At 38.3% G+C, this 72,089-nt stretch overlaps 3 protein-coding genes across 4 annotated transcripts; 2 read left to right on the top strand and 1 right to left on the bottom strand.

Moving 5' to 3' along the window:
* The first annotated feature begins 6,955 nt into the window (after nt 1–6,955).
* On the top strand, nt 6,956–38,244 carry LOC127625807 (host cell factor 1-like). Its single transcript, XM_052101186.1, has 28 exons — nt 6,956–7,095; nt 9,618–9,822; nt 16,521–16,669; nt 16,771–16,931; nt 17,021–17,229; nt 17,314–17,398; nt 17,496–17,602; nt 18,646–18,825; nt 19,016–19,351; nt 19,564–19,715; nt 19,816–19,998; nt 21,279–21,503; nt 21,597–21,698; nt 22,122–22,335; nt 22,447–22,583; nt 22,709–22,841; nt 22,984–23,180; nt 23,421–24,384; nt 26,312–26,436; nt 29,724–30,062; nt 31,551–31,779; nt 32,472–32,762; nt 32,937–33,040; nt 33,123–33,260; nt 33,578–33,763; nt 34,133–34,430; nt 34,520–34,583; nt 36,386–38,244. The coding sequence occupies exons 2-28, from the start codon at nt 9,627–9,629 to the stop codon at nt 36,423–36,425; spliced, it is 5,544 nt and encodes a 1,847-aa protein (XP_051957146.1). The 5' UTR covers nt 6,956–7,095; nt 9,618–9,626; the 3' UTR covers nt 36,426–38,244.
* Nucleotides 38,245–38,265: 21 nt separating this feature from the next.
* si:dkey-13a21.4 (uncharacterized protein LOC494576 homolog) lies at nt 38,266–45,304 on the bottom strand. 2 transcript variants are annotated; one of them, XM_052101198.1, is made up of 5 exons: nt 45,141–45,304; nt 44,116–44,242; nt 40,863–41,081; nt 40,648–40,769; nt 38,266–38,468 (listed from the first exon to the last, which is right to left on the bottom strand). In XM_052101198.1, the coding sequence occupies exons 1-5, from the start codon at nt 45,191–45,193 to the stop codon at nt 38,288–38,290; spliced, it is 702 nt and encodes a 233-aa protein (XP_051957158.1). In that variant the 5' UTR covers nt 45,194–45,304; the 3' UTR covers nt 38,266–38,287. The 2 variants fall into 2 exon arrangements, with proteins under 2 accessions (XP_051957158.1, XP_051957159.1); XM_052101199.1 differs by having other exon boundaries at nt 40,644–40,769.
* Nucleotides 45,305–60,267: 14,963 nt separating this feature from the next.
* LOC127625811 (GATA-binding factor 1-A-like) lies at nt 60,268–67,044 on the top strand. The gene is made up of 6 exons (XM_052101193.1): nt 60,268–60,392; nt 63,094–63,301; nt 64,644–65,129; nt 65,847–65,992; nt 66,078–66,203; nt 66,409–67,044. The coding sequence occupies exons 1-6, from the start codon at nt 60,324–60,326 to the stop codon at nt 66,691–66,693; spliced, it is 1,320 nt and encodes a 439-aa protein (XP_051957153.1). The 5' UTR covers nt 60,268–60,323; the 3' UTR covers nt 66,694–67,044.
* The last annotated feature ends 5,045 nt before the right edge of the window (nt 67,045–72,089 follow it).

The following is a 72,089-nucleotide window of genomic DNA, read 5'->3' on the forward strand; positions in this document are numbered from 1 at the left end:
AACCAGTCTCTGAGTATTGAGGAGTCTGATGGCTTGGGGGAAGAAGCTGTTACACAGTCTGGCCGTGAGGGCCCGAATGCTTCGGTACCTCTTGCCAGACGGGAGGAGGGTAAAGAGTTTGTGTGAGGGGTGTGTGGGGTCGTCCACAATGCTGGTTGCTTTATGGATACATTGTTTTTTGTAAATGTCTTTGATGGAGGGAAGAGAGACCCCAATGATCTTCTCAGCTGTCCTCACTATCCTCTGCAGGGCTTTGCGGTCCGAAACGGTGCAAGTCCCAAACCAGGCAGTGATGCAGCTGCTCAGGATGCTCTCAATAGTCCCTCTATAGAATGTAGTGAGGATGGGGGTTGGGAGATGTGCTTTCCTCAGCCTTCGAAGAAAGTAGAGACGCTGCTGGGCTTTCTTGGTGATAGAGCTGGTGTTGAGGGACCAGGTGAGGTTCTCCGCCAGGTGAACACCAAGAAATTTGGTGCTCTTGACGATCTCCACAGAGGAGCCGTCGATGTTCAGTAGATCAGTAGATCAGTAGGGACACATATTACACTTTTGATTATTGCATTGCATCTGGATTGTCCTTTTGGACTGCAGTCTCTCCTGCGGGAAAGAATAATCACACATGCTTTGTCTGTATAATATAAATTATCTAATTATTTCTTAAGTCACCTAATTCTCTGAATTTTCTCCTAAGAAAAAGACCCTCATAATCTGAACTACATGCTATCCACATTAATTTAATAGCTTTATACTCTTACTGTATGTAAACAATTATTTCATTTGTGTATTTTTTTATTATTATTTACAAGGTACCTATGTTGTAAGAAGTGTCCTGCTGCTCAGCAGAGATGTCACAGTGCCATCTAGCTACAAAGAAAGAATTACATGTCTAATACAAAGTCCTAAAAGTACAAGGAAATACAACAAATCACTGCATTTACAAACATACCAGTTATATAACACAACACATGACTTTATAGTTTCTATACACATTGGTAAATGGAACAATACAAAAATACAACTTTAAAAATATGTTTTCCAATTTTCCCTACTGGGATTAACAAATTAGGTCCAATATATAATATTTCTACAACTCCAAGAATCATTCAAAACATCAGATTTAATGTTGTTAATTCAAAACATATGCCTGATTCAGAAATGGGTGAACATCTGTTTTTATTGCAATGTGGTGCAGCATCTGGAATAATATTCAACATACAATTGGATAAAACAATCTCATCAACCATTTTTGATGATTTTGTGAAATTTGTGAGGGGAAAATTAAGCTTTTCTTATAAATAATCTGATGCTTTTGTTGAAATGTTTGATTCATTCTGCGTACATATGTTTTGTTTAATATATGAACAAAAATTTAGATTTTTAAAACCAACTATAATAGCATATTATTTAAAAACAAAATTTTTTTAACTGAGCTGTCCCAGCGTATTACAGAGCGGGAATTGTTTTTCTGAAATAGTTCCCTATCAATTCAGTCATGAATGCTGCGTAGCTGACGTTATGTGGTTATCCCTGCAGGTGTAGCCAATCTCTGAAACTCTTTAAAATCTCGCCAATTTTAATTGGCAGATATCGCTTTGTGCTCTGCCTCCCTCATGTGCATAGCGGGCATATATAGATGTGGTGCATAACGCTATCTCTTCAGAATTTTCTCCTTCAGGATGCGATAATCTCTCTCTCTTACGGAAAATTGGATTGTCTTCTACTAAGTATCGCCATCAAGATTTGCACCTCTTACAGCGGGTGGGTCTGAGTTTTGTTTTACCCCTTGTGGTGCTCCGGCAATAGCAGATACTAACCTTCACCTCTGAACAGCAGTGTTGGAATTTTTCCTCCTGTGGACAACGGGTGGACAAAACATCTTCGCCTCTTTCACTGCATCACAGCGTTGGGATTATTCTACAGCCTGTGAGCCTCAATGGAAAGTATCCTTTGGATTATTCATTTATACTGCACGTATACTGGCATAAAGAGGGGACCAGAGCCCACGGACGTGTTCGTTCCACCCAGACACAGAGAGGCTCCTGTGTCATCTGGCCCATTATGTGGATGCGTGGCGCCATCTTCCAGACATTTCCAGTTGGATGCTGAGGACGATAGAACAACTGTATATGTTACAGTTTGCGAGGCAGCCACCTCACTTCAACGGCGTTATTTCCTCCACCATAACGGTGCAGGACGCGCCGATTCGCAAAAGACGCATTAAAGATGGTATCAGCAGATGATGCCCACAGCAGATTCTACAGCTGCTATTTTCTAGTCGCCAAAAAGGATGAAGGATTATGCCCTAATTTGGATCCAAGATGCCTGAACTGATCACTCGCGAGGTTTCCATTCAAAATGATTACTCAGAAACAAATTCTGTCTCACTTTCGTCCTATGGACTGGTTTGTTTTGATCGACCTGAAAGACGCTTACATTCACGTACACATAGCACCTCATCACAGGCCATTCTTGAGATTCGCCATCGAGGGGATTGCTTAACAGTTCAAAGCCCTGCCTTTCGGCTTATCCCTGGCTCCTCACACATTCACAAATTGTGTTGATGCGGCGCTCGCTCCGCTAAGGCTGAGCGGCGTTCGATTTATGAATTACCTTGACGACTGGTTGCTCTTAGCACAGTCAAAAGAACAAGCTTGCAAACACAGAGACCTGTTACATGCACATTTGGAGCATTTGGGACTGAAAGTCAACTGGTCGAAGAGCATGTTTACGGCCAGTTGTCAGATTTCATTCCTGGGCATGAATCTCAACTCAGTGTCTTTTTGATGGCGCACCTGTCGGAAGAACGCGTTCATTTCACTCACCTGTGTTTTAACATTTTCAAGCTGGGACAAATGTGACCAATGAAGCTTTTTCAATGAGCCCTTGGCCTCATGGCCTCTGCAACAGCGGTCCCCCCACTGGAACTACTGCATATGAGACCACTTCAGTGCTGGCTCAGATTGAAGGTACCCCATGGTAACAGGACTGCTTATGTCTTTTGGTGACACGCCACTGTTTAGCCACGTTATCCATCTGGAAAACGCCCACATTCTATCAAATGGACATGGCACTAGGTCAAGTGTCCAGACACAAAGTGGTCACCACAGATGCATCAGACACGGGCTGGGGAGCCCTATGCGACAGACACCCAGCCTTTGGCACCTGGACAGGTGCTCAAGCGACCTGGCACATAAATTGTCTGCAATTTAGCATTAATGACTTTCCAGCCATCCAGGGGTTTTATGCTCTGATCAGAACCGACAACTCGGCGGTCGTGGCTTACATAAATCGCCAAGAGGGAGTTTGATTACGTCCATTGATGAACCTGCGCTCCAGCTTCCCCTCTGTTGCGAGAAACATCTCCTATCGATATGTGTGACGCATGTTTCAGGTCTCATCATTTTTGAGTAATGATGAGGTTGATTCAACTTATCATGTCAGGTGGTATGACCCCTGGAAAACTTTGAAAATGTGTTGTTATTATAAAATGTGTATTTGATTTAAAAAATGTATGTATAAACTTGAGCACATGGTCAAAGATTTGTATAGGCGTCCAAGTTAATGCCTGTTAGATTCTAATTGAGTTTGAAATGTCAGGTGGTGCGACCAATATGTCAGGTGTCGCGACCAGAGTTACAGTTAAACCAACAAAAAAAAGTCATGTTAATTCATGTTTTTGAATATATTAAATACATTTTAATAAATATATAAAGCTTTTAAGTTGTTTAAAGGTGCAATCTACATATGTATATATATATATTTTTTTATTTTATTATGGTATGTGTGACAATTTAAAGAGCACATTGTCCATCTTAAAGTCCTATTCTTCAAGAATATAGGACTGTATAATCAACATTGATACTAAAACAATTGCATCTTTAAATTAATCTATTTTAATTTGTTTTTGTAGATGCAAAACATTGAGAATGAAAATATACTTCTGCTTTCTCTATGAAGAACGCTTTCTATTTTTTGTCTGTATATAGTTACAATAAGTGAAGGTAGTGAAATATAAAACTATGACATACTTTCTGCAGAAATGCAATGTACACCTGAGTTATAAATTCACAAAAACTGCAGAAAATACTGATATGGTCCTTTCAAACCCTTTATAAACAGCTTGAAACACATCAGAATCAGAATCAGAAAAAGTTTTATTGCCAAGTAAGTTTTTTACGCATAGAAGGAATTTGTTGTGGTGTTGTAGGTGCGTGTCACACAGTCTCTAAATATATGAACAAGAATAAAAATATAAGCAATATAAATATAAATATGTCCACACAGTATCAATTAAAAGTAAGTATAAAATAAAAAGAGCAGAGTAGTGCAGTGAAAAGTAGAGCCAGAGGTGGAGTGTGGAGAGTGTCAGGGTGGGTACCGGGCATTGTTGATAAGGCAAGTGGTGGATGGGAAGAAACTATTCTTGTGACGTGAGGTTTTTGTCCTGATGGACCTCAGCCTTCTGCCAGAGGGGAGTGATTCAAAGAGATTGTGGCCAGGGTGGGAGAGATCAGCCACAATCTTTCCAGCATGCTTCAGGGTCCTGGAGTCATACAGGTCCTGGAGCGGTGGCAGATTGCAGCCAATCACCTTCTCTGCAGACCGGATGACACGCTGCAGTCTGCCCTTGTCCTTGGCAGTAGTAGCAGCGTACCAGATAGTGATGGAGGAAGTGAGGATGGACTCGATGGTGGCTATGTAGAAGTGCACCATCATTGACTTTGGCAGGTTGAATTTCTTCAGCTGCCGCAGGAAGTACATCCTCTGTTGTGCTTTCTTGATGAGGGCGCTGATGTTCAGCTCCCACTTGAGGTCCTGGGAGATGATAGTTCCCAGGAAGCAGAACTCCACAGTGTCAATTGTGGAGTCGCAGAGGGGTGATGGGGGCAGGTGCAGGTGAGGCTGAGTTCTTCCTGAAGTCCACAACCATCTCCACTGTCTTTAGAGCGTTGAGCTCTAGGTTGTTTTGGTTGCACCAGGTCACCAGGTGGTCGACCTCCCACCTGTAGGCAGACTCGTCACCATCAGAGATGAGTCCGATGAGGGAGGTGTCGTCCGCAAACTTCAGAAGCTTGACGGACTGGTGACTGGAGGTGCAACTGTTAGTGTACAGGGAGAAGAGCAGAGGAGAAAGAACACAGCCCTGAGGGGATCCAGTGCTAATGGACTGTGAGTCGGAGACATGTTTCCCCAGCCTCAAATGCTGCTTCCTGTCAGACAGGAAGTCAGTGATCCACCTGCAGGTGGAGTCAGGCACACTTAGCTGGGAGAGCTTCTCCTGGAGCAGAGCCGGGATGATGGTGTTAAAGGCAGAGCTGAAATCAACAAACAGAATCCTGGCGTAGGTTCCTGCGGAGTCCAGGTGCTGGAGGATGTAGTGGAGGGCCAAGTTGACTGCATCGTCTACAGACCTGTTGGTTCTGTATACAAACTGCAGGGGGTCCAGGAGGGGGTCGGTGATGACTTTGAGGTGAGAAAGCACAAGGCGCTCAAAGGACTTCATCACCACAGAGGTCAGGGCGACGGGTCTGAAGTCGTTATGTCCTGTGGTCCTTGACTTCTTGGGAACAGTGATGATAGTTGAAGACTTGAAGCAGGCTGGCACGTGACATGTCTCCAGTGAGGTGTTGAAAATGTCTGTGAACACTGGAGACAGCTGATCAGCGCAGTGCTTCAAGCTGGATGGGGAGACATTACCTACAACTGGGTTGTTGTAACCCAGCAAAAAATGATCACTACCCATAAGATGTGTTAGACAATCAACCCATAGAGTTGGGTTGGTTGTACAACCCAACATGTTAGGTTAAAATAACCCACGGTTGGGTTTGTCCATATTTGACCATGCCATGGGTTGCAAAACAACCCAAATTAGGTTATTTTCAACCCAACATTTTTTAGTGTATATGTATTACGTATTACCAAGTTTTGTTTTTTGTACTGACATTTTATAAAAGATGTTCTCGTTTTTTAAATGTGTTCCCGGAGATGTTTTAAATTTCTAGATTTACAGAAGCAATGATCAAATGTTATCATAACATGCAGTATTGTTTTGCACTTTCTTGTTAATGAAATTTAATTATATGATTGAGATCAGTCTGTCAATTGCAAAATTCAGTAAGAAATATAACTGTAAACCTTTATATAACGTATACAAATCATTTTTACAGTTAAAAACAAAACATAAAAAGTCCTTATGGAAAAATGGGTGTTTGAACACACAGAAAAGCAGCCGTTTATATGATTTGGAATAAAAGGGCAATAAATAAAGAAATAGAAAGGGAATTTACCATGTGATATGCATTTTAGACACTACAATGATTTATATTTACAAGTCTCAGTAGTGCTAAGTACATTAAATGTATATTATTTTAAATTAATATATGGTCGCACCACCTGACATTTTCTGGGTGGTAAAATCAGAAATCTTGTTTAATAATGAATTAATGCTGCCTAAAATGCTGTATAAATATATAAATGGATTATGTAATTGTATAACTCACACATTTTATTTTTTCCTTTTTGTGTTAATTTAAACATAGGCCTACCTTACAATGATATTACATTTTTGTTATATGGTGGCAAACGTTGATTTTAATAAAAGAAATTGGCATTCCTGTTCTTTAGAAAGCAATAATTTATTCTAAAAGTGATACATAGGCGTTCATTGTACGAAATGGGCCAGTAAAGGTAATTCTCACGATAAACGTGAGTTTATGTCGCCATATTTAGTGTGGGACAATAAACACTTCGTCAAGCTAAAGCTAAAGCTTAAAATTCGGTTGTAATTTTCTGTATTGTTTTTTGCGCAAATCAGATATATAGCTCTAGTGGGTATAATGACTATATTTCATTAATAAAGAAACGGAATCACTTAGGCCGAACTGCGAATGTGTATTTGCTAAAAGCTCTAGAGAGGGACGTGCTATTCCGCCATATTTGTTTCGGGTGGCCGTAGCGGCTAGACATTGTCAAGAACATGGCGGCTTCCAGGCAGGCATGAGAGTGGATCCTTCTGAACAAATTTAGATGAAACTGGGCAATCATCTTAAAGCAAGACCATCAAAATATCTCCCTGGATATCGCAACACGAATCTCGTATGTATAACTTGTGGCGATGAAAACACATTGGGCTAAACTTGTGTTTTTGAATAGTGAACACAAATTTAGCCGCCATTTTTCTTGTGGGAGCTGTTTGACGACAAGATGGCTGCTTACACCGGGGCGGCATGAACTAAATAAAAATAAAACCAGCGAGAGTTTTTACTTGGATATATTATTTATTCGGACTGGTCTGATCATAGTATGTATCTAGTGTGTATTTGCGCTCACATGTTTATTTGTGGATGCTTTTGTGAAATGAGACTAGCTCGCTGTGAATTATCGTTCCGCTGAATGATATATGCATGCATTAAAGTCTCAAATACTTGTCCAATCCGCTTGGAAACTGCAGCATAGATCTCACTGTTTTGATTCACATTGCACTTGAATTAATTTGCAAGCACACAATTGAGTATTGTTTGCTATTTTGAGTGGTTGACCAGAGAGGCATGAAAACAGCCTTCTGCAGCAAATAGGCAGTGTTTCCAATGTTCGTTTCTGAATGCCTAGCTTTGTCTAACTTTCCAGCATTTTGAGAAGGGTGAGGTTTGGCTTAAGCATTCGCAGCTAGTTATCTCATTTGCGCTTCTTACACAGTTAAGTTTTAAATGTATTGTTTTTATTCACCATATTTCAGAGTGGCCGAGGTTTTACTTGTTTCAAGATGGCGACTTCCATGGGCCGATACACTTTCTGCATCAGGGACATTTAATTGGAGAATGTTGCTTTGAAATGTGACTTTTAGAGTAGCTATGGGTGCAACACGTTTCTTAGAAAATATATATATGCGTGCGGAAGTTGCTGCACTTAATTGCACATTGAGGTTTTATCATAGATAACCGGCTTTTGGCCTCTGTGCAAGCACCAAAATGGCGGCATTTCTGAATTGCCCAAAACGCCTAAATAATCCACACTGTTATTTAAACACATTGTATTTTAAAACTATCAAATCGGGATAGGCGATACCACTTATTTTCTTTTCGATCCGATATAGGTTTGCAACTTTTGAAGTATTAAAATAAGGGACACCTAAAAGGGGTGTAGCAATACATGCGTTGAGCTAATTTGTTATTAATAATAATATAAAAACTGTATATACTTTCTTATATGCTAAAATTAGAACTTTCATGGCCCATGAATTATAGAAAAATATATTTCATTTATATGTTAAAAATATATTCATTTTAATTATTTATGTATACATTTTGGATGGTTTATATATATAAAAAATGTCCTTCAACTGTACTTGTTTATATGATTGTATTCATACATTGTTTGATCTTATTGAACATTTATATAGAAAAAAACGCACAGTTGTATCACCATTTGTGGGCTTTTCAGATGGTCTCTAACCCTAGGCAAATTTTTCAACTTACATCAATGTTAAATTGGCTATCTGGAATGATTTCACTGTGATACCATCTGACCAATTTAAATACTGAGCAAATCGATACAATATGAGACGCATCATTTTATCTTTAAATACAAGACAATCCCGTATTTTACGGATGGGTGGCAACCCTAATCCGATACCAAATACTTTTAGGCCAGTATCGCCGATATCAATACTGAGACCTCGAAGTTGATTTTTTACGAATTCTTTGGATTCAATTAGTTATTTAAATTATTACTTAATTTTGTATATATATTTGTAGGCCCGAAACAGAAAATGATTAGGCTGCTTTGTTTACCCTTTAAAAATGAGTAAATATAAGCCACATATAAAACCTAAAAATTAACTATATATATATTATTATATGGTTACTACTACTAAAACCATGTTACCATATGGATTCTACAGTAATGCTCTAACTGTATGTTAATTGTATCAAAACCTTGGTTACTCCCAAATAAACAAACAAAAAATGTGGTTACTACAGTTGTGATTACTACAATATTACTACTGTAAATCCATGGTAAATTTTCATAAGGGTATCATTTATTAACGAGGATTACAGCACATTATCAGTGTTTTAACAACTAAACATTAAACCTGAACAAATTGTCAATCAAGCCCATTATAATACATGTCATGCCATTACTTAAGGCCCAGATATACTTCACTTTGCGCGTTGCATTCCGTCTCGCACACAGTTTTCCTTACGCACAGCTTTGAAAGTATACCTCATGCGGGTGAGCGCGAATTGAAGCATTCGACATGTGTTTCGGCATTTGTCATGCAACTTTTCGCTAATATAATAATTTTTTACCACTTTGAATCTTATGAGATGCATCAATATTCATGTTTATCTAAATAATATTACTAGTTAAAAAAGCAACAAATTCAGAATAGATATTATGTGTGGATCGATAATCTTGAGACTACATCAGTATCGGAAGTATCGTTACTTTAGTATCGATCCACCCAACTCTACTATCAATAGGTATGCATGGGTGTTATGCAGAATTGTTGCTTACTATCTGTAGAGTTCTTTTCTTGCAGTATCAGAGTTTTTTTTTTATTATTTAAGAGTCGCTGAGGTCCATTCCCTATTTTTTATTTATTTTTATTTTTTTAGTAAAAGGACATGTCATCCCCCGGTTCCGTTGTGCCTGGTACAACCAGTGCCCCACTGCAGCCACGATGGAAGCGGGTTCTGGGGTGGTCTGGGCCGGTACCCCGACCGAGACACGGACATAGAGCCGTAGCCATCAAGGAGCTTATGGTCGTGTTCGGAGGAGGAAACGAAGGAATCGCAGACGAGTTGCATGTTTATAACACTGGTGAGTAAAACTGTTTTTTTTTTCACACACTGGAAAGTTTACAAACCTAGTTTTGTATACATTAGGCTTTTTGAAATGTATTCAAAGCATGTTTAATTTAACAGTGCCACAAGGTCTTGTACCTTGTTAAATCATGTCGGCTTTAGCTATTGTATTCTTTGAGTTTAGTAGTGCGAAAAGCCGAAGCAGCTTGAAGTGACAGTTGTAACGGTCTCTGCTTCGCGGAGCACAAATAAATACAAAGTTTGTTTTATTTATCACAGACATGCATATTATCTATATATATGATGTTTTGATTGTTCTTAGCAAAATTGTGATCATGAAGCACTGCGTTTCGCTCGCAGCTTTGACTGTTTTGAGAGTGAAAAGGCACCAGAAAGAGAAATGGACATTGGCCATCACGTCCCCTCCTGTACTTGTTGGCTCTGTCACAAATAAACACTTTTCATTACACTGGCCAATCATCCTAATGCTAAATTGATCACTGGTGGTGATTTTTAACATTGTAATGAATAGTAGCCTTGATAGATACCCTCCTAGAGCAAATAGTGATTCCAACAATCTTATACATTTAACCCATTGTCTTGACTTAGTTGACATTTGGAGAATTAAAACTCCAACCACTAAGCAATTTACATGGAACAACAAACATTTTTCATTACAGTCACGTATTTCTTCAACTTAGGAATCTTCTATTTTAGACACGTCTATATTGCCGGCTGTTCTGACTGACCATTAAGTTATTCCCCCAAAATTTGCTTTGTGTGGTGGTCAGAGTCAAAGATTTAGTGGTGGATTTTGGAAATGAAATAACTCAATTTTGAAATATGACTTTAAATCTATTATAGAAAAATTATTTCATAATCATTGGATATCTGCAATTAATACTAGAGAATTTGGGAAACCTGCAAAAATGGGAATATATGAAATTTGAAATATGATGTGTTGTTAGGACATATGGGAAACAATTAGCAAATAAAAGACGATCAGACATAATTGAAATATTTAGAGATTTAACAGAAAGGGGGAACGTGCACTGTTGAGGACCTGGCCTCCATTGATAGACTTCAAAATAAGCATAACAAAATCTACGAAGAAAAAGCTAAAGGAGCTTTCATTAGGTCTAGAATAGGGTTTCCCAAACTAGGGTTTGTGAGGGAACTCCAGGGGGATTGTGAGAGAGTGTAAAGATTGCGTACGAAAATATGTCCATCTTTTACTGATATTTTTAAAACGGATGATTCCAAATGTTGTCCGCCATTTAACAAATTAAAAAAGTAAAGAAAAAACAAGAACACTGGTTGACAGAGGCTTCTGGTGGTTCTGAAACGGATCAATTAGGCAGCCACCTAATTGATGGCAGCCGAAACAAAATATTGGCTAATCATGTATAATTTTCATTTATTAAAAATATTTCTAGAAGTAGAGGGACATGTTCCCCCACCCCAGGTTTTAATGGTTGTTACAGCCCTGGCTTGTTACTTCAATGAAAATACATTTTTAATTATTGAAAATAATTGGCTATATCATAAAAAAATCAAATATCAAATGCAGGTTACATACACAAATGGATTGGCATAGATTTATATAATTAAAGAAATTGAATAGACCATTAGACAAATACAGATAAAAACTACCCATTTGACAAGATTTGTTTTCTTTGTGTGTGCGTGCGGTAGTGTAAACTTTAGGCTACTACTGAGAACATAGTGCAGTCTCTGCTTGGGATAGAAATTGCAATGGTGAATTAAATATTATATTGATATAATATATTGTCGAAATTAAATATATAAGAAAAGGACAACAGATGTAATAACATTTTCATTTAAATATAACAATAACACGAAAAATAAAGTGGAAAGATTAAAAAATGTCTAAATTTTCGAAAGGTTAACATTTCTTAAAATATCAGGCGGTACTTCAGATAAATCATTTATGTCAAAGGGGTTTGGCTGACAATAAAGTTTGCAAACTCCTGATCTAAAAACAGTCAGTATTTCTTACATCTTGAAAAAAGAAGGGGGAGTTAAATGTGATTAGGAAAATACAAATTGATGGTGTTGTACATGAGGAAATAAATATAATCTCATCTCATATTGCCAACTTTTATGGTAAATTATACAAAAGTGATTATATTTTTTGCCTATCCTTGCTACTATTAATTCGGTAAGAACCATTAGTAATGATTTCAATCTCATATAAAGTTTACGTACACCTTAGCCAAATAAACTCAGTTATTCACAATTCCTGACATTTAATCGTAGAAAACATTCCCTGTCTTAGGTCAGTTAGGATCATTATTTTATTTTAAGAATGTGAAATGTCAGAATAATAATAGAGAGAATGATTTAATTCAGCTTTCTTTCATCACATTCCCAGTGGGTCAGAAGTTTACATACACGTTGTTAGTATTTGGTAGCATTGCCTTAAAATTGTTTAACTTGGGTCAAACATTTTGGGTAGTCTTCCACAAGCTTCTCACAATAAGTTGCTGGAATTTTGGCCCATTCCTCCAGACAGAACTGGTGTAACTGTCAGGTTTTTAGGCTTCATTGCTAGTAGTGCTAGCAAACTAGTCTGGCTTTTTTATACTAGTTTTCTTTTTTTTTCTCCCTAATTTGTCATGCCCAATTCCCAATGCACTTTAGGTCCTCGTGGTGGTGTAGTGACTCGCCTCAATCCGTGTGGCGGAGGACGAAGCTCAGTTGCCTCCACGTCTGAGAGCATCAATCCGCGTATCTTATCACATGGCTTTTTGCAACTTATTGAATAATAATGTGTCGCTGTGCATTTATTATCGTGAAGAAAATTGCCATTACACAGCTTTATTAATAAGAGAGAATTTGTTTTTGGAGAGTTAAAGACTTATTGAAGTGAACAAAAAGGTGACAGAGGGAGTCTTAGCCCCATTATACACTGCAACAAAATACATTTTGATTTGTTTTGGCTTGTTTTTCCAATAAAAATACCTAAAACTCCTTCAAAACAATGCACATTTTCTTTAGCAGCTATACTGCAGAAGAAAAATTGTTATCTGAGTATGTTGAATATAATATTAAAAATATCTAAAAATCCTTTAAAAAAAAAAGTATACAGTATACAGTCTTTACTGCACTGGCAATGAAAAAAGTGAAAAAATATACTTCTATTCAAGGTACATTCTCCGAAAGCAATTCTTAACACCTTATATGTTGCTTCTCAAGTAAATGTATCTTGTTTTAAGTTTTCTTTAGACCATTTTAAATGGAAAATAAGACAAACACTTGATAACAATTAGATTTATTTTGCAGTGAATTTCTTTACTGAATTAAACTTTATAGTATTTTTTCCCTCCTTAATTCAGTGAATGTCATTTAGAGGTATTTTTAAAAGATTATTTTGTCCTCTTTATTGTTAGTAAGCACATTTAATACACCCTTTTAAGTCGGGGCACCAACTTCATCAGTTAAATGCTAATAATGAATCATTACAATAATTGCTGTATAGTCTAATAAATGTTCTAATATTGTTAGATTAATCGATTATCAAAATAATCAGTTGCAGCCCTAGTTTCCTCCAGCATCTTCACAAGTTCTTTTGCTGTTGTCCTGGGATGATTTGCACTTTTCGCACCAAACTATGTTCGTCTCTAGGAGATGCATATCCTTCCTGAGCGGTATGATGGCTGCATGGTCCCATGGTGTTTATACCTGCGTACTATTGTTTGTATAGATGAACGTGGTACCTTCAGGTGTTTGGAAATGACTCCCAAGGATGAACCAGACTTGTGGAGGTTCACAATTGTTTTTTTGATGTCAAGCAAAGAGACACTGAGTTTTAAGGCAGGCCTTAAAATACATCCACATGTACACCCCAATTGGCACCAATTAGCAAATTAGCCTATCAGAAGCTTTTTGCCTAAAGGGTTGACATAATTTTCTTGAATTTTCCAAGCTGCTTAAAGGCACGGTTAACTTCTGAACCACTGGAATTGTGATATAGTCAATTATAAGTGAAACAATCTGTCTGTAAACATTTGTTGGAAAAATGACTCATGTCGTACACAAAGTAGATGTCTTAAACAACTTTCCAAACTATAGTTTTCTAAATATAAAATCTGTGGAGTGGTTAAAAACTGAGTTTTAATGACTTCAACCTAAGCATATATAAACTTCTGACTTCAACTGTATGTTCTGAAAACACTTCATTGGGAGAAGTTAAGGAGGGCATAAATAAGCTAACTGGCATCCAATCACCTTATTAAATAATGATTATAACGTTTTGGTGTCAATTTTAGCAAATTACTTAAACATGGTCTTAATGAATGAAATGATTGATTGAATGGCCATGAGGTTTTATGAAGGGTTGTCATATATTCAACAATGTAAGGTTAGTTCTGGATTTGATTGAACATAGTGATTTGGAATTAGATCACTCCCTTTTTATTTAGACTTCCAAAAATCATTTGACACTGTTAGTCATATTGTATACATTTTATTTAGATTTTTTAATTATTTTATCAATGCTGTGAAAATACTTTATGTAAGCGGAAACAGCTGTCAAACATCTGGAAAAACATCAAAATTAACAATTTGTAAGGTATAAGACAGGGTTGCCCCATTTCCCTCTTTTTATTCCTGATTGTTACACAGATTTTAAGTTTAATGATTCATCAAAATAATGGTCTTGGGGGTATAAGAATTCAAGACAAAGAACTAAAAATGTCCCAATTTGCAAATTATACTTTAACTTTCCTAAGAAATCAATATGAACTCCCTAAAGCAATGGAGATTAAATAACTATTTTTCTCAGGTTTCTGGTCCCTCTTCATTTTTAAAAATGTGAAATATTGGCATTAAAAAATACAGATAAGTCCGTAATATGTGGAATTCAAGAAGTTATTAATTGTTTGATTTTAAATTTAACATTAAATTCTAATTTGGCCCTTTAATCTAAATCCCATGACTGATAAAATTACAAAAACTCTTTGTTTTTGCTAGATTATGATTCTTATGTTACGTCTGTGAAGGGGATAAAAACAAAAATAATCATTGAACTGTCAAAAATGACCTTCAATGTATAACCTCCTATAACTCTAGCTTTATTTTATTTGTAATTTTTCTTTTCTTTTCATGTTGTGTACTTACTGTTGTAATTTCATGGAAGTTTAAAAAAAGTTGTTTTTAAGTTGCATTAATGAAAACAATTAACACTTTTTGCAGACTGTACGCATTTCTGCCTTTAGCAGCGTATAACTAACAAACTTTTAAATATTTAATGTAAATTTATAATTTTACACTTTTTGCGTTCTGTTACCTTGGAATAATAATAATAATTAAAAAAAAAAACACGAGATCCCACAGCTCCAAATAGGTTTCTAATACAGCTGCTGAGGGACAGAAAAATTGTCCCCTTTTTCTCTTCTGAATGCTGTAATCCATCGCCATATTTTTTCTTTTGGAAAGCTGTGAAAGGTAACGGTGGATTTTTTTCTTTTGCTGTTGGAGCAAACCAGTAAGCAAAAAATGTGTACTCCTCCATTGTCTCCCATTCACCACTGTACAGGTTTATCTTGCTATTGTTTACTTCCGCATTTCAAACCCAGATATGTGAAAATGTTCCATGGCACCTACCTCCTCCGAGTCCACACTTTGGTAATGTAAGCAAGTGTAGACCATGGTAGTGCTAGTCAGTAAGGCCATGCCGGTGCATTGGTTATAAAAGCATGCATTTGGGACAAACTTCAGTGGTGTGACGCATGCAATTACAGTTTAATATGTTATTTTTTATAAACCAGAATAAACATTAATTGGAAGGGCTGATCCTTTGCGATTTGTCCAACTGGAGTCATTACACTCATTACACACCACAAACACCCATAACAGTGATTCAGTGATAGTGTTTGGGAAAGGAGCTCTTTACCCTATTTGTTGTGTAAAACAAACCTAGATGGAACTTGTGACAGCAATCAAGTATTTTTTAGCCCAAGCAAGGTGCATTTTAATTACCACTGAAGCACTGCAAGTCTTAACTATCACCAAAATGCAGAATGAGAAGGTTTATCTGCAAGCGCTTTTCATGTGGATTTAAAAGCTTTATGCAGACGCCATGACGCAAATCATGCATGCGGCTTCACAATTGCTGTAACAAAGTGAATAGCCACAGTCTGCCTGTTGATTCATATTGTGGAGGATGAGTGTTTAGGAGTTTTCATGCCCATTGAAGTGAATATGCAACCTGTGTGGGGGCTAGTTTTTTTCAATTAGTCAAACTTCGACTTTGGGAAATGTTTAATGTTACTTGAATTGGTGCTATTATTTGGAAAATGTTAATCTATCATTATATTGTTACATATTGGTTTGTTTTCTTTCCTAAGAAGCAAATAAATGCATTTTGACAGGAGAAGTATATTTAGAGTAAAAAAATCAGCACTTTCAAAATCTGCTATTAATCACGTTTAACTATGAAACATTATGCAATTAAATGTGTTTACAATTAGCCTGACAGCACTACATTTTATACATTGTTTTTCTTATGCATACAATTTTACAAATGATTATTAGAAAAAAAAATGGATTACAAATGTAAATATGTGCTCTCTATTTACATTGCCTGCACCTCTAGATTGGCTTTAGATTGCAAAAGAGCTCTATTGCTAGTCGTCTTCTCTTTATCACTGTAATTTGCCTGAACAATGAGAGATCTCCATTTTATTTCAGCAACAAACCAGTGGTTTATACCAGCTGTTCGAGGAGACATTCCTCCGGGCTGTGCAGCTTATGGCTTTGTATGTGACGGTACACGGCTGTTAGCGTTTGGTGGGATGGTGGAATATGGAAAGTACAGCAATGACCTTTATGAGTTACAGGTATTAAAAATGTCTTTCATTGTTATCACTGTTATGTGACTTTCTTTCTTGTCTGTGTTTGGCTCGATATGATATTATCTCGCTGTGGTTGATGTTATCAGGCAAGTAGGTGGGAATGGAAAAAATTGAAACCAAAGGCCCCTAAAAATGGAGCACCGCCATGTCCTCGTCTGGGCCATAGTTTTTCTCTTGTGGGCAACAAGTGCTATCTCTTCGGTGGGCTTGCCAATGACAGCGAAGACCCCAAGAACAACATTCCCAGGTATGTTGGCCACATAGTAATCTGTTTGATGAAATCTATGCTTTAAAAATGATTGTTTGTTCATAGAATTGCTTTTTGCGTGTTTTCAGATATTTGAATGACCTTTATACTCTCGAGTTGCGTCCGGGCTCCAGTGTTGCAGGCTGGGATATGCCAGTCACATATGGAGTTCTGCCACCTCCAAGAGAGAGCCACACTGCTGTAATTTATACTGAAAAAACTACCAAGAAGTCCCGTCTTGTCATATATGGAGGAATGAGCGGTTGTCGTTTGGGTGATCTTTGGACACTAGATATTGGTATTAAAATTGTTGCTGCTTTCTTTAATTTATTAAATCAATCAGTTAGGTCAATCAATAATTGGGTCACTCTTTGCTTTACAGACACACTGACCTGGAACAAGCCTGCAATAAGCGGCACTGCACCCCTCCCTCGCAGCCTCCACTCAGCCACTACTATTACAAACAAGTGAGTTCTAATGGAATCTAGAATTGCATCACCACAAGCATTCCCTGCACTCGCATGGCAGCAGTGATGACATTTTCTGTCCCACTCTACTCTGTAGGATGTATGTTTTTGGTGGCTGGGTTCCCTTGGTGATGGATGATGTAAAGGTGGCCACACATGAGAAGGAATGGAAGTGTACAAACACACTGGCCTGCCTAAACTTGGGTATGTTGTTGCTCTGAAAAAGTATGTGTTTGTAGTGTTGAAAAACTGTTTAAAGCTGTTGTTCATAATTTCTGAACAGCCAAACAATTGCAAAAGTGATTACAAACAGGTTTTCTGAACATTACCACCATCTCTCATTGGTTAGACAGTTAGTCCTGCCCCCAAGGCATTGGTTGATCTAATGTTTGGATGCCAAACAAACAGCAGTGTTTTGAATGTTTTGAGTGCATAGTGTAAGGAGAAAATATTACTTAGCAGCTTTAATTATATTTTTCATTAACTTTTGAAAGGCAAAAACTGATCCTTTTTAAAAATGATCTGCTAGTTTTATGATGTGTTAGGACCATTTGAATGAGCCATTAACTGTTTTAATTGGCTCTTAAAAGAATAGGTCACCTAAAAATGAACATTCTCTCATAATTTACTCTCTCATGCCATTCCAGATGTGTGTGCCTTTCTTTCTTCTGCAGAACACAAACTAAGATTTTTAGAAGAATATCTCAACTCTGTAGGTCCATACAATGCAATTCAACGTGGTCCAAAACTTTGAAGCTCAAAAAAGCACAAAGACAATATTAAAGTAATCTATATGACTCAAGTGGTTAAATCCATATCTATAGAAGCATTGTAATAGGTGTGGGTGAGAAACAAAGCGTTCTTTTGTGTTTAGCAATTTACATACTTTGTGCATATCGCCACCTACTGGGCAAAGAGGACAATTAATAGTTAAAAAGGACTGAAATATTGATCTGTTTCTCACTCTCACCTATCATATCACTTATGAAGATATGGATGTTACTATTGAAGTCATATGGATTACTTTTATGCTGCCTTGGTGCTTTTTTAGCTTCAACGTTTTGGACCTTATTGAGTTGCATTGTTTGGACCTACAGAGTTGAGATATTCTTCTAAAAATCTTTGTTCAGCAGAAAAAAGAAAGTCATGCACATTTTAGGATGGAATGAGGGGAGTAAATGATGAGAATTTTCACTTTTGGGAGAATTTTTACTTAAACCACAATACAAACTTTATTTTGCTTCTAGACACTTTGTCTTGGGAGACTGTTTTGATGGACTCTTTGGAGGACAACATACCACGTGCACGAGCGGGACATTGCGCAGTTGCTATCAACAACAGGCTTTATGTGTGGAGTGGGCGTGATGGGTACCGCAAAGCGTGGAACAACCAGGTGTGCTGCAAAGACCTGTGGTACCTGGAGACAGGTGAGTGCAGAAGTTATATAGTGTGTATATATTAGGTCTGTGTATGTCTAAAAAATAAAAGTAAAATATTTCTTAATGCATGACGATTATTTCTCATACAAAAACAAATTGCATCATCGAAATGCATAAATGATCACCCCATCAAAAAAAAAAAAAGTAATTCTTTAAAAAAAATATATTATTTTTGCAGAACGGCCTAATCCTCCTTCACGGGTACAGCTTGTTCGGGCTAACACAAATTCTTTAGAGGTTAGCTGGGGAGCTGTATCTACGGCAGACACTTATCTACTTCAGCTTCAGAAGTACGATATCCCAGCAGCCACTGCTGCCACCTCACCTGCCCTCAATGCAGCTCCCTCAATACCTGGAAACTCTCCTAGGAGTCCAGCGCCTGCGGCAGCTGCTCCATCTGCTCAGAGTCTGCCACAGAGTGGCATCACTCTAGTGACCCAGGCTGGTTCCCCTACATCGCTTTTGCCCAACTCGCCAGGAAGTCCCTTGGCTGCCTCAACAGCTCGTGGCCCAGGTACTCACTTGTAAACATTTGTTGTTTTGGTAATAGTGCAGCAATATTTTCAATTATGTTGTTAGTTTTTGCAATTCCGTTTGGTGTCACTAGTGGCACAGTAATAAAACACTTTACTTTTTAATAGTTCAGCATTATTTTCGATTCACTTTGTTTTTTCAGTATTTTAACAAAAGATTTAGTGAAATTTAACTTTCCATTTTATATTCAAGCTATTCTGAAAGTTGCAGCCCCTCAATCAGGCACTGGGACATCGATTGTCACTGTGCGACAAGCTACCCAAGCTGGAAAATCCCCAGTCACTTTGACATCACTTCCTGCAGGTGTCCGTATGGTTGTGCCACCTCAGGCCGCTCAAGGAACGGTAATAAGCAAAAATTAGAAGGTGGAATCTGTAAAACATTGTTCATAATAAATATTGATTTAGTAAATTATCTAATTTTCCCTTAACTCTGTTCTATCAGCCTATAGGCAGCAGCCCTCAGATGAGTGGAATGGCAGCTTTAGCTGCAGCTGCTGCAGCCACGCAGAAAATCCCCCCCTCACCTGGAGCTACTGTTCTCAATATGCCGGCAGGGGCCACAATCGTCAAAACAATGGCTGGGACACCTGGGTCCTCCACTGTAAAATTAGCATCTCCTGTCATGGTAATTCAATCTTTTTGGTTTTAATTTGAAATGATGTACGTAAACTGTTTTAATTTTTACACAGCTTTTTGTTTTGGTCATAAGTTGTCATTTATTCATTTGAGTTAATTTTACTATGACTAAAATGGCATATCATTTTAGACAGCGTAAGTAACATCATAATAGCATTAAATGTGTATACTGAAGTGTTGGCTACTATTTAGTTACAGTTGTGTTGACTTGTTAGGACTTTGCGCTACATATAGCATATTATTATTATTATTATTATTATTATTATTATTATTATTATAGTGTGTGTGTGTGTGTGTGTGTAAATATACATTGCATTCAGAAAGTATTCATTTTTTTCACATTTTGTGTTCCAGCCTTATGCTAAAATGCTTTAAATAAAATGTTAAAACTCTCATCAATCTACACTTCATACCCCAGAACTACAAAGCGAAAACCAGATTTTTGATAACTTTGCAAATGTATTAAAAAGGAAAAACTTAAATATCACATTGACTTATGTATTCAGAGCCTTTGCTATTACACTTGAAATTTAGCTCAGGTGCATCCCATTTCTCTGAATCATCTTTGAGGTGTTTCTACAGTTTGATTGGAATCTATTTGTGGCAAATTCATGGCCCTAAACGCACAGCCAAGATAACGCAAGAGTGGCTTAGGGACAACTCTGTGAATGTCCTTGAGTGGCACAGCCAGAGCCCGGACATGAACCCTACCGAACATCTCTGGAGAGATCTGAAAATGGCTGTCCACCGATGGTCCACATCCAACCTGACAGATCTTGAGAAGATCTGCAGAGAAGAATGCCAGAAAATCTGCAAAGCTTGTCACATCATACCCAAAAAGATTTGGGGCTGTAATCGCTGCTAAAGGTGCTTCAACTAAGTACTGAGATATGGGTCTGAATACTTGTCAATGTGATATTTCAGTTTTTTATTTTTAATAAATTTGCAAAGTTATCAAAAATCTGTTTTTTGATTTGTTATTGTGGGGTATGGTGTGTAGATTGATGTGAATTGTTTTTTTTTTTAAAGCATTTTAGCATAAGGCTGCAACATAAAATGAAGGGGTCTGAATAATTTCTGAATGCACCGTCTATACAAACCCTTCATCTGGTGAAGATATATAGGCTGTAAAAGGCTTAATTTGGTAATTATTAAATCTGTCACAGAAAGCCCAAGACATCGGAGGATTAATTGGCTAGCGGTCAAACCAAAGTATGTACTGTGATTCAACCAGCCCTAATCTCATGACATTTAATTTTATTGCTGTAGGTAAGCAACCCTGCCACTCGCATGCTGAAGACGGCCGCAGCCCAGGTGGGCAGTCCAACAGTGTCCAGTCCCACTACAGCTGCCCGGCCCATCATTACGGTGCACAAGTCAGGCACAGTTACTGTAGCTCAGCAGGCTCAGGTTGTGACCACTATGGTGGGCGGGGTTACCAAGACCATCACTCTCGTGAAGAGCCCACTTTCTATGGGAGGAAGTGGCACACTGGTACAATAATGATACAAAATGTTATTGAACAATGTTGAAAATGATATTGAAAAAAGGCCCCTATACCTCTATTTATTTTCTCTTTTCATTTAGTTCTCTAACTTGGGTAAGGTCATGTCAGTGGTGCAAACCAAACCAGGGCAGACATCTGGTGTGACTGGCCATGGCTCTAACCCACTGACTCAGATTATACAGGTAAGTTAAACACAAGTGAAGCTAGGCCTAAATAACACAACCTAGACATTAAGTGTCTGAAGACATCTTATGAGTGATGTTTATCTCTTATTATTAGTGGTGTTTGCTAAGGCAGCATCACTTACCTTTGCTCAAACTATTAAATATAACTCGTCTTGTTTATGCTTTGACTGACTGTGAATGACACCTCCAAAATATATGGCTTGTTTAGGAAAAAATTGCTATTACTAATTCTAAGTGATCATGCCTAACATTTATTTAAATGGAAAAAAAACTAGGTACTCAGTTAAAATGATATGTTTTATATTATTCGGAAGAATTCATTATTCATTTTGACATCATTATTTGTGCCTTTCCAAATATGGTATTTGGCTATGGGCACGTCCCAACTTGTAAATAATCCCAATTTTTCTGATTCCACAGACAAAGGGTCCCCTCCCTCCCGGCACCATTTTCAAACTCGTAACGTCTGCTGATGGAAAACCAACCACCATAATTACCACCTCTCAAGCAGGTGGCACAGGAAACAAGCCCACCATCCTGGGCTTCAGTGGCATGTCCCCCACTACCACCACCAAGCCGGGCACCACCACTATTTTCAAAACAATACCCATGTCAGCTTTACAACAGGGAGCAGGTTAAAAAAAATCAATCAGCATCCTTTGTCAAGAAGTGTCACTTTTCTATGCCAATTTTGCATTATTGGAAATTAGAATAATAATAATTTTGAGTCTCTTTGGAATTTTAGGTGTATCTAGTGGTACAGGGGTGAAGAGCCCCATCACCATCATTACCTCCAAGATGATGACATCTGGAACTCCTGGCAAAATCATTACTGCAATGCCTAAGATTGGTACCGCAACAGGACAGCAAGGCCTTACACAGGTATTGGAACTGGGGAGCGGGGGGTGTCAGTCATCCTAATATTTGCAGCGTCATGAGAAACATGTAGTCCATAGGTCCACTTACTTACCTGGATTGTTTTCTTTCTTTTTCCACCTCCTCTATAGGTTGTTTTGAAGGGGGCTCCAGGTCAGCCCGGTACTATACTTCGCACTCTGCCAATGGGAGGAATGCGTCTTGTTTCGCCAGTATCTGGGGTCAAACCAAATGTAACCACACTGGTTGTCAAGGGAACAACTGGTAAGGATGTGTCTCTTTTAAAGTAATTTTACTGTTTCTTACATTTGTAAGACAGTATGTCTCTTTGACTAGTGTAATTCAGCAAATGCTGTTATAAATGATTATGAATTATGACCCTCTCACCAAGTGTCCTCTTTCAAAGGTGTAACAACCCTTGGCACAGTCACTGGAACGGTTTCTTCCAGCTTAGCAGGAGGAAGCGTAGCCAGTGCCAATGCCAACCTGGCAACCCCCATTACCACCCTGGGCACGATTGCCACCCTCTCCAGCCAGGTCATAAATGCCAGCGCTGTGTCCACTGCTCAGAGCAACCTGACTACTGTCCCCTCCACCATGCAGGTTGTAACCAGATACTCTTCTCTGACCTGTTCAATGTTCACTTTTCAAAAATCAATGTTTAGAGTAAAACCACAACATTACCACTACACAACAACTTGTTTACATCTCCTGTAGAGGTCAATCCATGTGGAATTTAAAGGTATAGATATAGATATAAAGAGAGCAGCCTGGCTGGTATTGTATTGACATATAATAATAATAATAATAATGGCAACTAACCTCATGTCATGCTTTCTTCAGCCCACCCAGGTGACACTCATAACAACACCCAGTGGTGTGGAGGCTCAACCTGCCCAAGACCTGCCTATTTCCTTTTTGGCCTCACCAAACTCAGAGCAGTCTGCCTCTACTGAGTCCGGGACAGCTGATGCCTCCGGCAGTGTTACTCTAGTGTGCTCCAACCCTCCATGTGAGACTCACGAGACGGGCACCACCAACACTGCCACCACAGCATCTTCCAACATGGGCACTGTTCATAGGGTGTGTTCAAACCCGCCATGTGAAACCCATGATACGGGCACCACCAACACAGCAACTACAGCATCTTCAAATATGGGCACTGCCCTTACTGCCACTGCGCAGAGGGTGTGCTCTAACCCACCTTGTGAGACCCACGAAACCGGCACCACCAACACTGCAACAACAGCATCCTCAAATATGGGTACCACCCCTACTGGCACGGCGCAGAGGGTGTGTTCCAACCCACCTTGTGAGACCCATGAAACGGGCACCACCAATACTGCTACTACAGCTTCATCCAACATGGGTGGCGACCAAGCAGGAACAGTTCAGAGAGTGTGCTCCAACCCACCTTGTGAGACCCATGAAACTGGCACCACCAACACTGCAACGACAGCTTCATCTAATATGGGTGGAGGCCAAGCAGGATCAGTTCAGAGGGTGTGCTCCAACCCACCTTGTGAGACCCACGAAACTGGCACCACCAACACTGCTACTACAGCTTCATCTAACATGGGTGGCGACCAAGCAGGAACAGTTCAGAGGGTGTGCTCCAACCCACCTTGTGAGACCCACGAAACTGGCACCACCAACACGGCTACTACAGCTTCATCTAACATGGGTGGCGACCAAGCAGGAACAGTTCAGAGGGTGTGCTCCAACCCACCCTGTGAGACCCACGAGACTGGTACAACCAACACGTCCACCACTGCCACCTGCAGTATGGAGACAGATGAGGGAACAGGTACTTCATTCTCTCTGTGTAGATTTATAGAAGATTTTCAGTAGTACTTCACATATACAGGTGCGTGCATGCGCGCGCGCTTGTGCTTTGTTGATTGCCTGATAATAAGATGCATTTCGGCGATCCGATTATGAGTGGACGGGGCCATTGCCATTTACACCTGATAGTTAGTTTCAAAATGGGATGGGCATTTTTAAACTGATTTACATGATTTGCCTACTACATTGAGATTCACAATTTCATTAGATAGTTTAGAAATGTCCATCCCGGTTTGAAAACGGCCACAGATTGGGAAACGGACATTATTGTTCAGCCGAGACCTATACTTGCACTCATGGACCATCCACAGTCCGTAAACTAATCATCTGATGTGTAAAGCACACATTGGAATATGCTTTCTAGAACAACTCGGGGCAAACCTGATTGGCTGGTTTGATGGAACTTCTGTCAGTAGGACTTTCATCAGTGCACCTGGAAACACTCAAGGTTCCACATTGATACAATGACCACTTTTGATAGCGAAATAATCACTGGATTTGTCCAAGTTTGCCAGGTTAGTGACATTAAGTCATTTAAAGATATTCTGAGTTTCGTTTAAGGCATGTAGCTGAAAGTAAACAGTTATCCATGAGCAGAGCTGCATATTCTGCTTTGTTTACTTGGATATGTCTGTGAAATTCTCTATAATGCTGTACTTGGGCACATTTTCCGCTATTTGCCTTTTTCTGCTATTTGTATCACTGAAATGAGTGTCCTGCTCATGTACACTTGCAGACTTTATATAAATTATATAGTTCCCCATGATGATCTTTTATTATGGAATGATATATCTCTGAACGGCACGTGTTAACTAAACCAACTGTGACCTCGCTTTACATGTCAGTTAGAGGCTATAAATCCCAGACCTTTGCCATTTTAGTCCAAGATCTAGCTACGTGAGACTAGTTTGTTACTGCATGATAATAAAGTGAAGAAAAAAGAATAAGACAAAGTACAAAAAGTGGCGTATTGTTTCTTAAAATTATACTTGCATTTAATCTTAACGCAAACATTACGTTTAGAACAGAATTCTGTTATTTTAGTGGAATACCTGAGCTTCATGTGTGTGTGCTGCTTATCTGTATCACATTATTTATATCAGGCACACTGAAAAATGTTGTGAATATGTGTGTGGATGTTTGTGCTTTTTCAAAAATTTCAGACCGGATTTTTTCCTTTTTAATGCAGCAAGTAACCAGGAAATTGTAATAATCTTGTTTTAGCGCAGTAGTGGATTGCAGTGGACTTTCACCCACTGCAATCCACCTTGGTTTCACCACACTCGCATGAAGAGTCAGAAATCTATTATACATCTACTGCCAAATGTATACCATTAGAACAAATGCTATGCCCCCTGAATGTAGCTCAAGTACTTCTTAAATTAAAACAAGTATGATGGATAAAAATAGACCATGACATGATTTTTTTTAAAAGTGCAACCTCTGGTTGTTACATTGCCAGACAAGAAAAAAAATCCATATTGATGCAGTGTGACCAAAGCTGCAACTTTAACAGTTTGAATTCCATAACATTCTCACATAATTGCTAATGCATATACTGGTGACTCTGTTTGAAAATTGAATCTTGGTTTAACTAGCTTCGTTGTGGCAAGATATGTTGTCAAACTGGATGCATGTTCAAATGAGTAAAACATGCTTTCAGATCTAAATAATCTTGTCTGGCAATTTTGTTAATCTCAAAATGAATTGAATGTCATCAGAGACTTTAAATGGCATTAAAGTGGTGGTAGCAATACATATTAAATGGAAAACCACTGCTTGTGAGAAATAACATGTGATTCCTTTACTGGTGAATTTAGTCTGGATTCATGTGTGAAAGTGGCTAGTTTTTAAACTCGCATTATGGTAATGATTTTTTGTGCATTCAGACCAACAGACCGGTGAAGCATCAGAATCTTCCACCAACACAGAGGTGCCGTCCACTGTAGCGACCCAGAGTAGAGCCATCACCACAGTCACACAGGCAACACCTCTACCAGGACCATCTGTTCCAGTGAGTGTCCTATGTTTTAACATGCCTGACAACTCTCTGCTGTTATTTAATGGTGTCTGATTTATTTTCCCAATGCACTTGCACAGACCTATTTTCTATAAGGCTAAGATTCCCCCTATATGTGCCACTTGCCAGAATCCACTATTTATCAAATTTTTTATTGGACTGTGAGAAACTTCTCATCCAGTGAGAAACTTGTTTCATTCTGCTGATACCCTTTATATAATATTTGTCATATTTAAGAAACGGGTACATGCAATAGGAGTTGAATAATTATGTAAGGCTACACAAGTAATTGTTTTAAAACAAAATTAAGTCATCAATCTGCAATGGCACTTATTTAAGTTTTAAAATGTAAGTTTATCGTTGCAAGCAAAAATGTATTTCAAAAATGCAATTAAAAATAAGCTGTCTCATAAGCTAATAGAGGAGATTATTTCATTACACAAGAAAGGTCATAGCTGAAAGTACATTTCGAAGGCACTTCGATTTCCAATAGACAAAGTTGGCAGCACCATTCATACATTTTTGATATATGATACAACAACAACCTTCTTGGGCACAATTTTCACTAAGGGAAATGTTGACTCCAGTTGACTGAATAATCAAGAAGTAATTAGGAAACACCTGTGGAGTCCTGGAAGAAGGTTTATTATATGTATGACACTAAACTGAAAATGAGTTTTAGACCCATGGGTCAGCAGTATGTCAGGAGTAAGATGAAAAAGTGATGACAAGAATGACACCATCCCCACATTCAAGCATGGAGGTGGGTCAGTCCTGTTATGGCGTGCTTTGTGGCTGCAGGAAACCGCTATCCTGACTCTGTGACTGACACCATGGGTTCTTGAATGTGTAAATTGAAGCTCCGTGCTCACTGGACTTTCCAGCAGGACAATAACACCAAGGATACATCCAAGTTGTCCAAAATCTGGTTCAGGGTAGGGCTGCCCCCGACCAAAGATTTTCCTAGTCGACTAGGAGTTAATTTAAGCCATTAGTCGACTAGTCACACGTTTACTAAACCGTAATAATTTGCCTTTAAAATATATATTTTACAAGCGTACGCACGAAGAGAGCCGCAATGACACTGGCAAAAGCTGAAATGATCCTGCATGTGTCAAAAAAACTAGCAAGGAGACTGTCTGAAAATTTTGTTAATTTATAGAGAGAAATGCACATTAGGGTTGTGCCGACAGACGATGATATCAGAGATCGACGATGGTCAGAGTGATCACCAATAGCTGATGCCTTTGACGATGTCAAGACTATATTTGCCACGTTTTCCCATGTATTCAATTATTATTAGGCTATTATTATCAAATTAATATTACATATAATTTGCCCTGTGGCACACAAACACACACTTGAAGAAACACTTTATTATATTATTAAGAACAGATGACAGAAAAGTAGTTTGTGTGCAAATGACACGCTTATACGAGGCGTGTTATATCGTGTAACAAGCGCATCTAAAAGGTGTGCAAGTCATTTTCCGCCTGCATGTTTAGACTGATACTTGCCTGACGGTAAATGGAAAGGTACGTGTGTGTGTGTATGTATATGTGTATATATATATATATATATATATCATGAAGGAGGGAACAAAACATATTTTCCCCGATGACGAAATACCCGGTACAGAATGCACAGATGAAGTAGGTTCTTTGCCAGAGAGATGTTGACAATTGTTGTGAAGACATCTTTCAAAAAATTTAAAACACATTTTAATTGCACTTGTGTTTTTCCAGTTTAATTTGAATTTTTTGTTTTGCTTAACCCTAACCCTACTTAATGAAAATGACCCCATAGTACCACCTAGTGTCCAAACAGTGCCAATACTGGTGTTCGTCGTTTTTTTTCAGTGACCAATCAAAACTTGGTCGACCAAGACTCTTCTCATCGACTAACGTTTGGGTCGACTATCAGGGGGCAGCCCTAGTTCAGGGATAGGTCGTGGAACGTCCTTAAATGGCCCTTTCAGTCCATCATTAAAATCCCATTGTAAACCTTTGTTTGGATTTCAAGGAAGCAGTGGCAGCACAGAAACCAAAGAATGTAAATGAGCTGGAACATTTTGCTAATGAGAAATGTGTAAAAATTGAGAGGTGAGAGGTGTCCGAAGCCTGAGAACACTTACCTGAAGCATTTATTTGCTGTTATTAAGGATGAAGTATGCTCCACAAATGATTGACTTTTTTTTGAATATTGAATATTTTTTACATGACATTTGTTGAGAATTTTGTATTATCATTTTAAAATTTGGGTAAACTGAACTCTTTGTTCTCAAAACTTACTTTGTTTACTGAGGGTTTTAGTTGATATGTTTTAATTCACATCACCAGAATGTATTGCTGGTCAGGGATCATTTTGATTGCAACTGTATATTACCAGATGAGGTTAAATGAGGAATAAGGTTTATTATTGTTCCCAAGATATTAAATTGGAAGCATTTGTCTTTGTATGCCCTTGCTTCAATTTAGAAATCTTGGGAAAGGAAAAAAAAACTAATGCCATAGGTTTTTTGCCACAAAAAAAAAAAAAACGATTGTTCCAAAAAGCAACTGTCTGCACCAGTTAATTGGTGAAACCGATATATCGGCATTCCTCTAGAACTATCGGTAAATAAGGGTGCTGATGCTCTGAAGAAATTGGAGCCTAACTTAGTTAAACCCAAACAAAATCCATAAACTTCATTAACTTTGACAAATAAGTGACTACTAGTTCTCTTGTACTGACACAATGTTTTCAGTCCATGCTGCTGATAAATGCTGCTGAGATGTCAGTGTAATCACTGCTTAGTGTATCTGCAATGGCACATTTATATGTCAGTAAGTGCTGCAGTATGCCATGTTGTGAATTTGACACATACAGTTTTACCTTAAACTTTGATGGTCTTATTTTGAGCATGAGTAGTTTTGGATCAACTGTCATTACCGGCAGATAACTCATCCAACAACTGTTCAACAACAATTGATAACAAAACAAAAAACTATGATTGATATATGCACCATTAAAAATAACTCGTATGAAACTGAAATTGAAAAACTAAATAAAAACTTAAACTATAATAACCCTGATTTACACTTGACTTTTGTGTCATCCCATTTCAAACGGATCGGCCAAAACGCATCTTAAGCGACGTCTAAGCATCAGAGAGCAGCAGACACTACTAGTTCTCCTAAACAATGTTGTTGCGCTGTTTTAATACCATTTTATTCTGTAATGGATTAGAATGAGCTTCAGATTTGTAAGCTTCATTGTTTGTTTCCTGTGTCCTTCTGCAGTCTATCTCTTCAATCACTGAGTCTTCCTCTGAGGCAGTTGCAGAGCCTGTTGTTCTGGAAAGCCCAGAGGCAGAGTCCTTCCAGACAGAAGACCAGGCAGAGGCATTCGCCATGCAGGCAGATTTCCAGACAGAAGCAGGGGCAGTGGCAGTGGCTATGTCGAGTGACTTTGAGGCAGAGGCAGCAGCAGCCATGCCGAGTGACTTCCAGGGAGAAGCTCAGGCTGTGGCCATGCAGGAAAAGAGCCAGATGGAGGCAGATGCCGCTGAGCCCATGGAACATGATGCTTCTGGCTTATCAGAGGGAGAGACTGCTCTGGTGCAGCTACCAGTAGCAGAGGTACAGTCAATCATTCCCACAATTCCTTTAAATTTTAATACATCTTTAACATTTTAAAGTTGTGTTTAAATGTATTATGAACCTAGCTTGAACTAATAATGAACAATAGTTTGTTTATAAATCTTCTATTGAACAAGATTAGGGGTGGATCTTGATATAGATTTCCTGATTCTGATTCACAAGCTTTTGATTCAGTATTGAAGTCGATTTATATGGGTGTATTTCCATTATAATGTCCATTTTGCTTACATATGAAAGAAATTTTCTAGGTACATTACGAAAATGTACATTTTACAAACAATATTTCGTTTTTAATCATTTGTCACATTTTAGCTATTTAAACATTTACAAATACATGTATTCCTTCAATAAATATATTACATTTCATATAATATAATTTATTACATGTTGTTTAATGCTAAATTTATACTATTTACAAGTATTTACATTGTTTTGTAGAACACATGCTAAAATATGTACCGTCTCTTTAAGAAAACAGTTCTGTTAAGAGCTTCAATATATGAGCGCATATTAACGAGAGAGGGCTCTGAAAATTAATAAATTATGGACTAACTTAAACTAATAATGCACAAAAATATATTTCTACATTTTAGTATAAAAGTTATAAATATATTTATACATTTACATTAACCAAGATTACTAAATGCTCTAAATGTTTTAATAAAAAAATTGCTTATTGATATACTGTTGTTCATTAGTAGTTAAAGTTTGTTCATAATGCATCCGTTTTCAATAAGGTTCTAAACATTACCTAATTCATTAGACCTCACCCTAACAAACCATCTAATTTTATAACATTTATTAATCTTGGTTAATGTAAATATATAAAGATACTATTTTATATTTAGAATAAAATTTTATAAATGTACCATAAAACAAAGTATTTATACATTTTTACAAATTTACATAAACCATTTATAATTTACATTATCCAAGTGTGAAAGGTTATCTTGCTCACTTGTGTAGCAGGGAGCGGGGGGCCAGGTGAACAGTCCACGCAAGTCTTTTTTTTTAATCACACTTTTAAGTTGCATATACACACACACACTCACCGTTTCGCTTTTCAGCGTACATGCAGTCAATTTCATGCGTCGCTCTCTCTCCCTTCCAGCAGTCTGGACTGCCCTTATATATTTCTCCAGCTCTCACTGCAACACAAAACCGCTGTTAGAGATAATTTACCCCAGGTGTCAATTCTTGTTGCTTCCCTCTCCCAGCCTCGCTCTCCACAGAACGTCGCTCGACCACGCCCCCTTCTCCACACCAAGAGTAATAAATGCTGTGAATGTTTTTTGATCTAATATTACATTACCCAATGTTAATGTTTAGACGTGTGTTACCACAAAAAGTAGTTTTATATTTATGGTAAGTATTATATAAGAGCGTCTCTTATTAGGTGTCAATTATCTTGAACAAAATATTTTTCAAAGATTTTAAATCAGACTGTGATGTGGTGTTTGTTGGTAGATGGAGGGCATTGAGTCTGCATCAGCATCCCAGGATGCCATTGCACTGGCCTTGCCCCCAGAGCTGATGTCAGACGGACAGGCCACAACACTGATGGTAACAGGTCTGACCCCAGAGGAGCTAGCAGTAACAGCGGCCGCAGAGGCAGCAGCGCGGGCTGCAGCCACAGAAGAAGCCCAGGCCCTCGCTATCCAGGCTGTACTACAAGCAGCACAGCAGGCTGTTATGAGTGAGTTCTGCAGGCATCATTATCATTGTCCACAAAACCACAACAAATGTTCTTATTGTGTTCAAATTTAGTGTTAAACATCTTAAAGAAGGCTCATGAATAAGGCCCTCATTCTTGCATTCCCATCAGCTTAGATTTGTCGATCATGACCCTTTTTATATTGATTTAAAGGCTTTGCAAAGTTTATATGCCTTGCAAAATTAACCTTTGTTTTCTGTGTTTTGAACACTTGTTGTGTGAATTCAGCTGATGCAATTTTCACCCAAGTAGCATAGCAGGTAGAGAGAAATTTTGTTGAAATTGTGACTGTCTTTCTTGGGAGCATTAGTTAGAATGGGTTGAAAATGAATATGCAGCATAATTTTTTAAATAATGTTTAATATTTAAATGTATAATATTATTATTTAAGAAAACAATGTGAAAATTCTGTGTCATTTTATTTTAAATGGAATTTTGTTTTATTTTAATTTATAGCAGTCACACAGTTATGTGATAACTGTAAAATATCTGGCTATTATTGTAATGCCCCCCCCCCACCCCCCTTTGTTTCGGTCGGGACAGACTAGGCCAACAGAAATATGTCCTCACTGTTAAACATTACTATAGTTTACACTGTATTTATCAAAATTCCATCATCTTCCATTTCTGATTTGCCATTTGCATAAAATGATTTGTTTCTGGTTTACCCTCAGACTCAGGAGAAGTTGTTGCTGGAGGAAACAGCCAGCAGACCCACACCATACCCATTGTTCTGACCCAGCAGGAGCTGGCAGCCCTTGTTCAGCAGCAGCAGCAGCTCCAGGCGGCGCAGCAGCTCCAAGCGGCCCAGCAGCAAGCCGCTATCCAGATTGCTCTCTCCACTGAGGGATTGGCTCCGGCTGACAGCCTAAATGATCCCACATCAGAGAGCAATGGACACAACGAAATGGCTTCCGCTGCCACAAGTGCAGTGGTTACACTGCTGCCTCGGACTTCCGTAGAGAGTATGTGTTTTGGCTTTAACATTACCCTATATATTAGGGAATGTGCTGTATAGGATGGGTGATATGATGAAAATCACAGTAGAGAATGAGTGTATGTTTGTGTACAAAACTGTACTCATACCATTCACATATATATTTTGACATTCTGAATGCTCTGTTTGTTCCCTTTTGTAGCCTTGGCTCCATCCAGCACATTAGCGCCTGCAGTAGTCGCCAGTCCAGCCAAGATGCAAGTAGCGGCAGCTCTCACTGAAGTGGCCAATGGAATGGAGGCTGCGGTAAGTAGCGTTTCATTGGAAGTCATGTGTAACTTGCCCAGCTATGGAAAAGAATAGCCATTATCTGCTGTTCTTTCCACAGAAACAAAAGCCTCCCACGGTTACCATCAAACCTCAAGTGAAGAAAGAAAACCAGTGGTTTGATGTCGGCATTGTTAAAGTGACCAACATGGTTGCAACACATTTCTACATGCCTGCAGATAACGCCGCTTATATTGACGTAAGTTTGTACTTGGTATTAGAGGTGGACCAATAGTGGACTTTGCAGATACTGATAACCAAGGTGGTGGAAAAGGCTGATAACTGATTGATCGGCAGATAGTACAAAAAATAAATACATCAGTTTAAAGAATGATGAAAAAAAATGTCTTAGTCTTTCCTTACTATGAAGGGAGAATAGACATTGAGGCTTCAAAAGTCCAAAATGAATAAAATCCGATAAGTAAAACCGATATATTGCCTACCTCTACTTGGTATGATATTTTAAGACTGTTTCATTGTTTCTCTGTAAGTACACTGAAAGAACTTCTGTTATAGGATGATTCCGGCACAGTCCCCGACTACAGCCAGATGAAGAAGGTGGAGCTTCAGCCTGGGACGGCCTATAAATTCAGAGTGGCGGGTGTAAACACATGTGGCCGGGGAGCCTTTTCTGAAATATCTGCTTTCAAGACCTGCTTACCAGGATTCCCAGGGGCACCATGTGCCATAAAGATAAGCAAGGTATGTGTGGCTGAGTGGGCTGTTTAATCTTAATTTGCACTTGCTCACTTCTATTTACAAGAGGCACATTGAGCCTTTTTAAAATCTTTTGAAATTATAATTTTTTTCATGCTGAAATACTTAATCCCATCCCAACTTCAAGGGATGGTTCATGTTTACATGCACTTAAGAAAACATATTTATTGCAGGATTTTTGCAGAAAGCGAAGTTCTGAAACGTCATGTAAACTATAGTGGCACTATTGGTGCATAAATTACACACTGTACCTTCAATGCAAAGTTTAAAACAATAGGCTGCTTGTTAAGATTACTTGACGTTACTTTCACACATGCTAAATGCATTATCCCTCTTTATTATCTCTTTCCTCAGAGTCCAGATGGTGCACACCTTACATGGGAGCCTCCATCAGTGACATCAGGAAAGATTACTGAGTATTCTGTGTATTTGGCCATTCAGAGCAGCCAGACCACCGAGGTCAAAACCTCTGCCCCAGCTCAGCTCGCCTTCATGCGTGTTTACTGTGGGCCCAAACCCTCCTGTCTGGTCCAGACTTCAAGCCTGTCCAGCGCTCACATAGACTACACCACCAAACCAGCCATTATCTTCCGCATTGCGGCACGCAATGAGAAGGGCTATGGCCCAGCTACACAAGTGCGATGGCTGCAAGGTAGCGTGCCACTTTTCTTTTAGTTAAAGAAAAGGTTGTTGTTTCAGGCATTGATGTTTGTTAACACTGTTATTTCCCTTGCTTTATAGAGTCCAGCAAAGAGGGCATCTCTGCAAAGCCTGCCCCAAAAAGAGCAGTTTCTTCACCAGATATGTGAGTGTCCATGTCTCATCCATGTTTTCATGAAGACAGAATCACAAAACTGTTAAATTAGAAATCCTGAAGTCTGAGACCACATTGATGCTAGAAATCGATTTAAAGAATTGTACATTTTCATAGTCTTCCCTTACTATGATGGGCACAGATACAGAGAGGCTACAAGAGTCCAAAATAAAATCCCAGATGCAGTTTATTGTTTGAACAAAATCCCAGTAATAATCAGAAAAACGAAGGTTTTGTGCATAATGTGGGACTCATGAATGTAAACGGGCCCAAAAACACTGGATGCTCTGAAAAAAAGAAAAAAAAAGAACTATCAGCATAGAATTTTGCTGATTACTGATAGTTTCAAAAAGCAACTATCGGCACCGATTAATCAGTAAAACTGATATATTGGTATACCTCTAATCTGGTGAATATACTGTACACTCATTTGGCATTTTATTAGGGACACCTACTTAGTCGTGATTTATATAATCTGCCAATCGTGTGGCAGCAGTGCATACAATCATGCTGATATGGGTTAGGAGCTTCAGTTAATGTTCAAATCAACCATCAGAATGGGGGAAAAATGTGATCTCAGCTATTTCGACCATGGCATGATTGTTGGTGCCAGACAGGCTGGTTTGAGTATTTCTGTAGCCGCTGATCTCCTGGGATTTTCATGCATACCAGTCTCTAGAGTTTACTCAGAATGGTGTCAAAAACATCGTGAGCGGCAGTTCTGCAGACGGAAACACCTTGTTGATGAGAGAGGTCAATGGAGAATGGCCAGACTGGAATGAACTGGCAGAAAGGCTACGGTAACTCTGATAACCACTCTGTACAACTGCATCTCAGAATGCACAACATGTCGAACCTTGAGGTTCCACTTCTGTCAGCCAAGAAAAGAAAGCCGAGGCTGCAGTGCTCACAGGCTCACCAAAACTGGACGTTTAAAGATTGGAAAAACTTAGCCTTGTCTGAAGAAACTGTTTCTGCTGAGTCACACAGATGGTAGGGTTAGAATTTGGCAACAACAGTATGAATCCATGGACCAAACCTGCCTTGTGTCAACAGTCCAGGCTGGTGGCTGTGTTGTAATGGTGCAGGAAATGTTTTCTTAGCACACTTTGGGCCCGTTAATACCATTCAATCATCACTTGAATGCAACAGCCTGTTGTTATGCATGTCACAATTCACCCATCTTCTAATGTCTACTTCCAGCATGATGATGCACCATGTCACAAGGCAAAAGTCATGTCAAACTGGTTTCATGAACATGCCAGTGCGTTTACTGTTCTTCAGTGGCCATCCAGGTCACCGGATCTAAATCCAATAGAACACCTTCACAAATCTGCAGAAATAGCATGATACAATCATGTCAACATGGACCAGAATCTCAAAGGAATGTTTCCAACATCTTGTGGGATCATGCCACTTAGAATTGAGGCTGTTTTGAGAGCAAAGGGAGGCCCTACCCAGTGTTCGTATAGTGTTTCTAATAAAGTGCTCAGTGAGTGTATGTAGGCTATTAAAAGCTTAATTTGGTAAATAGCCTAATTAACTATACAGCATTGTAACCTGGTCAGGCTCCCAATGTATTTATGGGTTGTTTATAACTTAGTCCAGTAATGTGCACCAAATAATAAGAATTTTTTTTTTCTGATTAGGATTTGGGTAGTGCAATAAACTGTATTTGGGCTTTCATTCAATTTAAAATCTTGTAGCCTCTGTGTCTGGACAGCCCGTCACAGTCTGAACTTTTTACTTCTATTAGTATGTTGATAATATAATTTTATTGCATTGTATTTCAGGAAAGGGATTGGTCTCAAGAAAGCAAGAATGGACCAGTGATGTCCTCTCTCCATTCGTCCTCCAAAAGCAGGAAGACTTATCCCAACTCCTAGCGCTCCATCTGACTTCCACACATCTTTAATCAGAACATCCATTAAACAGCACAAACTCTGAAAGGAAATTGGGTTTAAAATGAAGAATAATTGGTTCTAGGATAAGCATTTCTCTTTTAATAGAATGAATGGAGAAAAGCAACTTTCTTTTTATTTTTCCACCCAGTTGGAGTTGGAAAAACTAAACAAAAAAAACAAATGGCTTTTTCCATTGTATAGTCTTCCACTCAACTCACCCCATTGCATTCAACACATGTATTTTGCTTCAGAAGTTTCAAATATCAGTTTTAAGGTTTTGTTCAATGTTTGTTCAGCTTTCATCTTTCAATTGAAGTTACTCTCTTTCCTGTGATGGACTTCAGGGTGGTTTTAGATTTCTGAATGGAGATGAGTCATGATGTCATTCTCATCATTGGGGGAGAAAATGGAAATGGGGAAACAAACGAAGCACTTGTCCTCAGACAAGAGAGGATATTTTCACTTGAAAGTTTATTGTTCAGTGATGTAAAATCTGCACAAGAATTATTTCTGGACTGCAGCCTCCTGGTGGAGTCATCACTGTGCACTTTTGCATTTAGCTGAAAGTGAGGCAAAACTGCAGATAAAGAAATGGCCAAGGACGTTCATTAGTGGCCAGACAGAGACTTTGTTAGAACTGAGATTTGCCATATGAAGAAAGGAATAAAAAAAAAAAGAAAAAAAAAAAAAAAAAAAAAAAAGGAAAACTTCACAAAAAATTAGCAAGCGCTGACTGCGAAGATCTTTTGTGTAGTTTATTTTTGTATTTTTAAATGCTTTTCTCTTATGTGTATGTTTGTGAGTGTGTATTTTTTAACCCACTACTTATATATTGTTTTTTTTTTTTTTTTAAGTTCTTGTTCATCCCCATTGGTTTTCAAGGATTTGTGGTAAATGGAGCTTTTGGAGGGGCCATGCTATCTTCAAATACAAGTAATGGCATTGTATTTGTGTTAATGTGTTACAGTTGAAAGTATGTTAACAGATTTAAACATCTGAAGGGCTTTTACTTTGTTTACTGCATATTTCTACGCTTGTTTCAACTCTGTGTTTGTGTATGCCAAACCTTGAGATGTAAAAACGCAAAACATTTAACTTTTTAATTTTCACACACCTCATCAAACCGCCATTATTAGCAACAATTAGCTGTTCCGTTCCTCTGGCTTTTCCTCTGAAGATTTTCCACATGTTCCACCACATAGATTTGTAGATTTTTTTTCTGCCCAAGTTTGTGAAGGAAGTCGTCTATGTGAAGATTAATTAAATTTCTACCTTGTTTTTCTTTGATTATCTGAGGGGTATGCAAAGTAAATGATAAATGTATACCCGTTTGTCTCCATGTTGGGAGTTGATGGAGGTTCTCATTCTTGGTTAAAGCCAAGTACGGATTCGACTGTAATATAGTTAATTCATACCGCAAGAGGTAATGATGACATCTTGGCCTTTTATATACTTACCTGTAACTAAATGTTTTTACATGTCGGTCATCTCCTGATTGCCTTTTTTTGTCTTGACTTATAAAAGAAACAAATATATATACGGTCTCCCTGATTGATTTTGACCAATTAATTGTAGTTTCATGCAGCAAGTATGAAGTGTATGTTCTACCACTTAGTGTCTTCCATTAATGTATTTTGAATATGAGTTGCTACATTTGATCAAACACCTTTTCAGAGAGCTGATCAGATATGACGCTCTGCTCATTTGCATTAAAATGGAGATATTTCAGTTGAAATAAAAGAATAATAACCCAGTGTAGTATTCATATAAAGTAGTTATTGAAGTTTATTTTTATATACAGGTCAGTCCTTTACACATGCACATAAACTTTGAAGTGGATGAAGTCACGGCAGGGAGGACTTTGTCCTTTGTTGACAAACGTGCCTCAACAGTGGCATTTTCCATTTGATGTCTTGGGTTGATTCTGTATAATCTGGATATCGTCTTCAATATCTGCAGAATGACTTTTGAGCTGTAGAGAGTGTAGCACAAAATGTTTTTAACTTAATTGTGTAAAATGTGTGAATAGTCCAAGGCAAAATTTTTATTTATCTTCTAAAAATGCTCAGGGTTCCCATGGTCATGGAAACCTGGAATTAAAATTAATAGTGAATATAGAGTGAACATTTTTCTAAGCTGCATCTTTATAAAATGCTGGGGAGAAAAGATTTTAGCTCTTTTTGTAGTCTGCATTTAAGTAAAACGACCATGATAGCACACATGCATCACCCAGATGTCTATTTGATGTGTGTTTACATCTGGAAGATGAATGTTTTATGTTGTTTGCTCATCTGCAATATGTATATAAGACGGATGTCAAGAAGACATTCAGCAGATGTCTTTGAGACTTTTATGATTTAGAATGTTTGTAAAGATGTTTAGCGTGAGTTAATTAGATTGTGATGCTTTCCAAATGAAAAGATCTAAAACTAACATCTCGGAGATGTACGTGTGCTATCTGGGAAGCTGCTTGAACACATACAGCAATCGTACATCTCCGAGATGTCTGTTTAAGAGTGTTTCATCTGGGAAGCATTGCCAAAATATTTCTAGCAAGTCAGTCCATTGGAGGACATCTTTGGAATGCACCGGGGAAGCTATTTCCAGTCATGAATGTACAGCTCCTATCTACTTGAATGGGGAAACACTGAAATCTCTAAAATGGTTGTTCTAGGTTATGATCAAAGAACATATTTCAAATCAGCACTCAATCTAATAACTTGTATAGCTATTGTGCATGCTCATTCTTGAGTTGATTGAAAGGATTTTTCTGTATCTTAAAGGTGATTGTCTCTTTTACCTGTAAGGCGGGACTTCCTTTCTACATTCGTTGGACGTACCAATTTCTCCCATTCATTTTAATAGAAGTGGCCTTTCTCTGGCATTGCATTCTAATTAAAGGAATATTCTGGGTTCAATACAAGTTAAGTTCAATGTACAGCATTTGTGGCATAATGTTAATTACCATAAAAAATTATTTCAACTAGTCCCACCTTAAAAAAAAGAAAGAAAAAAAATCAAAGTTGCATTGAGGCACTTCCAATGGAAGTGAATAGGGGCCAATTTTTGGAGGGTTTAAAGGCAAAAATGTGAAGCTTATAATTTTATAAAAGCACTTACATTAATTCTTCTGTTAAAACTTGTGTATTATTTAAGCTGTAAAGACGTTTAGTCATTTTTACATTCATTTAAGGCTTTGTTGACTACATCGTCATAGCAACTAAATTGTAAAATTGGCTATAACTTTACACAGAAAGGTTAGTAAGAGATTTTGTCACTAAAATCATGTTAACACGCATATTGTTGACATCTTATGGCAATAATTTTGAAATAGTATTTTTAACATTTATGGATTGGACCCATTCACAAGTTAAAATAAATGTTTATAGTAATCAACATTATGCCTTGGTAGCTCAGCGTGTATTGACGCTGACTACCACCCCTGTAGTCGCGAGTTCAAATCCAGGCAGGGAAGGATTACAGACTGGGCCGGTGCCCAGGCCCAGGGGCCCTTGACTGCCCTGGGCTTTAAGGCTATGATCTAGTTTGGGGGGCGGGTGGCATTGGAGATAATTGGCCCCAGGGCATTTGGAAGTCATAATCCGTCCCTGAATCCAGGGTGGGCTGAGTGAGTCCAGTTGCTAAGGAGTGTAGATGTACATGGGGTAACCTGCTTGTGGTCGTGATTAGTGGTTCTTGCTCTCAATGGGGCACGTGGTAAGTTGTGCGTGGATTGCGGAGAGTAGCATGAGCCTCCACATGCTGTGAGTCTCCGGTGTCATGCACAGCAAGCCACGTGATGTGCGGACTGACTGTCAGAAATTGAGGCATTGAGGGAGAAAAGGGGATTATATATATATATATATATATATAAATTATGCCCCAACAGCTGCATGTCGATTGAGCTTAACTTGTATTATCCCTTGAAAATCTGATAAACTTAAAAACATCAGATTTACAAACATTCTAAATCATAAACGTCTCAAATACATATATTGAATGTCTAATTGATATCTGAAAGAAAACGTCATTTACGAGCAAACAACCGAAAAATACGTCTCCCAGATGTAAACACGCATTAAATAGACGTCTGGGTGATGTACATCAGTCTGCTATCAGGGAAATAATGAAGTGCTTTAAAACTCACATACTGCAAAGCTGCTCGCGCTGCACTTTGAAAAGTCTTGTTGACGTCAATGTCTTCTTTGGCGCTACATTCAAAATACTCTGCACCGATATCACTGCACCACTGCTGGGCTTCTTTTGGTGACACCTGTCATTCAAATCCTGCCATCAATTCCATGCGAAGAGATTTTTCAGCTCAGCTAACAAACCGAGTTGAATAGGTTGTCTAGAGCTTACTTACCTTACGATTTTCCAAATCAATTTTATTGCCAAGCACTACGAAAGGGAATCCTTTGGGGTCAGAAGGACACGCCTGCAACAGGAACTCTTTCCTCCAGCCTTCCAGTGCCGTAAAGGAAGCGGATGATGTAACGTCAAACACTAGAAGGCAGCAGTGAGCTCCACGATACAGTGCGGTGCCCAGAGAATGGAACCTCTCCGTGCCTGCAGTGTCCCAGATCTGGCGTAAAAACAGTGTTGCATGACACCGTTTGTAGCTAATGAAATATCTTTTAAAATGGTCATTTGAGAGCTAACCCTTTTATACGTTAATAATGTATTTTTCCTCTTTAAAAAACGTTTAACACCTAAAGAAATGAATAGTATATAAAAAAAAGAATCCAGTCACATTAGTAGCTTATTATTTATTTATTTTATTTTGAACGGAACTGGGCCGCCTCATCTGTGGTCGCCATGTTGAGATCACACTACCAACTGGATACTGCTTATTTTAAAGGAATATTCAAGTTAAGCTCAATCGACAGACTTTCTGGCATAATGTTGATAACCAAAAAATAAATAAAAATACAATTAGACCAGTTCCGAATTGTCCCTTCTTTTATTTAAATCTGGGTTACAGTGAGGCTCTTACAATGGAAGTGAACGGGGCATATCCATAAATGTTAAAATACTCACTGTTTCAAAAGTATAGCCATAATATGTGTGTTAACATGATTTTAGTGTGATTAAATCACTTACTAAACTTTTCTGTGTAGTTAAATGCAATATTTCAAGTTAGTTGCCATGCCAAACTAATGCCGTAACCCTATAACGAATAATATGCACATTTTAACAGAAGAATTAATGTAAAAGCTTTAAAAAAAAATTATAAGCTTCCCATTTAGGCTTAAAAAGCTTCCAAAACTTTGCCCCATTCACTTCCATTGTAAGTGCCTCACTGTAACCTCGAATTTTTCTTTTTTCTTTTTTTAAGAAATAGAATGACGAGTGTACACTGATGAGCTAAAATATTATGACCACCTGCCTAATATGCTGTTGGTCCTCCACGTACCACCAAAACAGTACCGTCCTACCGAGGCATGGAATCTACAAGACCCCTGAAGGTGTCCTGTGGTATCTGGCACCAAGACATTAGCAGCAGATCCTTCAAGTCCTGTAAATTGTGAGGTGGAGCCACCGTGGATTGGACTTGTTGGTCCAGCACTTCCCACAGATGCTCAATCGGATTGAGATCTGGGGAATTTGGAGGCCAGGACAACATCAAGAGTGTGATAGGGTGCATTATCCTGCTGAAAGAGCCCACTGCCATCAGGGAATACCATTGCCATGAAGGTGTGTACCTGGTCTGCAATGATGAGTAGGTAGGTGTCACATGTCAAATTGATGTCCACATGAATGGCCATGCCCAGGGTTTTCCAGCAGAACATTGCCCAGAGCATCACCCTCCCTCCACCGGCTTGTCGTCTTCGCACAGTGCATCCTGGTGCCATCACTTCCCCAGGTCCACATGATGTAAAAGAAAACAGGAACCAATCGACATTCTTCCATTGCTCCAAGGTCCAGTTCAGATGCTCTTGTGCCCATTGTAGGCGCTTTCGATGGTAGACTGGGGTCATCATGGCCACTCTGTCCGATCTGCAGCTACGCAGCCCCATACGCAGCAGGGTGCGATGCACTGTGTTGTGACACATTCCTCCTGTAACCATCATTAAAATTGTATGTGACTTGTGCCACAGTAGACCTTCTGTCATTGACCTGTCGGACTAGCCTTTGTTTCCCTCGTGCATCAATGAGCCTTGGGCACCCAACACCCTATTGCCAGATTGTGGTTTGTCCCTCCTTGGACCACTGTCGGTAGGTACTCACCACTGCTGTCACAAGGCACTCTACAAGCCTTGTCGTTTCATAGATACTCTGACCCAGTCGTCTGGCCATAACAATTTGGCTCTTGTCAGAGTCGCTCCGGTCTTTACTCCTGCCCATTTCTCCTGCATTCAACACGTTGACTACGAGAACTTATTGTTCGCTTACCATCTAATCTACCTAGATCTTGACATGTGACCTTGTTAGGAGATGAGCAATGTTATTTGCTTAACCTTTGAGTGGTAATGTTTTGGCTCATTGGTGTATATATGTTTTGTTTTTGTTTGTAATCGGCATTATGCCACAAATGCTGTTGATTAAGCTGTACTTGTATTAAACGGGAATACTCCTTTAACTCAGAAAGCCCCTATTATCGGACAATATCTTTTGCAGTATAAATTAGCCTATTTACAGGAATAGTCCAGCCAAAAATGAAAATTCTCTCATTATTCACTTACACTGATGCCATCCCAGATGTGTATGACTGTCTTTCTTCAGCAGAAAGGGGGAGGGGGGCATGCACGTACATCCAACACTTCTACAACAGGTGATGGATCAAGGCAAGAGCCACAGACTGTTTAATTATTATATTAATTAAAAAACACAGAAATGTTTCGATCAGAATGATCTTCACCAGAACACAAATTAAGACTTTTAGAAGAAGATAGAGCTCTGTCAAGTCGTTATAATGGAAGAACACAGGTGCCAGCAATTTGACAGTCCAAAAGTCACATGTGGACAGCATAAAATTAATCCACACGACTCCAGTCGATTAATGAATGTCTTCTGAAGCGAATCAATAGGTTTATGTAGGTTTATGTAAGAAACACGTCGATAATAAAAATATTTTAACATTTTAAATCAGCGCTTCCGTCCAGGGCTCTGATGCTGTTTGAAATGGCTGAACTTTCACGTTTGTTCTTCTCTTGTAAATAAGTGCCACTTCCAAATTCTAGCATGAAGTCACTGACGCACCTACATCACGCTTCGCATCAGCTGCTGGCACGAAGCACTTTTTAAAAGTTAATAACGTTTTAATTATCGGTTTATTTTTTTACACAAATTAATCGATTTGCTTCAGAAGACATGGATCGACTGGAGTCGCGTGGATTAATTTTATGCTAAATGTGACTTTTGGACCATCAAATTGCTGACACCTGTGTACTTCTATTATAAGGACCTGACAGAGCTCTATCTTCTAAAAATCTTCATTTGTGTTCTTCTGAAGAAAGAAAGTCATACACATCTGGAATAGCATGAGAGAATATTTGAATATTTTTGGGTGAAATATTTTAAGCTACTCACACACCAATTTGAAAGGTGGACCTGGCTTTGATTTTTAAAAACATTGGTTGTAAATTTGGTTGTAAATGGACATATATTTTTCTCACCTGAAGAATTGCTGTTCTTTTATCAATGGTGATTTCTTTAGTAAGGAAATCTAACCCGATGGTGGCACGGTACAAATTAGTAAAACGATGGTCAACAAACCGTGTCATGAAAGAAGATTTTCCCACTCTGTTTACACAAAAAGAAATGGGGAAAACCAGATTATAAACTGAAACTACAATTAATAGTACTTAGTAAAAAGTTTGGACATTGTTCACTGAATTTATGTTCCTTAAGACCTTAAAAAATATTTTGATCTAAAGGCTTGTGCTTAAAAGCCTGAAAATAGATTTGTAGGTGATTGTAAATTGTGACTAAGTACTGTATGTATTTACAAAACTGAAACATTAATTATTAACTTTTTTATAGAATAAATTGGACCTCGTGGTGAAGGAAAATCAGCCAATAAGTGCCAAGCTGGTTGCTACTGGTTTGCTACATTGAAGAATCAATAATATATTTTTTTTAATCATAATTCCTATACTTCTATGTGTGTCATTTCATAGTTTGGATGACTTTTCTAATGTTCTAAAATGTGGAAAACATGTTATAATAAAGAATGAGTTGGCGTGTCCAAACTTATTACTTGTAGCATAATATATTCCCCAGAGTATCTACAGTACAACAACCTACTTGAGCCATTTTGTCATTCTCTTTTGAAACAAAAGACAGCTGGTGACAAAGTCTTCACGTTCAGGAAGTAACATAACTTTTAGTTTCTTTCTTTACTTCCTCGTTTACTATCTTTATGACTTTGTTCAGACTCACACCTACTGTAAATGTCTATGAACCAAACAATTGTGGGTCACTGTAACCTGTAGCACATCAGAACAATGTTAACAGTATTGCTTGTTTTTGCAAAAATGTAAGTCCTGGACTGTATTGTGAAATTAGCAAAGCTACTGTTGTTCAAATCGCCTTTTTATGTAAAAACCCATGTGTGCCTACGTGTGCACACACATACACGGCATTAATATGCTTTTATATGAGATCATTAAAAAACACTTTCTAAGGCAGAGAGACTCACCCAGAGTTCCCGATAAGAATCAATTTCAAGTGTGGTGTGCTCCACTCAGTCATGTTAACTATTACCAAAAGCTGTTTTCAATGAAGGGAGGTCATGAAGGAACTCATCTTATTAAACACTTCCCATTGCTGCATTTCAGACTTCACCACAGTCTTTTACGTTCCACACTGATCCATAAGAAAACATGGCAAAGTAGGTAATGTTTAACCACATTTTCAGTGTAAGGTAAACAAACGCCTTGCTAAACTAAACAGGTGTGGCTGTGTCAGTGTTTTGGTGTAAGTTAACAAAACTGTATTTAACACTTGTTTAGCAGTATATAGAAGACCATGATGTAATATTTGAAAATACTTGAGCATTGCTGCATTATACAGGTCTGTGTATTTTTTATTTTTTTTAAAGGGGCTAACGCTGACAACGATTTGGAAAGTTTGTAGTGGAATTCACCATGATCCAAAACATGGTAGATACTAAAGTCTAATTGTAGTGTGTATCTTCTCATGACTCAATCCAAATGCTCACTGTTACAGGAATATTTTTTGAAATATTTTCAAAATGAAGATCTAACAGGTGTAACTGTTTCGTAAACTGTTAAAAGTTCTGCTAAATACAGTTTTTTCCAATTGCTAACACACAATTTTGCAAACTACTCTGGTTTTATCAAAATACTTAACACAATTCATATTACCAGATTTTTGCCTAACCAACTACACACTGTTGGGCATAATGAAAAGCACCCCCATCTTTAGTATGCTTTGCCATAATACTAAAATATGTATCAGATTGTTCACATGCACAGAAATATTTGCAGATACACACACATGCTGTTGAAAAAAAAATGTATTTTATTTTTCACTACAGTAAACAAGTCAGTGCAACATATGCACAGCAGATATATTTACATGGGACTGAACAAAAATATTCTTACAAAAAACAGTAAACTGAAAAAGAAAATTTCAGAAAAAATATATTACAGTAAAAAAAGAGGCAAGAAAAATAATTAGGCAGCATCTTGCCGCACAGCCGTGTCTGGCCACAACGCCTCGTCAACATCACAGGCAATATCTTCCCTTGCCAGACATCGAGGGAAGAAGTGCCTTGAGTGCCTTATCCATCCCTGAATTGCACCCACATCAATCTCATCACATGCCTCTTCCATGGCCTGCACAAGAGGCATGCGTACAAAGGCCTGCCGGTCGTATACCTTCCACCGCCATGCCGAAAAGAACTCTTCTATGGGGTTCAGAAATGGTGAGTATGGTGGGAGGTATTGCACGAGAAATGTTGGGTGGTCAGCAAACCAGTTTTGGACTGGGGCTGCACGATGAAAGCTCACGTTGTCCCATACTACAACGTACCGGTTTCTTTGATGGTCTGCATCATTCATACACTCTGGTGGTATGAGAATGTTGTGAAGTCTGTCCAGAAATGTGAGAATATGGGCTGTGTTGTATGGTCCAAGGTTGGCATGACGGTGGAGGACACCATGCATACTGAAGATGGCAGCGCACATTGGGATGTTCCCACCACGTTGGCCAGGAACATCTATAATGGCTCTGTGGCCAATGACGTTTCTCCCCCTTCTTCTGGTCTTTGCTAGGTTGAACCCAGCCTCATCTATAAAGATGAACTCATGTGGGATTGCATGAGCATCCATTTCCAGTACTCCCTGAAAACAAAGAACAAAAATCAGTCAATATGGTGTTATCCAGTACACTGGGAAACAATGTTGCATGTAGTGTACTGCAGTCAATATTGTACTTATCGTCTGACCTCTTTGTTTCTTTGAGAGTTTCTCTCAAACGGCACCTTATAAAGTTGTTTCATTCTGATTTGGTTTCGCTTGAGAATGCGAGCCAATGTGGACAGACTGACTCATTGAATGTTGTTGAATAAGGTGTTGTCTTGGATGATGTGGCTTTGAATTTCTCCTAATCTGATTTCATTATGTTCCAAAACCAAGTTTAAAATGCCAGCTTCCTGTACCCGGTGAACATTTGGCCCCTTCCTCCACCATGGTGTCGTCTCTCAGTCCTTTAGAAAAAATAAAATAAAAAAATATATAGGGCTTGGACAATGCAGCCTAAATATTTTTCCCCCACAGTAGAGTACATTGTACAGGAAATGTGTACAGTTCATGAATGGCTGATGTCATACACTAAGTAAACAGGTGTCACCCAACTGATACACTATGATATGGGGTGTACTACATGTGTACTACATGACATTTTGGTTACATACCTGTTCTCCAGTCTAAAGGTCCGGATGACAGAGGCGACAGTAAAACGGCTCAAGTTTGGCTGCACTCTCTGTCCAGCCTCTCGCATTGTCAGCCCATGGTTGATGACATGATCTACTAAGGTTGCTCTGATTTCATTTGAAAGTGTTTGTCTTCTTTGGCCGTGAACTCCTCTACCCCTACCTCTCACTCTTGATTGAAGTGTTAACAATTAACCATTGAAGTGTTTGGCCAGGTGGCACATGTAATTGGCCAATTAGCTCATGTAGTGTCATTTTGAATGGCAGTGTTTTGAAATGGCAAACATGTGACTTTATGTCAGATTGTTGTGTCTTATGCAGAGAACTGTTTTCAGTGCATTTAAAAAGTGCCATTTTGAAATGCAAAATGTGTGTAAAGCAGAAAATGTGTTTAGACTTTTGGAGACTTGAGAAGAGGTTTTGCTCTCTGTGTGTCAGTTTAAATAATTGTGCTGTGCATGCCATTTTAGTGTGTTAGCAATTGGAAAAAACTGTAATCTTGTGCCAAACAATGTAATGCTTTATATGTAATTAATAAAATCTTAAAATCAACCCTAAAATGAATTAGTATCCATGCAAAGAAGCTAAACCTTGAGTAATATGATTAAAAGACCTAGTTTGTGTCAAAATGCTACAGCATTTTGCATTGATTTTAAGAACGAGGAAGTTGTACAAGATGAGGGATTAGAACAGGACAGCAGACAGTATTCAATGGAGTGGAGCCACACTGTTACTGACCCTGCTTTGTGGGGCGATATGTCAAGTGACCAAGTGAAAACTGATCTCATTGACAGAGGAGCCACTGCTTTTCACAATCACAGGCATCATTACCCTTCTTCAGCGAGAGATATTTACATTTACATTTATGCATTTGGCAGACGCTTTTATCCAAAGCGACTTACAGTGCACTTATTACAGGGACAATCCCCCTGGAGCAACCTGGAGTTAAGTGCCTTGCTCAAGGACACAATGGTGGTGGCCGTGGGGCTCAAACCAGTGACCTTCTGATTAACAGTTATGTGCTTTGGCCCACTACGCCACCACCACTGCCAGAGATAGACTGATAGGTAAGTCTAGGTCTCTCCCTTATGATATGCTGATTTCTCTTTTACCAAAAGGCCAAAGAGTGAGTAGAGACTGGGTGATTTATTCTCCATCAGCGAGTAACATATACTGTATTGCTTTGTGTGCCAGCTACTTTACACAAAGTCCAACCAATTTGTGGAAGTATTTTGTGACTGGAAGCACCCTGAATGTCTCAGTAGTCAAGAGAGGAGCGAAGAGTATAAATCATGCATGTTTTCACTATTGAAAAAGGTCCAGAGGCATAGCCCCAGTTAACTGGGGATTAGAAAAGGAAGTCCATGAGGAAAAGCGTTACTGGCGTGAAGTACTCTAGAGAGTCGTAGCTCTGGTCAAATTTCTTGCGGAGCGAGGCTTGTCATTTAGAGGGGATGACGAATTGTTACATTCCCCTCATAACGGAAACCTTCTCGGAATCCTTGAACTCAACGCTCTGTTAGACCCGTTTTTAGCAGCGCAACTTGTGAAGTATGGGAATAAAGGCAGTGTTGTATATATCATCAACTATCTGTGAAGGGTTCATAGATTTAATGGCAGAAAAAATAAAACCGCCATCGTCAATGAGTTACTTGATGCTAAGTATTTTTCACTCATATTGGATTCTACCCCAGACCTGTCCCATATCAATCAGTTAACATTTATTTTTCAATGTGTTGTGGAGCCATTTCTGGGATTCCAGCCCATTGAGAATCACACCGGTGAAAGTCTTTATCAAACAGTGATTTTGTTGGTCAATAGCCTTGGTTTAGACTTGGCTAATTGCAGAGGCTGGGAAATATCAAGGGCTTCAAGCCCATCTCAAACACAAGAACCTTGTGATGCACTATATTCCCTGTGCCGCTAACTCCTTAAATGCAGTAGTGTAGTAGTGAAAGCAGTAGAGTACTACCCAGAGGCAGGTTACTTTGATACATCACAGTCTCTGTATCATTTCTGATCCTCATCTTCACATAGATGGGGAATGGAGTTTCACAACGCAGATGTTACATTGACTCGACATTTAAATATTTGTCTGGCAATGATGAAATGAGTCCACAAAGGTGCTGTGAAAAAATTACCAAAGTATCAGAGAGATTTTAAATAAAATATCAGGCACAGAAACTGAGAAAAGAGACACAAGAAATGAAGCTATGACTTTGGGTGCTAAATTAGGCACACTCGAGATTTTTGGAACGTCATCGTGGAGAGATATAATGCCACCAGTATAGAATTACAGAGAAGTTAAATAAATTTGGGAACTGCACTGCGACTCTTGAAGTCAATGCGCTCATTTGCTTTGGTTCAGAGATATGCGTTTTGATAATACCTGGTATGGCCACAACATATGCACATGAAAATAGGCATGTAAGAAAACAAAAATCATTTGCAGATGAAAGCAGGAGGTGAGGAGGAGGTGACACTGCTGGGTAGAGATCGATTTAAGATAGGTATATTTATGGTATCATTGACAACCGTCTGAGCTGCTTAGATCATCGTGTTGGCGCATACAGACATATTACTGATCTATTTAGGGTCTTGTTCATGGATAAGGAGGCACCACACAGCAACATACTAGCACATTCTCAGTTGCTGTCCTCTACCTATCCAACTGACTTGAACCACAACCTTGGTGATGAACTTGTGCAGTTTAGGTAATTTCTCTTAGACGGAGACTTCTCATGTACAAAGATGCTGTAAACGATCTTGGACCTGGAGCTCGAGTCCGTTTTTCCAAACGTCTATGTTGCACTTTGGATCTTTCTTACGTTACCAGTGACAAATTGTGAAGGAGAACAATGGGATGTGTGAAAAATGAATTGAGAATGCAAATGGGTCAGAAGTGTCTCACATCCTTGTCATTAATCGCAATTGAAACTGATTTGGTCAGAGCTATGGACTTTAATGATGTAGTTGATTATTTAGCTCAAATGAAGGGCCTCTCAGGTGTTAATCTGGCCCTGCACCTTGGAAATGTTCCTTAACTGATAAAAGAAAAGAAAAGGCTGAACTAACTTCCTAATGTGAATGTGGCAGGGCAGAGGGCAGGGCCGGGTCGTGATTATACACACCCAGTCCCTTATCAGGCTAATTAAGCCCCCCCGAGAGGGATAAAGGCTGATATAGTAATTAGCAACCGAGTGGTCTAATGAGTGCTTCTTCAGAAGCGGTTGAAATATCACAGTTTTTAACTTCTCTGGGACATATACTGACACGAGCGAGCTATTCACTATAGACAACAAAGAAGGCCCTAAAGTCCTAATAACTTCGCTGAATGTCTTAAAGGAACAACATCTGTACGACAACTGGAGAGTTTCAACTGATTTACAATTTTATAATGATCCTGCTCTGAAATAGGAGAAAACAAATCCTACAAAATCTCTTTACAACCTGATTTTTCCACATATGGTAACAGAGCAATAATTTATGCCCTTATGGTAGACACCTTATTAACAAAAAAGATAAAAAATGTGTTACAATCTTCTTGTTTTAATGTGTAAAAATTATTTTCCTATTCAAATCATGGTTGTTATTGGGTATGAGATTTTAAAAAGAAACCCCCCTCAACGTTTCTCTTTCTTCCATGGTACACAACAGTCATTTTCCTATTAAAAGCAGTGTTAGGTTAAGGCAGAGATTAAATTGGGATTTTTGAGGATGGGGAACCCAAAATAATTAGAATGAAGTGACAAACAAACTGCAAATATTTCTTTTTCTTTTTTGAATCAGAGGTGCCAGAACGCCGTTTTGGACTGTTACGCCCCAATTTAACCCCTGGGTTTAGGATTATGGGTAAAGTTAACATTGTAACAACAGATGTAGTTAAATATAGGTACTTTATATGTAAGTACAATGCAACAACACATACACTTGAAGACAGAAGTTTACATACACCTTTTCACCCTAATGCAATAATTGGATGGCCTACTTGCCTGTCTAACAACGTACCTGCCTACCTCCTTGCACTCGTGCCCATGCACTCAATGGCATGAGTTGGGGACAAGACTGACTGTTTGAACAACTGCAGGCAAGTGCGTATTCAGAAAGCAGTTTTAAAAACAAAGCTTATTTTTGCAATTCCGTTCGGTTGCACTAGTGTTGCAGAAATGACACAATGACAGCTTTAACTTTGTTTATGTAAACTTCTGACCCACTGGAATTGTGAAATTACAATTAAAAGTAAAACAAAAACTGAGCTCTCTTTTCGTGACAACGGTGCGATAGAGCGAGGGCAATACCTTCCCCGCTGCCCCAATTCTCCATTGTCCCCTCACTCATGAACAAGACCCCGAGTTACTTGAACTCCTTCACTTGGGGCAATATCTCCTTCAGTTTTCGTTCCTACCCTCACCTATGGTCATGAAGGCTGGGTCATGACCGAAAGAACTAGGTCACGAGTACAAGCGGCCGAAATGGGCTTCCTCAGAAGGGTGGCGGGCTTCTCCCTTAGAGATAGGGTGAGGAGCTCAGTCATCTGTGAGGAGCTCAGAGTAGAGCCGCTGCTTCTTTGCGTCGAAAGGAGCCAGTTGAGGTGGTTTGGGCATCTGGTAAGGATGCCCCTTGGCCGCCTCCCTAGGGAGGTGTTTCAGGCACATCCAGCTGGGAGGAGGCCTCGGGGAAGACCCAGGACTAGGTTGAGAGATTACATCTCCACACTGGCCTGGGAATGCCTCGGGGTCCCCCAGTCAGAGCTGGTTAATGTGGCTCGGGATAGAGATGTTTGGGGCCCCCTGCTGGAGCTGCTGCCCCTGCGACCTGACTTCGGATGAGCGGTTGAAGATGGATGGATGGATGAGTGCACAAAGTAGATGTCCTAAACGACTTGCCAAAACTATGCTAATATGAAATCTATGGAGTGGTTAAAAAATGAGTTTTAATGACTTCAACCTAAGTGAATGTAAACTTCTGATTTCAACGGTATATACATAACAAGAACATTGCATCAAATGCTTAAGCACATGGTTAAAGACACCAAATATAAAGTTGGTCCACCAAATTTGTTCACAGATATTTATTTTCCTAAAATAAAGTGTTGGATAGGAGGCTAGCTAAAATATTATGCCTGTATTGTATCAATTTGAAATTCTGCTTCTTGATTGGCTGTACGAGCCAGAAATATTTAATGATTTCACCATTGAGTTTTCACGAGACTACGTTGGTAGTGGTACGTTAATGTCTTGTCAACTTTTACAATTTTGATCACTATAATATAGTCAGCTTTTTATCGTTCCTTTTCCTCAAAAGAGAACAATATTGGCAGCCAACTATACCACAGAGGTCCTCTCGTGGGAGGGGTCTTTCTCTATGTCAGTTAAGGGTGTGGAGGCCAAAACTGTAAGTTGCAAGGGTAACATCAGTTCTCCACAACTGAAAAGTGGTTTCGACTGACTTACCTCACTGAAAAACACAGACAAACTTAGCTGGTACCTTTGAGCCACATTATTACTTTTTGAAGCTGTGGCTTTGAGGTCAGGTACACATCCTTTTCTTTGAAAGTTTTGAAACATGGATTGTTTTTTGCACGTGTATATATGACAAGGTCCAATGTATCACTCTCTCTATGAATTATATTCAATTAAAAATAAGCATTTTTTTCTTAGTATGGGGTGGATGCAGTAGGCAGGGGTGGAAATTATATAGGCAAGATATCCTCTTACAGTCTGCGACCCATAGACAAGAAGCATTCTGTATGTTCGCACTCATTTTTATCTTCAGGATAAGACCTTTGACGGGAAAGGATTTAGACTCTTGAGGATGAAATATGTCATTATTTAAGGATGTAGCTAAATATTGGCAATAACACTGTGTATTTTATATATGCTTCTTCTGTGAGCTAAAATTGATTCAGTCTTGCTTTAGAAATCCAAAAAGAATAAGCTATCCAGACTGACGAAAGCAGCATGGACAGAGAGATAGAGTGAGGAGTAGAGGCGGTCCTCTGAGCTGTACCCGCATGACATTGAGTCGCTCAGCTGGCTGTGTGAGCCAGAGATAAGGGCTTGCTTTCATGGAAGTTTCTTTCCTTGGAACTAGAGTGTTGCCCCCCTATAACCTACAACTGCCCCCAACCTCTTGGCCTTTCCACCCTGTCCCCCGCACCATCCTGACCAGTATAACTGTTCCCGCGGAGGTCTTGTGTCACTCACCAACTGAAAAATCTTGTGGAGCAGCATGGACATTGTCCATTTCAATTTGGCACCTGGATTTGAGGACTTCCTGATTGCACTTCTTATCAGGACATGAATGGATATAATTTCACTAAACAGAAAACGGCACTGTCACTGTTTGTACTTCCTGCAGAAAGTTCAAAATCATGCATAATGTTTTTTTTGTAAAACAAAATTGCAGCTACGTGTCAGTGAATGAATTTCAGTAGTGTTGATGGGGACAAAATCGACCATTTCAAATAGCGGTATTGACCAATGTTGGGAGTAACTAACTAAAAGCAGTGATGCTACTAAATTAACTACATTTTCAGTAGTGTGACAGTAATTCATCTATTTTCACACCAGTGTGTAACTTTTCCAGTAACAAGCTACTAGCTTTTCCAGTAGCGTCACCATACGCTACATTTTTGTCACATTTAATTATGCACACAGTAAACCGAGACAGGGATCAAACACTTCAAAGCAAAGCAAACCTTGAGTTTGCTCATACAAATACATACACAAAACATTCAAGGGGGACAACAGGGGGGCGCTAACGTCAATATTGCATACACCACCGTAAATGGGTAGTTGAGCCCCTGCTTGAATATACTTGGACGTTTGGTTCTAGAACATAAATTACACAAGTATACCGCAAACATGAATTTTGAATACGCTATGTTTCTAAAAACATTTATGTTGCTAACAAGTTTCTAAATAAGAAATACAACTACCACAAGCATGCGAGAGAACGTTCCTGACGAAACGGAAAACTATTGCAGCCCTTATTAAGCAACTTGTTAGCAACATACTTTTTTAAAACACACAACGGCTTCAAAATTCACATTTGGGGTATTACTGTGTGCAATTTATGTAATAGCACAAAACATCCACGTATCGTCAAGTAATGTTTCTCACAGACCTTATTTTACTCATAAATCCAAAACTGATATTATGATAACCCATAGGAAAATCCAGAATGAATCCATGGCTTGAAAATGCATATTCTCTCCCTGAACAGCTCTATTATTGCGAGTTCTCATGAAACTATGTGGAACGCGCTCCCCTCAACTTTCCTCTGAGTCTCTCTCTCTCTCTCTCTCTCTCTCTCTCTCTCTCTCCATAGGGTTGTGAAGTCCAAAGTATTTAATAGTTTTTTTTCTTCTTCAGATGGTTCATGTAAATGAACCAGTTAAAATAAACTATTTACTTAAATGAAGAGCTGGGAAGTCCAATTTATTTTAGTGATCAAGTTAGTTCAGACTAGAACTAGTTTAAATAAATTATTAATCGGTAAGACCCATCTTAAGACCCATCTCTGAAGAAAAATATTAATGTATAAAGATTTGTTAACAGTTTAAATGTATGCATTCTGTTTAAAATTTGCATTGAAATACGATCCAAATCAATTAAATTCAGATTTTTAAAATTCTAATAATGCAAAACATTTCTGTTAGAGTTAGGTTTAGGGTTAATTCATAGTAATTAAGGTTAGCTTTATATAAAAACATTAGAAGTCTATGATATGTACTCATTTAGATAGCTGAGCAAGCGTGTGTGTGTGTGTGTGTGTGTGTGTGTGTTTGTGTGTGTGTGTGTGTATTTATCACTTTGTGGGGACCAAATGTCCCCATAAGGATAGTAAAACCCGAAATTTTTGACCTTGTGGGGACATTTTGTTGGTCCCCATGAGGAAAACAGCTTATAAATCATACTAAATGATGTTTTTTGAAAATGTAAAAATGCAGAAAGTTTTCTGTGAGGGTTAGGTTTAGGGGTAGGGTTAGGTTTAGGGGATAGAATATAAAGTTTGTACAGTATAAAAACCATTATGTCTATGGAAAGTCCCCATAAAACATGGAAACACAACATGTGTGTGTGTGTGTGTGTGTGTGTGTGTGTGTGTGTGTGTGTGTGTGTGTGTGTGTGTGTGTGTGTGTGTGTGTGTGTGTGTGTGTGTGAGAGAGAGAAAGTAGTCTTGTTACCATTGTAGGGTGCAGCCGAAGCCGTGAATTTTAAGTCCATCAGTGCAATTCATTCCATTAAGAAAACACAGTTTCACATCATACATTACGTGGCAGTCAACTAATAATACCAACTGACATATTAAAAACACGTCCACACACGAAAGCCAGAACTTGAAACGACACGTAATGCTCAAGCAAGCCTATTTTTAACTGCACTATAACTGTTTTGTGAAATAAACCAAAAATAATAATTTTTCATATGAATCTACCAAGGATGTCTATAATACCTGGAAAAATATATCTAATAATATTTGCGATTTAAATGTTGCTTGCAATAAATTTCATTTCGTCAGGGTACACGGTTATGCTGCGTTTCATTCAAGTTGGATGTGGGATATTCCTACTACCATAAAGGCATTCCATTCCCGATATTTGGAACTACAACACTCCCGTTAGCTTAGCAGGGGTTTGACTCTCATTAGAGATGTCTCCTAGCAACACAACTGATAAACAATGCTGCAGCGCTAGCATTTGTGCTTCAGGTGTACGATTATCAAAAGAGATTATAATGTTTTATACACCTGTTTCGGCAGGCATTTGTTAAGCAAGCTTTAATATCTAGTAATGTGGAAACAAACTCATTTATCGATATTACTTTATGAAGTGAATGTTTATCACCTACTTTGTAAATCTCCCTGAGTGTGGACATGTTTGTGTGACATCATGCCCCTGCATCTCGGCAAAATCGAGTTGAGAATTTCTGCATGAGCCTACAAGTTGTAATTCAGACAAGACTTAAAGCATAAAAACTTAAAGGTGCAATCCACTGCACTTTTCCTAGTAGGAAGTTGTACAATCCGACTTTCCGTGTTGAAAGGAATGCAGCACTACTTTTCAAACTTGATCGACACTGAATGCTCAAGCAGACTAATTTACACTTAGAAATCTCCTGATGTTGCTATAACAATGCAAAAAGCACTTACAGATTTACTTGAAGTGAAAATCAGTCCCCCTTTCCTGTTTAATAAATTAAGCAATCACACGGTCATGCAGAACATCTTGTGTTTTTAAATCCATAAGGATCTCTTTCGCTTCGCTTTCAAATGACATAAATCACTTAAAGCGTGATTGCGTCACTCAAGGCCAGCTAGAAGGCCTCGACCGGGACATATCCTAAAGATCACACCCACCAAGAACAAATAAATCAATCTGATTGGCTGATGAATCTGACTTTATTTGCTCATTCATTTGCACTGTTGATGGATTTTGTGGAATTTCTGAAGGCCTGAGGGGGTGGAGCTTAAACTCACAAGCTGCTTCGGGCATGCCATTTGTGTCACACTTCGCTTGTAAGCATCAATGAATAAATTCTGACTGGATAAACATTTAATTTTTCTCTTTGTTTGTTGATTAATTAAGAGTGGAAAGCGATTAAAAATACATCGGTGATTGAGAATGAAAGGATGAAAAATATTTATTTATTTGGCATGTTATGCCAGCAGACAAGGCTTTGTTGGCCCTGAGAATTCACCACTGGTAGGGTGTCACTGTTCCTGTGAGTTTGTTCATAATGTCATGGCAAGTCTTTCGATTCCCCAGCCTCCCACTCCAATCTTGATAACCTCTTATCACAGTTGAGCAGCCAGCACACACACACACACACACATGGCCACCAGCCACATCCCTCCACACTGCTCCTTACTCTCTCTCTCTCTTACTCTCTCTCTCTCGCTCTCTCTCTGTCTCTCCTCAGAGTGTCTTGTGTTGTGAATTTTGCCTGGGGAGTTTTGATTTAATTTATTCCAAATTTTGACAAATAAAGAATATAATACATTATTATTATTATACTTATATTTATATTTAACTGCAACTTTGACTTTAAACTGCAATTTTTGGTTTGTTATTTGTTTGCTTGTTGTCTTCTCACCACATATACTGTAACTATCGGCTTAACTTTGTTTTAAAAAGTGGTGGTGACAGTCGCACAGGATTAGAGATAGGGGCTGTTATATAGTGTAAAAAATAATAAATAATACACCAGGCAATGCAATTCATATTCACTATGGTAGGATTTGTAATATTATGTCCAGTGCTGATTGCTTTCAGTTGTGTGGCCTTTGCGCCAGCCAGCGATTTAGAAAAAAGATATCAAATATGTGATGTGACACAACTTGTACGTGAGTACTTGACCATAAAAATAATAATAATAATTATATATATATATATATATATATATATATATATATATATATATATATATATATATATATAGTAAAATTCTTCTTGTACTCTAATCTCTCTCTAGTCTTGACTAGTACTTTTCTGGTGCAACTGAAACTTTGTAATGCAGCACATTTCATGTTACTGTCTCATTAAGATGAATTGCTTCTGTTGTACACATCCTCATTTTGTAAGTCACTTTGGATAGAAGTGTCTTTTAATGAATAAATGTACTCTTACCAAATATCTATATATCTATACATAGCAAAAATACGTAGTAAGAGTGATATTTGACGGTTTTGGAGCAGTGGCTTCTTCCTTTCAGAGCAGCCTTTCAGGTTATATCGATATAGGACTCGTGTTACTGTGGATATAGATACTTGTCTACCTGTTTCCTCCAGCATCTTCACAAGGTCCTTTGCTGTTGTTCTAGGATTGATTTGCACTTTTCACACCAAACTACATTCATCTCTAGGAGACAGAATGCATCTCCTTCCTGAGAGGTATGATGTCTGCATGGTCCCATGGTGTTTATACTTGTGTACTATTGTTTGTACAGATGAACGTTGTAACTTCAGGAATTTGGAAATTGCTCCCAAGGATGAACCAGACTTGTGGAGTTCCACAATGTTTTTTCTGAGGTCTTGGCTGATTTCTGTTGATTTTCCCATGATGTCAAGCAAAGAGGCACTGAGACTGAAGGTAAGCCTTAAAATACACCAGCAGGTACACCCCTGATTCAGTACACCTGTTATCAGAAGCTAATTGTCTAAAGGCTTGACATAATTTTCTGGAAATTTCCAAGCTGCTTTTGGCACAGTTAACTTAGTGTATGTAAACTTCTGACCCACTGTAATTGTGATATTAAAAGTGAAACAATCTGTCTGTAAACAGTTGTTAGAAACATTACTCATGTCATGCACAAAGTAGATGTCCTAAACGACTTCCCAAAACTATACTTTTCTAATATGAAATTTGTGGAGTGGTTAAAAATTTGTTTTAATGACATAAACTTCTTACTTCAAAAAAAAAAAAAAAAACACTGGTAGGGTATATATATATATATATATATATATAACAAAACTGGAGCTATGTATCATTGGATTTATATCAAAAGGGGTGGTAGGGACAGAATTAGCCATGGCAAAAAGACATGTCGCCAACATCAGTAAACAAAAATGTCCCAACTTTGGAAACTGACTTTAAATGTGCTGTTATTATGGACAAAAATTAACCTATGCGCATAATGATAATGTAACTAAAAAGGGTCTTATGTAAATCATAACCTTGCCCTTGTTGATAGATTTGCTTCTCTGGATCTCATCCCAGTTTCCCTGAAAATTGTAAATGAACAATGGAGGATGGAAGTTGAAAGTGTTTTGACTGTCAAATGACAGGGACAGTCTGAGTTCTGTGCTCAGGTAGGCTGTGCTGGGTCCATATCTCTGACCATGATTGCAGCATTTGAGTTTATTTGCATTACTGTTTTGTGCAGCTTTGCTAAGCTGCGCCAGGGAAAAAGTTATTTTGCATTTTCATTTGCTTTAGTTCACAGACACCTTTTCCATTTCGATTGGTCTTTGTGACTCCTTTGTGCACTTATAATTCTTAATTGATTGTGCATGTGCCATAGCATACTAACACACACTATGCATTTCTTTTAAACAATGCATCTGTATCATTGCTGTGCTTTTATCGCAGGTTTGACTCCTGGGTTGTATTAAGTTTATGGTTGCTGTAAACGTTCTCAGACCATGACAAATAATAATGAGCTGTCAGATGTCTCTCTTTATGTGGCTAGATTCACACAAAAAGGCATTTAAAAAAAATAAAAATAAAGGATATTTCAGCTATATTTCAGGAATTGGTATAATTGATCAAATACACCACTGGACACATTTAGGGTATTTTTGTGGACATGAAGTGACTCCAAAAATATATGGACACTTGGATGTCAAGGTAGTTTTTAGTGGATGTATGAAGTCAGTTCCCCATGACTTCAGGATAACCACATTTACTATGGACATGTTTCACCAAACTTGGTCAATTAGAATGTGTCACAATACTTTATTTTTTAATTTTAAAAAGCATATCTATTCTATAACATCACACTAATACATTTTATGTAAGTGTGACTTATTTTTGTTGTCCACTTTTTGTTGCTTTAACTGTTTCATATGGGCTGTTTTGTGGAACCCAGAAACTCAAGAGCTGATTACAGGTTTAATCTATATTAAAACAACTGAATAGGAAACAGTTCTTTGTTCAAAATGATATTTTGACCAATTGTAATAATCGAGAATATTCTTAAATTGGCCTATACTTTTGCTGTGTCAGCTAGAGATGTGCCATATAACATTCAACACTCATGCATGGCCGTAATGGTAGGAGTGTCCAAAAAATTACCCCCAACCCCACCCATTTGTGCCCTACAATTTCAAATGAAGTTAGTGGTTCCCAATGAGTGAAAGAGATAAGCAAGTGAGAAGAGCACCAGTACACGCTCATTCTCCAGCAGTCCTCCATGATATATGCAGTGGCGTAGAGAGTGTGACAATCAACTCACCGGCTCAGCAAGATACTCAGTACATCACTTGCAGGTAATTTCTTCTATACACAGCTAGTAAAGTTACAACACTTTATCTGACTTTTTCCTCATCAAAGTATTTTCTGGGTTGAGATATGGAAAAGAGAGTATTTTCTTAATTAAATTTGTTTAAATGACCTTTTCCGCAGTTACTACTGAAACTTTTGATCAACATTTAATACATTTTGCTGGGATGTGTAAGATATTAGAAATGGAAATGTAATAAACATAAATAAATAAATGAAAATGAATAAATCAATATAATAAATCAAAACAAATAAATACATTTGTGTGCTGGTTGCCACATATTATCAAAATAATGCATGTGTTTATAACATATTTTATTATAACAAATTTCTTAATAGGCTACACTTTAAACATACTGATCATAAAAGGGAATAACATGCCGATGATTATTTGGTATGGAAACCAGCTAATTTAAAGCTATTGGTAGATAAGAATTTACTAAGCAAACTACTGCTTGTTATTTTTTAACAAGCTATATATATATATTTCTAAAGCAAGAGCATATTTATATAAAACTCTGAGTTTTCTGTGAGTGCAAGTTACTTTACAAGTGAAACTAATCTAATTACACCAAATCAAGCGTGGGTTGTTTAAACTTTGATTCAAAAATTATTCCACATTTTTTAACATTGACATGAACTAAATTGAACTTTATTTTCTGTGACAATTTTATTATGTGCAACCATGAAGTAGAACGAAGTCAGTAGAATAAGTCACATGGGTGGGGTATCAAGGGAATATGTACGGTAATTCTATTAATAATCACTTGACTCGATGTTGAGGGAACCATTTTTCAGTTAAACATGGTATAAAATGATGGGCAAATGAAAAGGAAAAACTTTGCAAAAATTTTTTAAATTAGTTGGGTGCATACTTGAATTTATTATGGCCATATTAAATGCAAGTTATAATGTCTGAGGTTTGTAGGTTGCAATTAGCTCAAATCTAATCCTCGAGGGAGGCCTCATGCTTTCTAACTCAAGCTAAACAACAACAAAAAGCTTTAAAAAACACATAGGCCTGCATTATTAATGCAGAAAAGACTTTGGCACTTATAGGTCAATTATTGATTCCTGATTTAGCTGAGACTTGCATTATTAGTCTTATTATTAATCTAATTCTCCACAGCGCAATCTGAGCTTTTGCACCTTATAACAACGATATAAAGAAAGGCAAATTTTGTAAAGGCTTAAAACAATTTGATACATAGATTCATGCTTAGATGCATTTATAAGTTCATATTCATAAGACTACCTCTTGCATTACAGTAACAATGTCATTCTGTTTTTCTGTTCAAAGACAATATAATGGATTTTCTGTTAATCTTTTAATAGTCAATTCCCTTAAGGGAGTTAACGTTGTTGTAAGCTTATGCGAACTGTTGTTAAAGCCTAGGTCAAATTCAGACATGCTGGTGTATTTTTAGTGCTGTCTTTTTGCCACAGTGAAACGAGGACCTTTTAAAGGGAAGTCTGACAAGCCAATACTGTCTAGTTACCTTAATAAAGTATCATAGCAACCCAAAGAAAAAAACAACTTGTAAAGAAGCAGGTATTTAATGTCTTTTAGATCACTGAGATCTGGCCTGTTTACTCAATCTGCATACCATCAATCTTATTATTGTATGGCAACAATGCATGCACATTATAAAATGAAATGTACACTCACATGAGATGAAGAACCCAGTCATATCAGTAGCATAATAAAAGCTTTATTTATTTACATGGGTTGCCTCATGGGGGCTGCCAAGTTGAGAACAAACGACCAGCCGAATACTTGCTTAAAGGAATAGTTCACGCAAAAAGGGAAATTCTCTCATCATTTACTCCCATCCCAGATGTGCATGACTTTCTTTCTTCTGCTGAACACAAATTAAGATTTTCAGGAGTATATCTCAGCTCTGTAGGTCCATACAGGTCCATTGAACAGAACATTGAAGGTCCAAAAAGCACATAAAGGCAGCATAAAAGTAATCCATATGACTCCAGTGGTTAAATCCATTTCTTCTGAAGTGATATGATAGGTGTGGGTGAGAAACAGGTCAATAATTATGTTCTTATTTTTACTATAAATTCTCCTCTCTGCCCAGTAGGTGGTGATATGCATGAAGAATAAGAATTGCCAAAAACAAAAGATGTAGAATGTGAATGTGGAGATTGATAGTAAAAAAGGACTTACATATTGATCTGTTTCTCACCCACACCTATCATATCGCTTCAGAAGACATGGATTTAACAACTTGAGTCATATGGATTACTTTTATGCTGCCTTTATATGCTTTTTTTGAGCTTGAAATGTGTGGTCTCCATTCACTTGAACTGTGTTGACCTACAAAGAGATATTCTTTTTAAAAAATCTTCCTTTGTGTTCTGCAGAAGAAAGAAATTTACACATCTAGGATGGTATGAGTAAATGATGAGAGAATTTTCATTTTTGGGTGAACTATTCCTTTAACTCAGTAACCCCCTATTATCCAACACTGTTCCAGAATAAATTAAGGACATATGAAAACAAATATGTTTTTTCTACAATGGTATTGGTAACCAAAAGATATATCTTTTTGCATGCTGAACATAAACAAAACAATCTGACCTTTACAAATGAAGTACTTAAAAATGGTAAATTGCTCAACTGAAACTGTCAATAAATATTCCAAAACTCTGAATATAATTCTCCCCACCTGAAAGATGGAGAATTCATCTGAGCAGTCTCGTTGGGTGTCCCCCAGCCTGATCAATCATGACCCTTTAGCAAGCTACACCACAGAGCCTGGGTTGCTGCCACCCGGTGAGGAAGATGAGACCTTCTACTCCAGTTCTGAGACTGACTTATTGCCATCATATTATTCCACTAGCGGCCAGAGCAGAGCCTCTTCGTCCTTCAGGCACAGCCCAGGTGAGATGCTGCTGTAGTTTAAAAAACATTAGAGCCCATTAAATTAGAATTAGAGTGTTGTGGTTTATAGTACATATCTATTAGCTTTGAAGCATCTATATGCTATATTGTTCACCTTAGAAATTAAATATCTGTCATCATTTACTAACTCCCATGCTGTTCCAAACCAATATTACTTTATGCAAGGACGTTTACATGAGACTTGATATTACCGAATTATTCTCTGCTTTTGACTTGAAAACGTAAACAGGCATGCGCAAAAGTCTTGCACACATTAGATAAGCTGGTAAGAATGCCAGTAAAGGTGTTTACATGTGTAACAAGGTCAATGGAAGAGGTGAGAACCGGCTTTATAATATAAATATTAGTTTAATAATAAACTTAAACAAAAAGACACAAACATAAATACATACAGGGCAGCTGCCCGTAACTCTCTCTCTTGCCGCCTCCGCTCGCCTTTATCCCTCTTGAGGGCTTACTTAACCTGATTAGGGGCCTGGTGTGCAGCATCATGCGCCAGCCCTGCCCTACTCCCTACATCAAGATACAATGTAAATTTATATTTCTTGATCAGGTTTTGCTTAAACTGTTTATGACAGTGGTTCTCAACGCGGTTCCTGGAGCTCCCCCCAACACTACACATTTTGGATATCTCCCTAATCAAGCACACATGATTCAACTCATCAGCTCGTTAGTGAAGACTCCAAGACCTGAATTGGGTGTCAAGGGTGACAAAATGTGCAGTGTTGGGGGGACTCCAGGAACAGGGTTAAGAACCACTGGTTTATGACATCACTCTGATGATGGAGCCAATTAAGGCATTTACATGACCACATACTTTGTTGACTTATTAAGCATTATCGGTGTAAGATTTTGCTTGTAAATGCATTCATTGATGACAAGATTTTGGGTGTTGTTTACATTTTATTTATCTCTTTAAAGGTGTTGTAAGCGATTGTGTTTCTCAAATGCATCGCAAGCTTAAGTTGATTGTAGAGACCATTGGCGCCAATGGTTACTATAATATACTTAGGCTTACGAAGCTTTTCGGAAATGCTGCCCTGGAAGTTCCACGAGACTGGGCTGTTGACTTAGACATGCCCACTCTTTCCAAAACACTGCCCTCCAAAGAAAGTGTTGAGACCATCACCTTCTCACAGTACTCAGATACAACAGTAGCAAAATAGTGCCCTCAGCATCAACGATTTTGATTCTGAACATGACATTAAACCTGAATGATCCGCTTCAACTACTACACTATGAGAACGTGCAAAATAATAGATAGTCAATATTGTGGTACATTATAGTCAAAATGTTCTAATTTTTTATTATTTTGCAATAGTTCGACAGGTCTACACCTCTCCATCAATTCTGGGAAACATCCAGTGGTTGGACAACTCTCCGGGTCACTCTCTGAACTCTTCTTACAATCCCACGTCCACTGTCTGGACAAGCAATCCTTATGCAAAAACACCTCTACACCCTCACACCTCCCCGTCAATCTACCCTACCACCTCCTCTTACACCTCCCCTAAAGAGGGCTTCCCTTCCCCAAGGTGTGATGATAAGGAAAGTCCCAGGCTCCAGGAAGCCCTAAAAGCTGAGCGGTTGAGTCCCATGGGTGGAGGAGGGAGCAGTTTCCTCAATCTGACCTCCGCCGCTGGGGAAGTGTATGGTCCTTCTCCACACATGTTGAGTCCCTATGGATCATACATGGCCATGTCACAAGATTACAGTTCAGCTGGACTTTACTCTAGCACGGGACCCTGGATGAACCCTTCGTCCTACTCCCCCAAACTTCGCAACAAGATGAGACTTTCACCACCAGGTCAGAAATATGCACCTTTTATAAATATGTAATGCCAAAAGATTTCTAATCATACCTTACGTGGAGAATGCTTAGGGCCTTTTTCATTAATTAATTAATTCCGAAATTCGAGTCACTGCCAACCAATGGCCGAAATTGGAAGTGTTGTTGAATGTATGTGTGAGTGCAAGCTCCAGTTTTTGGGTGAAATGTCCACAGAGTGGTGCCAAAAGCGAGTTGATGTAATACAGTCAACAGGAATGCATTTTTTATTAACCATACTCCTAAACCCAAACCCCAACCCTAAACCTAATCGACAGTGGATTAAAAATGCAATCTTAAAGCAACCTCCAAATTGTGCTTATCATTGATTTTTTTTTAATGCAATTACTTCCTGCTTTCCATGGGACCAGAACCCATGTCTCTGAAACTGTTTGCACATCATGCTGTCAGTAACACCACTGGAAAAGGTTAACTGAAAGGTGTATGCTGGGACATAACGCTTTTCAGTAACTCGGCAGAATTGGATCGATGGTACCAGAACACTCTGTTATCAAATTTAGAATTCCTGTGTAATCATGTTGCATGAAACATGAGCAAAGCCATTCTTACATAATAGTCGCATTTACTTGAACATAAGAATGGCTTTACAAAGAAATCTGTTCCCCTCGTATTTAATAAAGAAGGCAATTTTCCATGGATCTTCACATTAATTACTTTCAATTTTTGTTTTGACAGAGGCACGTGAATGTGTAAACTGTGGTGCCACTGCCACCCCTCTGTGGCGTCGAGATGGTACAGGCCACTACCTCTGCAATGCTTGCGGACTGTACCATAAGATGAATGGCCAGAACAGACCCCTCATCAGACCAAAAAAGAGGCTGGTATGTAAAATTACAATTAAGAATCTGGCAATAGCATGTGACTCTGAAGACTTCAGAGACATTAAACTTCACTCTCTTGTGACAGATTGTCAGCAAGCGTGCTGGAACGCAGTGTGCCAACTGCCAAACAAGCACTACAACACTATGGAGACGCAATGCCAGTGGTGAGCCTGTGTGCAACGCTTGTGGCCTCTACTTTAAACTACACAATGTGAGTCCATGTGTTTATTTCTCTTTGTATGTGTAGTAGGGATAGTTCTCTCAAAAATGACTAGTCTGTCATCATTTACTCCAAATACTCATGGGTTTACAACATGAGGGTGGGTAAATGATGACAGAATTTTCATTTTTGGGTGGACTCTCCCTTTAATGCTGAAAAGGGTATTCTTAATTCATGCCCATCTCTCTACTTGCAGGTCAACAGGCCTTTAACTATGAAGAAAGATGGCATACAAACACGGAATCGCAAGGTGTCTAACAGAAACAAGAAGGGCAAAAAGAGTGTAGCTTCAGAGCTTTACCCTGACATGTCTCATATTGCCCCTCATGATGAGCACGTAGGACCCTATTCTTTAAACCCAGGACCCCTCCTGTCCTACAGTCACACACCTCACCTGCTGCCCCCCTCCACCCTGCACTCCTCCCCCACCTTGTCCTACGCCCACCACTCAAACTCTGGCATGGTGCCCACACTAGTGTGAGGGAGACTTCTACTGGACCACAACAAGGCATGTACATTACATTGTACATATACTAAATACACAACTTGCTTAAAGTCAGCAATGTCTTAACTGTTTTTGAACTGATAGTGCAGCTTGAATAATGGAACAGCTTGAATAGTTGCTGACACTGTTTGCTTACAGCTATAGCATATAACGACAATTGTATATTTATTAAGGCTTCTTGAATGTGCTATACTTTGATTTATTTTAAGACATTAAAAAAATGTGTGTTGTAATTACAATTTTTTTAAATCGCTTAATACAAAGTTTATAAAACATAAAAACATGCATTGATATTTTTGTTCTACTGCTCTATAGCAACAATATTCATTTATGGATGAATACATTCCATGCACAAAGGCCTTTTACTTTCAAAGGTTGTGGTATTTAAATTTTCAGAACTGTTTTAGACCTTGTGGTTTAGTGCTCACTATTTTAACTTCAGGTCACTCTTGCCATGCAATAATAGTGTCATTGTCCATTTATCCTCTCTGCAGAGGCTTTGACAATTGATCTGCTTTTGGAGCATGAACATGCAAATTAAACACTTTCCATAAAGCTGGCGGAGGGCGACAAAACACTTAACCAAGGTTCCACTTGTGCCAAGTCCTAAATTTAACTCACACGGAAAAACTGTTATATCTGTGTACATAACACAACTACGCCCTGTGCTGAGATGCTGACAAAATAGATGCACCTGCACTGAAAACCTCACAAAGAAAACGTAGAACCAAGAAGGGCTGAAAAACAATTAGTGTTACTTATTGTTGCTTATATATTCCATGTTCAATACAAGTTAAGCTCAATCAACAGCATTTGAGGTTTTATGCTGATTACCACAAAAATGTATTTAGACTTTTTCTTAAAAGAAAATAAAAAATTGAGGTTACAGTGAGGCTCTTACAATGGAAGTGAATGGGGCCAATTTTTAGATGGTCTAATGCAGATATGCGAAGCTTGTAATTTTATTAAAGCACTAATGTTAATTATTTTATTGAAACTTGTGTATCCCTTGAGCTGTTAAGTTGTTTAAATCATTTTTACGATCCTTTTAGGGTTTACAGTGTAATGCCGTCTTGGCAACAAAGTTGTCAAATTGGATAAATTTGAGACAGAAAAGTTTGGTATGAGATTTGTTTTACACTAAAATCATGTTAACACACATTTTGTTTATACCGTGTGGCTATACTTTTGAAACAGTGATTATTTTTAACATTTACAGATTGGCCTCATTTACTTCTATGATACGTACCTCAAGTCTAAATAATTTTTTGTTGTTATCAACATTATGCCACAAATGCTTTCGACTGAGATTAAATGTGCACTAACTTAGAGTAACTTACACTGACACCAGCGGCTTGGATGCAGCATAATTTAAAATCAATAGTTTTCAGTTTCAGATGTCATTGTTGAAATGTAGTATTCACAGTCAGCCATGATTATCAATGAGTGAAAGTGTCAAATATCAGGACTGTTACTGAGATTAAGCGAGTAGTATTCGGCTGGCCATGTGATTCTAACATGGCAGCCCCCATGTGCGGACCCTCTCCATGTAGAATAACACAGCTTTCATAAGGTTACTGATATGACTGGAGTCTTCATTTTAATGTGAGTGCTCATGAATTCATACATATGATTCAAATGTACTATACATTTCTTTAGGAGTTAAACTTTTTTAATGAGGAAAAAATTCCTGAGTGCACCTTTAAGTTGTATTGAACCTGGAATATTCTTTTAAGCACAACCTTTTGGAGAAGCAAAAAACTGTGTGAAATGGGTCTATCTGGTGTCTTGACATTCCATCTAATGGCTACAGATGAAAACAATCGTGGCAGTTGACACAGAACTGCTGTTTTTATTCATGCAAGGTGACGGAGTTGAGACAATTCAGTTTGGACTGCTGTGAAAGTGATACCTTATCATGCTAACAACATTCTCAACACTTCCCCACCCCATAGCCAAACAGCAGACATGTTAAATTTTTCGTGATTGGAAATGAGACTGTGAGAACAGCAGTAAATTATGTGCAATGGTTTGTCCTGTAGACGGATAAGTTTCAGTGTAGTGAGGGATTTTTACTGTTCATCATTTGTCTTTAACCACAAGCGTGTCAGAAAGTTTTCTTAACGTTAGTAGAATGTTAGGTTAATGTAATGTTATAAGGATGTTCCATTAACATTTTATTTACTGTACAACATTTGTTCCAAACTTTTAAATAATGTTAGCCAAAGGTGTTGTAACATCCCGTTTTAGTTGGGATGGCCCCCTAAAATATGGGTAGTTTCACAGAAAAATTGACAGCGTTCGAACTTTCGCTTATATCCCAGTTCACACCGCTAGCTTCAAATGGTGACAGATCGCCTTGGCGAGCCAAAAGACAAGCTGAGAAATTTTTCACTTTATGCAAATGACGAGCGATAATCATGAGCGACAACCAATGAGAGTGAAGACAGTGGAGCGCACGTCATCTGTCTCCGGGCGAACTGGAGAGGAGTACAGTCAAGACGGAGAAGTTTCAGTGTAGTGAGGGATTTTTACTGTTCTACATCATTTGTCTGTAACCACCTGCATGGAGATAATAAAACATTGATGTTTGGAAAAGCGTGTCAGAAACCGACTGAGTTTGATTCATTCATGACGAATTCATGATAGATTGATCGTCTTGTTAATGATTTAATGCACTGAACACTGATGAACACATTTATAGAACTCTCTACACTGCAGAATGTACATTTTAACGGAGACAAGAGAACTGATTCCTTGTCATATTGTAATGATGTCTTAATTTTACCGGTATTAGGTCTCATCCGTGATCAAATTATCAAAAGCTATGGCCAGAGGTGCAGTCCTCTAGTAGATGCTATTACTCTTACGTCACACCGCAGGAACTTGCACTTCCGGGTTCTTTCGAGCAGCAGATTTCAATGGTGGAAATAGGCAGCGCCTATTAATGTCTGTTAATGATAATAAACTTTTTTTTATTTTATTTTTTTTTATGTTTTTAACACATGTTGGTATGTGTTACAGTGAGAATTATGTGGGTTATTTTCTGAAATATCAGCAAAACAAGTTTAAACTTGGTTCAGTGAGTCTCTATGATTATGTCATACATGTAACAGGTTGATGAATACATCCTCACACGTTTAACACATTTCTAAAGCCTAAGAATTTGAGTACTTAGAAATGAAAACTACCATCAGACGTACAATATGTGTCTTAACTGCTTAACTTTTTAACCCACATACCACAAATAATACTATTTTACTTCAATATGATAATATTCCATTTCAAAATTTAATAACAGCCATGAACATAGCTCAATAGTATTTACTGCATTCAAAATAAATGCAAATACATCGTTATAGCAGAATTACATTATTTTTATTCACTTATCCTTTCACAAACATTAGTCCAAGCTCTGCTGTGATGAAGAAGGGTCCCGTTCCTCTCGTTATATCTTATATAGTGGCCTTGATCATCGTTAGATCATATTTGACCTCGTATCGCATTTTTGTTTGCTGTTTACAGTCTTGTGTGGACACAGAGACAGGAAAGATATCCCAGGAAATGTATTTCAGAGATATCTTTCAGCGAGTATAAACATTTTCTGCAAACATTCCATACAAACGGCTAATAGCAACTTTAAATACAGTACGTCTTAATTTCGACCAAAATACGGGACTCGGAGTTCAGTCATTTCAAAGTCTTTCTAGCCAGTCAGTCCACTGGCGGCCATTTTTGGAACGCTCTCAGAAGACTATTGCCAGTCAAAGCAGTGCAGCTCCTATCTACTTGAATGGAGAAAGACGAAAATCTCAAAAATGGTTGGTCAAGATTACGATCAAAGTGCATATTTTAAATCAGCACTAAAATTTGACCAAAACTAGTTTCATATACGGTGATTCTTTACCTTACGGGGGAAAGAAAAAAAAGTTTCCTGGCTTGCATAGCTAATACGCATGCGCGTTCTCGAGTTGATAGACAGGTGATGTCTGTATCTAAAAGGTGATTTGATCTTTAATCTTTAAGGCGGGACATCCTTTCTATATCCGTTGACCGTTAGGCGCTCAGAGCTCCTTGGTTGAGCGTTCCAAATTATCCCATTCATTTATATAGAGGTGGCCCGTCTCTTATAAATAATCTCTGGTCATTTAAATCATGTTTCGTAAAACAAAACGTGTCGATGAGTTTCCAAATTACAGGACTAATTAAAAGGGACAAATTCATTTTTATACAGTTTTTTTCTCTCCACAAAATTAAATATTAAATAAACATTGATAGTAACATTGAAATTACAAACTTTGAAAGCTTTGACTTTAACATAATGTAATGGCTGGGCTTCAGTAAAATACTGTTTTCCCAAAAAGGTTTGCCAAAAACAGATCTTTGCAGATTTAGCTGCTCATATGCAACAAATGTGAACAAAACTGAAGCACCTGGATTTTTTTGTTCCTTAAAATAAATTAGTATATTTCATGGACGAATTCCATAAATACATAAATATTTCAATAATTGTGTACTCTGCGCAAATCCTTGCATGATTGATTTTTAGTCATGTGCAAGAGTGATGACTAGATCATGAACATCTGGGGACGCTACTAATTCTAACCTCTGGTTGACTAGTTCATCTGAATTAACCAGTTTCATAATAGTAGGCCTACCTACATTTTGTGACTGCCACAGTGCAATAACCGACATACATTCGTGAATTGTACCTCTACTCGTGCAGATAAATGTATATTTTAATCAATAAAAGTGTACAAAAGCATAAACAGTAAGGAAACGAGTAGCTAAAATGTCACAGGATTATTGAATTATTATTTAATTTGCATTTTAAAAAATAAAAAAAGAAGTCTTCTTGCTGTTTTGTATTGTGTACTGGAAGCTAGTCACCCAGACAAATTCCTTATATGTGTAAATTGGCATAATTGGCAATAAAGCTCATTCTGATATGCCAAATCTAATTTCTGTAATAAATACTTGCATAAATACAATGGAGATTGCTAGGAGCCTTTTGTCATCATCTTTCACAAGGTAATGTAAATAGTCAATCTCTCTTATCTCAGCCGTTCAACGTGACATACTGTACTAGTTATAGATCCTGAAACTAACCACACGCAAATTTAAATATAAGAGAAGCTTTAGAGTTGAATTAAGTAAGAAACCTTTCACCAACAGACTCTTGAGTGGCAGGTGGGTATCTATTTTTTCTGTTTTCTTACTGCGTTTATCTGCTGGTACTGCCAACAATGTATTTATTGGGGAAATGGTAACAAATGCCTACCAAGAGATTAGCAACCGCAGGATCAGCTGAACAAATTCGAAACGCCATCCGTTGGAAGTCCTTCTGTCTCTTCCCTCCAAAATACTTACCA

Source organism: Xyrauchen texanus, chromosome 32 (genome assembly GCF_025860055.1).
Source record: "Xyrauchen texanus isolate HMW12.3.18 chromosome 32, RBS_HiC_50CHRs, whole genome shotgun sequence".
NCBI classification, from domain to species: domain Eukaryota; kingdom Metazoa; phylum Chordata; class Actinopteri; order Cypriniformes; family Catostomidae; genus Xyrauchen; species Xyrauchen texanus.

Excerpts from the sequence above, each read along its gene's own strand:
- LOC127625811 (XM_052101193.1), top strand. The coding sequence starts at position 60,324 with ATGCAGTGGCGTAGAGAGTGTGACAATCAACTCACCGGCTCAGCAAGA. Across the intron at positions 60,393-63,093 it reads ACTCAGTACATCACTTGCAG|ATGGAGAATTCATCTGAGCA; the intron begins GTAATTTCTTCT and ends CCCACCTGAAAG. Across the intron at positions 66,204-66,408 it reads TCTACTTTAAACTACACAAT|GTCAACAGGCCTTTAACTAT; the intron begins GTGAGTCCATGT and ends CTCTACTTGCAG.
- si:dkey-13a21.4 (XM_052101198.1), bottom strand. The coding sequence starts at position 45,193 with ATGACTGAGTGGAGCACACCACACTTGAAATTGATTCTTATCGGGAAC. Across the intron at positions 44,243-45,140 it reads ATTCTTATCGGGAACTCTGG|AGTGGGAAAATCTTCTTTCA; the intron begins GTGAGTCTCTCT and ends TTGTGTAAACAG. Across the intron at positions 41,082-44,115 it reads AAAGAACAGCAATTCTTCAG|ATCTGGGACACTGCAGGCAC; the intron begins GTGAGAAAAATA and ends TTTTTACGCCAG.
- LOC127625807 (XM_052101186.1), top strand. The coding sequence starts at position 9,627 with ATGTCATCCCCCGGTTCCGTTGTGCCTGGTACAACCAGTGCCCCACTG. Across the intron at positions 22,842-22,983 it reads GGTTGTCAAGGGAACAACTG|GTGTAACAACCCTTGGCACA; the intron begins GTAAGGATGTGT and ends CCTCTTTCAAAG. Across the intron at positions 26,437-29,723 it reads TACCAGGACCATCTGTTCCA|TCTATCTCTTCAATCACTGA; the intron begins GTGAGTGTCCTA and ends GTCCTTCTGCAG.